General features: G+C 33.8%; 6 protein-coding genes across 8 annotated transcripts; 2 read left to right on the plus strand and 4 right to left on the minus strand.

Annotated features, from left to right (window-relative positions):
• Window positions 1-5,580: 5,580 nt before the first annotated feature.
• Window positions 5,581-11,945, minus strand: LOC125877448 (protein EMSY-LIKE 3-like). The gene is made up of 10 exons (XM_049558740.1): window positions 11,578-11,945; window positions 10,597-10,811; window positions 10,402-10,511; window positions 10,045-10,297; window positions 9,741-9,944; window positions 9,587-9,655; window positions 8,175-8,414; window positions 8,024-8,092; window positions 7,880-7,943; window positions 5,581-5,949 (listed from the first exon to the last, which is right to left on the minus strand). Exons 1-10 carry the CDS (start codon window positions 11,603-11,605, stop codon window positions 5,915-5,917), a joined length of 1,287 nt encoding a protein of 428 aa, XP_049414697.1. The 5' UTR covers window positions 11,606-11,945; the 3' UTR covers window positions 5,581-5,914.
• Window positions 11,946-21,409: 9,464 nt separating this feature from the next.
• LOC125856178 (histone H3.2) lies at window positions 21,410-22,011 on the minus strand. Its single transcript, XM_049536021.1, has one exon. The coding sequence runs from the start codon at window positions 21,956-21,958 to the stop codon at window positions 21,548-21,550; it is 411 nt and encodes a 136-aa protein (XP_049391978.1). The 5' UTR covers window positions 21,959-22,011; the 3' UTR covers window positions 21,410-21,547.
• A 2,829-nt stretch (window positions 22,012-24,840) lies between these two features.
• Window positions 24,841-27,690, plus strand: LOC125864004 (disease resistance protein RPM1-like). Its single transcript, XM_049543978.1, has one exon. It carries the CDS (start codon window positions 24,841-24,843, stop codon window positions 27,688-27,690), a length of 2,850 nt encoding a protein of 949 aa, XP_049399935.1.
• A 15,778-nt stretch (window positions 27,691-43,468) lies between these two features.
• On the minus strand, window positions 43,469-44,061 carry LOC125855338 (histone H3.2). The gene has a single exon (XM_049535392.1). The coding sequence runs from the start codon at window positions 44,025-44,027 to the stop codon at window positions 43,617-43,619; it is 411 nt and encodes a 136-aa protein (XP_049391349.1). The 5' UTR covers window positions 44,028-44,061; the 3' UTR covers window positions 43,469-43,616.
• Window positions 44,062-45,039: 978 nt separating this feature from the next.
• LOC125867256 (uncharacterized) lies at window positions 45,040-51,723 on the minus strand. Of its 3 annotated transcripts, none has more exons than XM_049547690.1 (8): window positions 51,481-51,723; window positions 48,606-49,080; window positions 47,702-47,867; window positions 47,566-47,616; window positions 47,235-47,417; window positions 47,002-47,101; window positions 45,681-46,456; window positions 45,040-45,591 (listed from the first exon to the last, which is right to left on the minus strand). In XM_049547690.1, the coding sequence occupies exons 2-8, from the start codon at window positions 49,067-49,069 to the stop codon at window positions 45,238-45,240; spliced, it is 2,094 nt and encodes a 697-aa protein (XP_049403647.1). In that variant the 5' UTR covers window positions 49,070-49,080; window positions 51,481-51,723; the 3' UTR covers window positions 45,040-45,237. The 3 variants fall into 3 exon arrangements, with proteins under 3 accessions (XP_049403647.1, XP_049403654.1, XP_049403660.1); XM_049547697.1 differs by having other exon boundaries at window positions 48,606-49,101; window positions 51,481-51,709; XM_049547703.1 differs by lacking the exon at window positions 51,481-51,723 and adding an exon at window positions 51,081-51,335.
• A 2,421-nt stretch (window positions 51,724-54,144) lies between these two features.
• LOC125853621 (uncharacterized) lies at window positions 54,145-60,508 on the plus strand. The gene is made up of 5 exons (XM_049533348.1): window positions 54,145-54,469; window positions 56,489-56,690; window positions 58,621-58,689; window positions 58,817-58,949; window positions 59,568-60,508. Exons 1-5 carry the CDS (start codon window positions 54,250-54,252, stop codon window positions 60,060-60,062), a joined length of 1,119 nt encoding a protein of 372 aa, XP_049389305.1. The 5' UTR covers window positions 54,145-54,249; the 3' UTR covers window positions 60,063-60,508.
• Window positions 60,509-66,607: the final 6,099 nt, after the last annotated feature.

Raw genomic sequence — 66,607 nt, forward strand, 5'->3', positions numbered from 1 at the left:
AAAAGAATAAATTCAGTTTAAATGCTATAATGTTTTCCATCTTTTAGGAATCGTCTCTTAACCAAATAAGATATAACCAAACAAGATATTATGGCATATCACAATTTTTCATTTTTTTGTTAAAAATATATCAAGTATACTAGGTTTTATGGCACATCACAATTTTTTTATTTTTTTTGTTAAAAATATATCAAGTATAATAGGTTTTATGGCACATCACAAATTTTAATTTTTGTTTAAAAATATATCAAGTATACTGGGTTTCTGGAATACTCCAAAAACCTCTAGATGAGTATAAAGTAGGGATAAGGGTCTGAAAAATATCTCAACTTTGGTCGGATTTGTTGTTGCGATACTAAACTTTCATAAGGACCTATTACCTCCCTAGACTATTTAATACCGTATTTTTTACCCCCTGAACTATTTAATAGTGTATTTTAAAGGTATATATGTACCCACGTGGATACATTACTAATTATAATTTTACATAATTTTTTATGTCCATGTGGGCAAATATATATGTTTAAAATACGGTATTAAATAGTCTAGGGAGGTAATAGGTCTTTATGAAAATTTAGTATCGCAACAACAAATCCGACCAAAGTTGAAATATTTTTCAGACCTTTATCCCTATAAAGTATAAACTAATGTAGTTAGCAAAATGATTTTTTTTGGGTTAACGTCTAGGACCCAAATCCTTAACAAAAACTTAAATCATTACAAATTAAATACTTATCTACTAAACTATTGCTAGAGCAATGAAAATTACTTTATGAAATCGTTTACAAATTGATAGATCTTTTTTTTTTAATTTAACAAACCATTTATATTATCCCTTTCCAAAATTAAGATTTATAGTCTAGCCAACCGACAGAATTAGTTGAGTGAATAATTAATATTTGTTTTATAGCACTATATATCCTTTGCAAACAAGCGTCTGAAGAATTAATAATTAGCCAGCTATTAATAATTGCTATCTCATCTGTTTTAATTTATTACTCTTATTATTTCATTTAGTCCATTTGAAAATAATATACTTTTTATTAGCTCTTTAATTTCAATTGTTCACATACATGCTATTTTGTATATTTGATTATCTTTAGTAGGCGTTTGGCCATGTGATACCATATCACGATATGGTGTCGTGAGATGGAATCAGCGTTTGGACATGCGATTTATGCTGATTCCATCTCATGATTCCATATCATGAGAGGTGATATCATATTCTTCAAAAACCATGATATGGAATTATATGGTGATTCCATATCATGATTTGAGATATTTTAATACAATAATGATCCATGAGTTTATATTTTGTTAAAACAACCCACATTTATATCTACTAACCATTTGTTTCATATGTAAATAAAATTTATAATCACATCATTACTTTTTAAAATTTATTATTCTCACCAATATAAAATTTATTATTACTTTAAATTTGGTGAATATAAATGATAAAGTAGAAATTCATATGATGAATATAAATAAGAACGAAGGGAGTAATACTTTTTTGATTTTTCATAATAAAAAAAAAACATCTTAATCTTATGACTAAGCATAATATTGATAAAAGACAATTTTCATTAGCGGTGCCGCACTTTCTTAATCTTAGTATTCGCAAAATGTTCGTTCACATGACTAAAAAATATCAAGTCCAATGGATTGAGGACTTGGGAAAAATTTGATCAATTAGTTATTAATATTTAGTCAAGTGGACTAGTTATAATTTTTTTGATTAAATTTTATTAGAAGTGTTTTTGACTCAAACTTGTGTTAACTTTTTAAAATTTCGTTATTCTATAATATTTAACTATTGATTTTTCTTGTAAATAGTTAGAAGTCAGTGATGTTTGTTAATTTTTATCTTAGTGTATTTAACTTCTAAGTTAATATTTACTCACTAATGTATGTATTTTTCTACTTTATAGGTTATTTGTAAGAGTAGTTGAGAGATATGAGCATATCAAGTACAATTTATGTTCAATTTTGTTTATTAAATTAAAGTTAGATGAAACAATTACTTAAATGGAGAACAAATAATTTTGTAATAATTTATTATGCGATTTTATAATTTTTTGTTTATTTGATAAGATTGAATAAACAATTGGGGCTATTTTAATAGTTTTACAACTTATGGGATTTTTATGTTTATGAGAAAATATATAACACAAAAATTCAATATCGCATGTCCAAACAAACCTTCAATTTCATCTCATGATTCCATATCATGATACCATATCGCATGGCCAAACGGGCCCTTAATTTACGATCACAAATTTTAAAGTCATTTTACTTTTCTAAATGTCATGTTAAATCAAAATAAGATAAATAAATTGAAACGGAAAATTATTTTCTATTTTGAAATTTTTATGGCACTTTTGCATGCATCATGATTTTTTTATTGGTGTAATTAAAGATATCAAGTGATTTGTCTAGTCATGTTATGACAACAAACTTTATTTGCAGGTCTTGTTTAATTACTCGGGTTACTCGTGTCTATTTTATTGAATTGTTAGTGAATAAAATAAAATTGTTTTAGGAATTTTCTATAATGTCTATACAAACCACCTCAACGTGATACTCAGTGCAATCTTATAAATGAAATCTAAAGAATGTAAAATGTATTTAGATCTTATCTTTATTTTTGCAAGAAAGAGATCATGTTGTTTTTAATAGTTCTTCAGCTCAAAAGAAATATACCAGACACGTGAAAATAAAAAAGAAAAAAAAACAATAAAACAGCAATATACAAAATTGATGTAGATTGTAGGCTTGAAGAACAATTATTAATACACACTAAAGAAAAAAAACTACATGATACCTAAATCATATTACTAACAGTGCGATAATACCGATTACCTACTGATCTTTTATCCTAATCCTCAATATTCATACCTTCTTATCTAAATACATGTCCTCAATTAGTTAAAATTATATCATATTTTATCTAATTTCTATATAAGGTGAAAATAGTATGACATTTAATATTCCTAGTTATTCATTTTACTTGTTTTTGTTTTGTACTTTATTTAATCCTAACACACAAAAACAGACAGACACACTTTAGATGTTTCAAAAATAGTGTCCCAATATACTTTTAGACCCCATGTTTGACAAGTGGCATTTATAGGAAGCAAATCACTCTCAGTTGATGTGTCATGTGAGGAACCTCAAAAAATATTTAAGCTATGCATATTGCTGTGTTAATTTTTATTTTTTACACTATCGATACGATTTAACATGTTTTTGCACATTGTTTATTAAATTACTTACAAATAACTTTATTTAATGGTGTAAAAAATTGATAATTTATTAATGTAGGAACTTAAATTCTCAAGTTATACACGTTGATAGTGTAAAACTATTTTTTCATACAATTATATATTTTTACTTATAATAACATGTTAATTTTTATTTTTTAGGTCACTAATAAGGAAAAATTACATAAATATACATTTTATTTTATCATAATCTTTAAAAAAAATTATCATTTTAAAAAATTACAAAAATCACCTCTCGGATACATCTCTATCCCTTTCCACTCTCGAATACATCCCTCCCATTAAGTAATGTATCATTCACAATCCATGAGCTATGTATTGACAGGTTTTCTCCGAGATCCTATAAATTTAAGGGGTTTTTGTAATTTGGGAAAGTATAGAAATATAATATAATTAACTTATGAGATTTATTTAAGTTTTACAATTAATAATGTTCATCATAAAAATTTCTTTATAATTATTATATTATAAGTAACCAATTGTGTAAATATTGGTGAATAGGACTTAACACCCCACCCCACCCCCAACAAACAAAGAATACGTACGTAAACATATGGATATGTGTCCTTATAGTACATTTCTTTGGTATGTATGTCACTGTGTATTGCATTAGGCTTATGTGAATGACTTTTCAGAAGGGCAGAGTCATTGCCCTATTTTTTACATTTTCAACTGCCCTATTATTCCCATTACTTTGAATATTTACCATCAACAGAAAAATTCTTCTATCAAGTATATTGGGACTTAATATTCTAACTTCCTTCCACTCTTCATCTCTCCATCTATTTATGGATTTTATCAAAGTTGAAGGGTCAAGATTTACTGTGAATTAAGGCTTAGATTATAGTGTAACTCAAAAAATTCATAACAATAATGTCTAATTGTCAATTGGAAGAGTGACATCAAGTTAATATTTAAATTATAATGGATCCTATCTCCTATGTCGAACACTCTATCTATTGATAGAAATGTTTTTGTCAAATATCGGGCTTTGCTTCTTTTTTTTTTTTTTGAAACTACTCATATTCAAAGTAGCTTTTCATAATCACCTCACCTCATACAATTAGTTGGGGGGGGGGGGGGTATTCACCTTTTGAATCAGACAAAATAAGGGGTTAGAAGCAACCTTTAGTCAATAGGAGCCCTATTTCCCTCTTATCGGCCCTATCATTTCCATTCTAGGGCACCCATTTCCTAGTCATTGGGCTGAGCTTAACCTCCTGAATTTGTCGAATAGTTTTTTTCTAGCAAAGCTTATCAATACATTCTTCTATGACTGGTGGAGCTATTCCCAGACAACCTAAGAGCTAAGTGAGTCAAACTTGAAAAGGATTACCCAAGCATAGTTGAGATCAATGTGAAAATAAGAATGCCAGATCCACATTTTTTGAAAACGAAAGACAGCAGGTCTGAGTATTATAATTGGACTTTTTTTCATCTATCGATAGCAGTCAACATATTAGCCATTTTCCCCATTAGACTTATCAATGCTTTGTTCTTTGTATAAATTATAGGAACCACATATTATAAGTACTAAATAACATCCTATCCCTTCTAGTTTTCTATTTACCAAAAATCCCTTAAAAATGATGTTTGCGGGATACATAGCGTTGTGCATGGAATACATTAGGTTTGATACATTCCACATAGCGGGATACATAGCATTATGCACAGAATACATGTGGGATACATAGCGTTGTGCATGAGATACATAGCATTTGATACATTCCACATAGCGAGATACATAACATTGTGCACGGGATATATGTGGGATACATAGGTAAATAAGGGATTTTTGAAATTTTTGAAATAAGTAGGGATAAATGAATATTAAGGTAAGTAAAGGAGTGTAGTTAAGTAATTTGTCCTTGTTCTTTTTCCTTCTCTCTTCCAATTCTACTTTGTTATAACCAAAAAAAAATTACTTTACTGTTTTGTAACAGATAATCTTTTTCGTAAAAATATTTTCTATCATACCAAACACGTTACTTTTTGCAAAAAAGACGACTTGGTCTTTTCCTGGACACCCCACTACACAAGTGTTTGAAAAACGTTTTCCACAAAAATCCAAGCCTCTCTGAAAACCAACGAGTGAACCACAAATAAAGTTCAGCTGTTTAAAGCTGTCCTTTCAAGCTTAAAAAGTTCTTCTATAGTTAACTAGTTTAAGACTATTCAAAATTTCAAATACAAGGCAAATATACTATTACAACGTTGACAACTTAAACCAATCAATAATGAAATGAACGACTAAAGAATAATTAAGCTATTCAATTTCCCAGTTCTAGTACCAGTGCCAACAATAAAACCTTCTTTTTTACATGATCACACGTCATATTGCTAACGTTTAATTTTACAAGAGTACTAAACTGCCACTAGATGAAACAATAATCCATCCAACTACAAATAGGGACTATGCAGACCAAAACTAGAATACAATAATATAACGTTAGCAAAAGTTTTCCTTCAACATGGCATTATACAACTGACCTAAAATCATTCTGTGTTTCATAACATATGGCGAACCCATCTAGAATACATGTATTCCCCCTTTGCTCCATTTAGCTGTTATTTCAGTGGTTCATGCCACAGCTTCTATATACCACTCAGTTACAATCATGGTATCCCTGTCATTCCCGGTTTATTGCTTGCATGAAATGTTCATCTGCAGCAGAAACACAGATCAATATGGAACGGAAGTATGGGGATCAGTAGGAGGTGACTTGTAGGTCATTGAAGTTGATAAAAAGCAGATGCTGAGAGATAAAAGCACATTAGTCTTCATTCTTTTTTCCCAATACACAATGATTGTTGTTATAATATTTAATTACAAGTGTACTTTTATAAGTATACTTATTACAACCTGATCAGTTGCAATCAGAATAGCATGGCTATTATGTAAGAGGTGTTCCAACACCTGATGGACGCAAGGATCCATTTTGCTAGTGATTACAGACTATTTTCCATGTAACCTTGGTGGAAACACACAACAGTCGCATGCTTTCATGCTTCACTAAGAAAAGCCAACAGATAAATTAAAGTTGACGAATTAAATCCTCATCCATGCATTCCACATGATACAGAGATAACCTTTTACTCCCTACTCTTCCATCTTACTCCAAAAAACTACTTATGTAATAAATACTGTCAACTGGAACCTAATTCCTGTTATGGTATTCAACACAACTAAATACCATCTAACACATTGGGATTCAACTTTAACTGTTTCACATTTATATAATTCATGTACATTAGTATCTTGCCTTTATGTGCTTTTGTGTAGATGTTCAATTCCATGTCATTTTTATTTCATCGGGACAATGAAGTGGGTTGAAAACCATGAGGTCTTAGATTTAAATTCCAGCGGGAGTCAAACAAAACTAGGTGATCTTTTCCTATCTGTCCAAGTCTTAGTGGACAGAGTTACCCAATTTCTGTGCTAGGAGGTAGCATGTACCCTATGAAATTAGCCGAGGTGCAAACAAGATGGCCTGGACACCACGGTTATCCCAAAAAATTAATATGTTTCTATGTCAATTTGTAATATTAAAGCGGCGGTAACTTGAACTTGAAAAAAATTAATATGTTTCTATGTCAGTACGTATTTGTTCTTAAAATATGTAGCCCTTTATCTTCTCTAATTAGAGGAGTGAAGTGAAATGATATGACATTAGATATCATACTAAGCTTCCTATGATGATTAAAAACAACTTGACGTGAAACTTATTTTTCTAAAGAAACAATTTGACAGGAAACAACAAGAAAATATCAAGTACCATAGAGAGAAAATGCACAACTATGTCCGGCAGGATATTTCAACTTTCATTCACTCCAAGGACACAATTTAGAAGCATAGGAGTACTTGATATAAGTTATGTCATTACTGTCAGCAAGGGAACTTGTCCCACATCATTCAAATGGGAAACTGTACAGCAAGTCAGAAGTATTGAGGGCTAAGGATACAAGAACATAGACAAAAGACAATCCATTTTAGTCACAAGAAAATGACAACTGTGTGAGGCTGTAAGCCTCTACTTGATAATATAGACTCCTTGTACGATAGAACGAGTAGACACATTTGTTTTGACTTGTAAATATGGCTTTAACACAACCTTTGTGCTAGTATTAATCTATGCTACCTTTTCTCAGAAAAGAAAGGAAATGGCACAATGCCCCCAAGTCCAGCTCAAATTATGGTATTAAAGGTATCAAGAAAAAGATCATTCCAAAATCTACATAAAGTAAAAGGGAAGTAGAAAGAAGAAGCATTGGAGAAGGTCTACCAAGCTATTATATATTTTTTTTATTTTCTGTCTTGGAAAGATAATTTTTTCAAAAACGCCTTGGATTTAAATCATGGGAGTTAACATTGTGCTTCTAGACATAAATTGAGTTTGACCTCAAATTGAAATAAGCCTAAGCCAAACAAGTAAACTTTTATGACTTAATAGGAACTCAGACGTTGAGAAGGATCATAGAGTGTTTTTTTTTTGAGAAGTTGAGAAGGAACATCGAGTTAAATTCTCCAATCGAAATGCACTAATCATGATGATAAAATAAAAAGAAAATGCACGAATGTTTTGGGATATTCATACCACTCTCTCCATCAGAGATCTCTCCGAGCCTTGAGATGGCCTCCAGAAGTGCTTGCTCATGCTCCTGCATAGTAATATACTTAATTTCCTTTGGCACAAATGAGCTAGAAGTAAGCATAACTGACAGGTGAGTATGCCTCTAACCTTTAGCACTTTTTTTGCCTTCTCAACTTCCAAAGGATCAGGATGACTGGCGCCAAAGACCCTCTCCACCTGATGACATTTGCCAGTTTATGAACAAATATAGAAAGTGTAACATCTAAATGCGCAATAGATATTAAACTACTGCACTAACCTCTTTAATCAGTGTGTCTGTGTGAAGTAACTGGATATCATCAGATCCTTTCTTTCCTCCATTCTGTGACGGTGGAAAGCCTTTTCTGGACTGAGGTTTAGCCAACCCCCTTCCCCTCCCTGCACCTGGACCACTATCGCGCCCTACAGGCCTATTCACACCACGGCCTGATCCACCATAATTTCCATGACGAGAAATTCCTGGATCTTCACCGTCCCACTGAATATCTTCTGGAGAAATCTGTCAGAGAAGAGATATATAAGTTTGACGCTTTCAAGAAAACTAAAAGAAGACAACTGATAACCAAATGATGCAACTAAGGATAACAGGAAAAAAATGAATAATGAGCTATATATAGAGTAGGTTATCCAGCGTTTCACATTGGACCATGCATGTGCCAAAGAAGTATTTTATGGCTTATCTAAACATGAGATGGATATCATGCTAATAACAGACTGCATAATGAGTTTGAAAAGGTTCTTGCAATATACAGAGAAAGTCATTCAGCCAACATCTACACCTTATTAAAGTTTTCCTACTCCATTAGAGTAACTCCGAAAAGTATTTATTGAAGAAGCAGCAAATATAACGACTTGAACTGATAAATATGCATGACGAAAAGGAAATTTCCTAAGGACACACCTTAGAGAGAAATTTAATTTAAAGACTTGAACTACCAGATAGTCTTGATAGACATCCATCTTGAGATCAAATACACCACATATTATATGTCAGAACACTCAGTCTCATACACAAGTCAACTATTAGACATAAGCAAAATGTTCTTGGTTTCTCCACTTCTTCCTAGATATATTAGATCCTCTAGTTCCCATTCTGTTATATGGAGGAATTTTTCTGCAAGTACATACTCCAGAAGACTTGATAATGGACCAGCAATCTCCCAAAATACACGGTGTGAACTTCATTTATAAAGTATCTTTAAAGGCACATGCAGTAAAATATTGGACTTGGTATGCATCAAAAAGTTATAGCTATAAAAGCATTTATGGAAAAGAGGTTCCACGTAAAACACATATAGTTGCCCATCAAAAAACAGGAAGTTATACCTTAAAGAAAAAATAAGGTGAAGTCATCCTTACACAGGTTTTTGCCCTCTTTCCAAGGGAAAAGGTTCAGATTGGAAATTTAGAATTATCCTGAACTTTATACAGAAATACCTTGAATTTATTTGCAACTGTTCCATAATAAATGCAGACTTCTAATGAATACTTTATAGAATGCTTGGCCACATCACAAGCCAAGGAATACAAAGCATGCAGTGTTCATAACAGTATAAAAGCTATTTTTCTTGGTACACCCACCCTCATAAACCAATAAGAAACATAATTTTCCAGCAGGACAGCAAAAAAGGTAATCAAAGCTCCATGGCATCAGAACATAGCATCCATTACCTCTGAAAGATTGACCCATTCCCACGTCTCATTTGCAGTACTCATGTCATAAACAAGAGCATGTCTACCCTGAAAATGTGCATCACAAGATTTATGCATTCAACCACGAAAAGAAAAAGAAAAGTAAAGCTTCAAGCAATAAAATCAGGTGTACCTCAGCTTTGTTATAGTCAGTAATGACTGCCTCATAAAAATTATTGTCATCAGGCCATCTAGTCCTTACTTTCCTTCCAATCAATGAATCAACTGATGCTGCTTTAGCAGATTCAGAAACCCGATTATCGAGTTGGCCTCTTCCAAATGGACCGGAAGGCGGGTACTGCATTTTCATTGAAGATGCACCAGGCATCATCTGGCCCTATGAATAGATGTGCAACAGGAAAATATTCAGAATAAGAGAAGAGTTAAACCATGCACTGGTGGACTGCACAGAACAAAGCATAAAACATCAGACATACAGATTTACTTTTTTTGCCCTTAGGCCCCATCATGGGCCCTCTCTTGGCAGCAGATGAAGATGGCTGGTTTGCAGCAGCCAGAGCAGGTGGGTGGAAAGTAGGAGATGGTCCAGCAAAGGACTGTGACGGTAAAGGTGGAGCTATCTTCTGTTTCTTCCGTGAAGCTGAGACAGAAGGACTTGGTAATGGGTCATGAATAGCTTGACCAGTGCCAAGCATACCAGGTTGATGAGCCCCTGATTGCCTCCACTCCCTAAAACCAATAATCAAAAGCTAGCCTTTAGAACTTTGACGAACTCTAAAATACTGGAGATTCGCTAAACAAATTCAAGATGGACAAAGTGACCGAGAGCTAACCTTATTCTTCTGATGACATCATCAGCATTAACTCTACCAAGAAGTTCTCTATGTTCTTCATTGGACAATCTTAACTCTTTTCTTAACTCCGTTATCAAACTTTCTTTCTCCTGAATAAAATATATTCATTGAGCAGTCATTTAAACCTGATCAAGCAAATGCACATATTAGATTTCATGGTATGACAAAAGGTACCCAAGAAATGGCATCAGCTTGAGCCTTAAAGGCTCTTAGAACCGAACTGTATGCTTCTTGCTCAAGCTGGTGAATTTGGGCTTCCATGTCAGTTTCACCATACATCCTTTGGTAGGGTACAGAAGCCATTACAGCAGATCTCCCATTTCCATTCATGCGGCCACCACCTCTTGGAATCCTATTTTGATGTGATGGGGGAAGATCATCATCTGTTCCTGCAATCACCCAACAGGTTCTCAGAAAATCAAAGTACAACGAACACCTAGAGTATGTATAATACAACGCAGTATGACAATTACCCATATCAGCACTGTGTGATTAACAAAGGCATAAAAACAGATGAGAAAAAAGTACATTACTTGAACTGTTACCAAGGAGTAAGGACCAAGGAGCACTGTGGATTTTAATCCAACAAAAGAGTTCTCCATTTTCAGTAGAAAACTAGAAGCAAAATTGCAGCTGAAGTGACAACTTTTATAGGTCTAAAATGAGATTTAAACTTTTATTCAGTATCAAGATCTTGTGGCAGACCTACAAGCATTTGAAGACTGTACCAAAGCTGCATACAGGATGATTAACTGCCAACTCTACTTTACACTTTGCTCTGCTACAAAAAATTAACAGTCTTTGCAAGCAGATTTTCATTATTTCATAATAAAACCCAATAATTCTCAGTTTAAACTTCACTGCAAAATAGCTCAGGGAGGCCCAAAAAGACCAAGAAATTGAACCCAACCCCCATAATCATGAAAAATTTAACCCCATAATTCTAAAGAAAAAGGCAAAAGAGAAAACCCTCAATCAAAACATACCCAGTACCTCAAATTGCCAACAGCTCAAAATTCCAAGTTAACAAAAGCGGGATCCAAAAAGATCCAAACTTTCACAATGTAGACGCTAATATCACTAACCCTGAACCCTAATTAAGCTACAAATTTCACAAAACTAAAGAAAAATAGATGCAATCTTGAAAACACTAACCACTGCTGTCATACGGTTCGTAGTCCATAGCCAGCTTGCAAAGTGAAACAACCCCCAGATGAAGAAAAACCAAATCAAGGCTTCAAAGGGTGCTTAGAAACCCCGATACAAACAATAATACTAAAGCCCCCAAAAACAACGAATTATGTTAATATATAGAAAATTAAGCAAAACCCAAAATCCGAGTGGGTTTTCTGGAGAATTTTTACGGTTAGGATTTACGATACAAAGGAAATTGAATGGGGATTGTGTGATTATGATAGAATTGAAGGCGAAGATGAGAAGGAGAATCACCAAAGGCGTATCAGCATAGGGGAAAACGGACGTGAAATAGGTCTATGGAATTTGGTTTATTGGAATGTTTGGAATCCGCGGGATTTGGAAATTTTTATGATGTCTTTTATTTTGACCAAAATTGACTTTATAAATAACTTGAGTTCTTCCTCATCAACTCACTGCAATGATTCGAACCGTCGTTATTTAAAAAAGGTAAAATGTCGGGAGAACTGGACCTCATCATCCCACCAGAGCGGGACAGATGTCGCTAGAGCGGCAGCGCTCCAGCGGGACAAGGAGCATCAGAGCAGAATGATCGGGACAGAACTTAAATGACGCGAGGTCTTATTTTCTCCTTTTTCCCTAAGTGCCAAAAAAAGGCGAGGATCATCCCCAGAAACCCTCAAAAGGCTGCTCTAGGCTTGGGGAGGAAGGAGAAAGAGATTTCTAGCGCAAGGTTGGCGATAACTTGAGGATTCCCGGCCAAAATCCACCGTCTCGTCGTTCGGAAGCCAGGATTGAAGCCACAGTTCCTCTGCAGTTGCTTGGCGCCCAAGTAGGTTGGGTTTATTAATTGAGTAGTCTTAAATTTGTGTTCATTGCATAGTATATTGTTATTTGACGATATGACTCATGCGTAGGCCTTCGTGCACCGAAAAAATGATGGTTGTACCTGTATTCCTAGTGGTTACGTAAGATATGTACCATAGGGGGAAGCCCCGTCCTGTGAACTAGGGGTAGGTGATGGTTCTATTTCCTGTTTATGTGATATATGCCGAATAATGGCTTTATTGTATGCATGCGTATATGTGAATAAAAGATTATGAATCGAACTCGGTGAAACGACTAAGTATGAATAATTACATGTCATGAACCTGTTGCGAACTGAATCTAATGAATGATTATGTACGAATAACTACATGTCATGAACCTAATACTTGATTGTATGACTATGAGTAATGTCATTATGGGTGTGATTGCAATTGTGGTTGTGTTAATTGAATTAGGTGTCACGTTCCGACACATACATTGGATCGGGTGCCACGTTTCGTCACATACATTGGATTGAGTGTCACGTTCCGACACATATATTGAATCGAGTGTCACGTTCCAACACATACATATTGGATCGGGTGTCACGTTCCGACACACTTGAGTGTGGGTTCCATGAGAGAACCATTGGTGATTATTACATTCAGATCTACTTGTCCTGGATGTTGGGAATTAGTATGGTGCTCCTGAATGATAATTGAATTATGCATTTTGCATATATGTAGTTACTATATTGTGTTTACTGGTTATATATCTCGTCGTTACTGAATGAACTGTGAATGGTCAGGCCCAATCGGGATGTGGTATGGTAAGTGGAGACTGAGGTTCCAAGTGTTACTATGTATTACTTTAAAGAGGTTGTTTATGTTCATAAGAGTTGAGAAGTAAGGAAGTGTTCGTGTCATAAATGTTAAGTAGCTAGGTCTTACCTTGGAAGGGGATTTGTATTGAAACGGTTAGCGAGCCTTTGATAGGATGTACTATAGGGTCAAGGGTTGAGTGGTGATATGGAAGAAATAAGGGTATGTCGTGAGTGGTTGGTCGAGTTGGTAGTGGTTACATCCGAAAACTCCTATAAGTGATAGAATGGTTAAGCTATGATCAAGAACTGAGCGAGTAAGGGGTTAGAGTCAAGTGTACTAGTATATTTTAAAGTATTCAGTAATGGTAAGGGTAGGAGGATATAAAGGTGGAGGAATGAGCAGTCTTATTGCATGTTTCCTGCTAGTCGATTTCTTATATTATGCGGTGGGTATTGGGTTGACCGATGATGTCTACCAGTACGTGTGGTTTGTACTGATACTACTCTTGCTATGCCTTTTTGGCATAGTCTGGTTGTAGGGTTAGTGATGTTTCATAGGTGAAGACAATCTCCAACATCTCTTATTTTTCCTTCCATGTTGTGGGAGCTGCGTTATTTGTTATTTTGGTTATTACGATGTAATCTTAGAAGCTCTTGTACCTGTTTAGACTAGATCTCTAGGGTGTTGTTTATTTATATTTTTGTGTTGGATGTTTTAACAACTCTTTATTTTATAAAAATTCCATGAATTTCCTTTTACCTACAGTTTTCTTAATTTTCCGCATTTTTTAAAATACGTTTGGAAATCGAGGGTTCTCCTACTTAGGTGTTAGAGTAGGTGCCTGCATGGCTCGATGGGTTGGGTCGTGACTGTAAATATTAACAATTTTTTTATGGTTTAATTTCAGAAACTTCTCTTCGTGTTTTTCATAATACTTAAATTTTTATGTAATAATTTTTTAACCTATTTATTATTAATATACCTAATTTAATTTATTCTTACTAATATATTGTAAATATGTTCTTTAGAAAATTTCCTTAAAAGTAAAGATATTATAAATATGCTAGATTTTTAATTTTAATTTTGAAAGGAAATACTTTACATCTCCAACTTTCTATCTGTGTACACCAACTAATTTTATAGGGCCTGTTTGGAAAGTTCACCCTGATAATTGGTTTTGGTGTAATTGATATAATTATATTGTCTGTCTTGTTTGGTTGGACATGTAATTACCTGGTCAACATGTAATTGAGTGTAATTGGCAGGGTGTAATTACATCCTCCAATTCGGAGGGGGGGGGGGGGGTGTGCTGGTAATTACATGGTGTAATTACTGATTACTTTTTAATTTCTTCCTTTTATTTTGTTTTAATGTATTTTCAATTTTATTATATTAAACTGTTTTTGATTTTTTTTTATTCTAATATTTCCTAAAACTATTGTTTATATATTTTTTATATTTCATTTCCTTCTTATTCTCAACTTTTACTTCATGTGATTCCATGCTATTGGCTCGATATTTTACATTACAAGCTATGCTTTATAAGTTAGACTTGATAGATTATCTTTTTATCAAATGTTTTTATAATTTTATGATATTATATTTATAATATTAATCTTTTTTGTCAAACCTGCCTTTCATGATGTTCATAAAAATTATGTACTTTTAATTTTTATGATTAATTTAATTAAAATATACTAAATTGAAAAATATAAATCAATTATTTTTTATGATATTAGTTAGAAACATATGTTTATTAATTAATATATTTTCAAGAGACAATATATATCTTAAATATTTAATTTAATATTATTTATAAAGGTCCTTATTTGTCTAATATAATTTTTTTTGTTAAATTCAATATAACCATATGATTACACTTGTGTAACCAAACAATTACAAGAAGTAAAGGTTGAGAATGAAAGGAAATGAATATATAAATAATATATATAAAATAATAAATATATTTTTAGAATAACAAAAATAAAAAAAATAAAAATAATATAACTATAATAAATTAAAACAAAAAAATAAGTAATTACCAACAATCACAACCCTCCCTAATAATTAAAAAATCTAATTACCTCCTGTCAATTACACTCAATTACCTGCTGAATCTGGTCAAGTAATTATCTGGTCAACTAAACATGTCAGACAGTGTAATTACACCAAATCATTATTAAGTGACTTTCCAAACATGCCCTTAGTATTTTGTGCACAAATATATGGTATCAAAAACATATGTATTTAGTATTAAAATATGTTCTAATACATTCATTAGTGTATCTAAGCATAGATACACTGGTAGGGATTTAGTAGATATGATTGGACTCTGCGGAAAAAAGTTTTCTATATAAGAGAGCAAAGGCCCTCACTAAACATTCATCACACACACTGTTGTTCTTGATTCTAAAATTTCATAATTATTCATCTGTTTTATTCTCGTTCGAGTAGTGTAAGAAGAATGGAAATCGAAAGAGTGTTTATGAGTTGTTTCTTCATAGAGAAGAAGCCAACTGATATTTTTGACTTGATCGAAGCTGCTCTCCAAGTTGGTGCAAAGAAATATCCCGTGCAGTTTGAGAAGCGCAAAAATAAGATTGTCAACATGATAATGCACTTCGGAGACTATGATGACTTGATCCTTGATGAAGATGACAATGTTGGTGATGAAGATAAAATGATCAAAAAAGAAGAGCCTGAGAAACAAAAAAAGAGTAGTGTAGGAACACATAAAATTACTTCACCTACAAATCAGAAACCAACAATGAAGATTAAGTTGTCCATCAAGAAAACTGTAGAAGTTTCTCCTCATAAAAAACTTCTTTATGATTGTTCACCACAGAAACAGAGCAGTTACAGATCAATTACAAGAACAATGCACAAAACAACACAAAGCTCTGCAATTGTGAGACCAATGCAAAAAGAAACACAAAACATCGAAAATATGGAGATGAAGTTTCAATCAAGCAAGCGGAAATTAAAAGAAAGATTAGCAGAGCAAAGGAAAATCAAGAGAAGGACTGTAATGGTGGACTTCCAAGATATGCCTAAACCCGTTAATGATTCTCATGCTCCCAGAAGACACTGTTGGGATAGAAATAAATTTTGATATTCTCCTGATTTAGCTATAAATTTTATACTAAAATCTTTCTTCTTATATAATAAACCGTGGAAAGAAATATCATTCAAATTGATTGAATTTTTAGTTTGATCTTGAGTTTCCTATACGTAAATTATCTCAATTATTTAAATAATATAGTTTCAATTTCACAAATGATGTTGTACTCATGCTTTGATGTTCTTTATATACAAGTTAGGATTTCATTATTGTCTTTTATCATCTTAATCAAACTCTTGGTTTACTAATGTTTTTCTTACGCTAATGTATGTAATAAATATGGTATTTAGATCTGAATCTCACCATCTGCTAATCTTGGATAGGCACAAAATTACTCTATTTACTTATGTTTTAGGCATTTCAATTATTCAGAAGATACCAATAACAATTTTAGGTCTATTGAAAGCATTTGAGTTTTTTTAGGGTGTGTTTGGTATGGAGGAAAATATTTTTCAATTTTTTCATGTTTGGTTGGTTTAAATGTTCGGAAAATGTTTTCTAAATCAACTCATTTTCCTCAAATTTAAGGCAAACGACTCCCCTTCCAAAATTAAGAAATACATTTTCCAAAACTCTACTTCATCCTTTAATTTTTTTTCTTACCCTACCCATACCCGTATTAAAAATTATTTTTAAAAAATGTTTCAAATTTTAAGATTCTTTTTACCTCACCCTACCTTTACCACCCCTACTCCTTACCCCCAAAAAAAAATGATTTTGAAAAATATTTCAATTTTTTTTTAATCTTTACGCCACCCCCCTCCCCTCGCCACCCCGTAATTTTTTTTAAGAAAATTATTTTTGAAAAATATTTCAAATTTAAAAAAAAATAAAAAAAATTACGCCACCCCCTACCCCACCCAGGCCATTTCCGTCAAAAACAATTTTTAGAAATTTAAAAAAAAAACATTTTTTACGCCAACCCCCCTACCTACCCAAACCATACCCATAAAAATAAAATAAAGAAAAGGTTTAAATTTTTACAAATTTTCATTTTTTATGCCCCCCACCCAACTCCCCGTGCGGCCCTTTCAAAAAATTTTATGTGAAAAACTAGTTTTCCCGGGTCAGATTTTGGAACGGTCTTCGGGGTCTTGTCCTAGTTTGGGCATCGGGGTCGGGTCCTAGATCAATTATTGTGGTTGATTTTTGGTCATAAACTATTATCATAAAGAGTATTTTTTAGTCTCAAGCAAAAAATAAAAGATATCTTCTGAAAATATTTTTCATTCACCAACCAAACATAATTTTTTTTTTTTTTACACTAACCAACCAAACATGAGAGAATAAGTTAGAAATCCACTTGTTTTCCAAGAAAATATTTTCTAGGAAATCATTTTCCTTCATACCAAACACACCCTTAATCTTGATAGATAACTAGCAAATTATTGGGAAGAAAATAGATATTTGGGTCGATTATTATCCCAAAACTAAAATCAAATCAATTTATCGATTTTTAAATTATTACAACCAAATTAAATATATTATACATTTATCTATTTGGTTAATTGATTTTGATTTGGCTTGATTCAATTATTAATTATACACAAAAATAAAATCAAAAGACAAAGTCATGACGGGGAATAGAAAAACATACATGTTCATAATTCTTTTTGTTTGTTTTTTTTCTTTCATAAATAAAAAGGGCCTGATATACCCCTCAACTTTATCAATTAGAGCTGATATACCCCTCATTATGAAAGTGGCTCATATATGCCCCTATTGCTATACAAATGACTCACATATACCCTTTTCCTTTAATGGAAGTGAAAAAATTAATTTTAATTTAATATTTTAATTATTATTATTTTTTAAAAATATAATCCCATATGGGTATATTTAATCCATCTCACACATAATTTTTTTTTGACTTTTTTTGTTTCAACGACTAATTTAAAGTTATTATTTTAATGGTCAAATTTATTTATATTTCACTAATTTTCTTGTAAACTTTATTATAGATGACCCAAATTTTTTTCAATACAAAAACTAAATAACAATATAGTAAAAAAAAAATAGTTTTAAATTATAATATAGCCACAAAAAAAATTAGTTTTAAATTTTTCTCTTTACACTAACGAATGAAAGGAAAAAATAAAATAAGAATAAGAAACTCAAAAAATGATAATCAAAGACGTCAAAAAATAATTTATGTATAAAAAAGATAATTTATGTATAAAAAAGATTAAAATATACCTTGAAATTCGCTAGAAGGATCATATATACCATTATATGATTTTTTAAAAATTTAAAAGTCAAAAACATAAATTTATAACTATTTTTTTCACTTCCGTTAAATTAAGGGTATATGTGAGCTCATTTTGTAACGGTAGGGGTATATGTGAGCCGTTTGTATAACGGTAAGGATATATATGAACCACTATCATAACGAGTGGCATATCAGCTCTAAATGGCAAAGTTGAGGGATATATTAGACCTTTTCCCTTCTAAAAATAATAGTATTCATAAATGAGATTTTATCTATGACCCTTTATTTTTCATAATTGTTGGAAGAATGGATATCGAAAAAGTCTTCATGAGTTGTTACAAGATCAAGGAGCAGCTCGATGATATATTCAACTTGATCGAATTAGCTCTCCGCGTTGGCGCATTCAAGTATCAGCCACAGTTCGAAAAGCGCAAAGCCAGGATAATCAAGTTCCTAATGAATTCAATTGATGATGATGATGAAGAAGAAGAGGCTATCGAGGACAATGTTGGTGATGAGGATAACGTGACTAACATTGAAGAATCTGACAAAGAAGAAGTAATCAATACACAGCAGCAGATTACTGTCCAAAGCAAGAAGCCCTTGATCAAGAAGACGGTACAAGTTACTCCTATGAAGAAACAGAACAATTGCAATGCAATTACTACATTGATGGAAAGCGGCACGGAGTTGAAGAACCAACTGCAGAAACAGAACCACAAAGAATTCAAGAAGATGGAGAGTGACACGGAAAAGAAGAGAGAACGAGGAGCACAACAGACCCCTACCCAATGCAGGAGAAAAGAGTGCACCACTAGTTCAACAAAGAGCATGAATGTACAAGTTGCTCCTCCTCCTCATCCAAAACAAAGCAACCGCAGTTCAAGTACAAGACCAATGCAGAAAACGTCACAAAGCTCTGCAGTTGCAGGACCAATACAAAGAGAAACACAAAGTGACAGTGATATGAAGAAGAAATTTGAATCAAGCAAGAGGAAATTTGAGGAAAGGTTAGCAGAACAAAGGGAAGCCAAGAGACGGATACTTTCATCAAATGCCTAAATCTGCTAATGACCCTCCTGCTCCCAAGTGCTGTTGGAATAGGAAAAGGTTTTGAGATTATGATGGTTCAAGTTGTTGTAAATTTCTCACCAGAATTTTTGTTCTTACTTTTTGTCTTGTAATTTTGGAGAGTATCATCATTCACTTCATTTCTTAATTTAGTGTGGGGTATGCCCTTTCTATAGATGAATGATCTTTTACTCTGCAATAGAAAAATTACATTCATAAAATTAGCTCGAAGAATCAATCAAGTATTCATTCCCACATTCCCTTCTCATATTTGGCTTTGATGTGATTCCTCATTAGTATTTGGGCTCCAAAGGGGTCGTTTGCCCTCTTTCATTTGAATAAGTGCATTACTTTGCATTTTAAAGTATCATCCTTTTTCTCAGGGAACTCAGAGTTGCTTTATTATTGTCTTTATCCTATTAAAAAATATCACAGCTTTTTATTCATGCTATTAGTAAGTTCATGTAGTTGCAATTACAGGTGAGGCTGAGAGTTGAAACCTCTCATGATTTAGCATGTCTCCCTTTGTTTATTTTTATTAGTATTTAGTACTTAAATAACTAGAAGTAGATTTCATACCTCTGCGAGCAAATTGGTTTCAAATTTGGGAAATATTATAAGCTCAAGGAGATGCATAACCATTTACAAAGTTTAGATCAAATTTTCTATCCCTAACTGTGGTTAGTGGAGTTTGTGCATTCCCTAACCTGGATTACCAGAACTAAAAGCTCACAAAAGTTGGCTCCTATGAGCTGACACAGTGTCCAAATAGTTCAGCACCATTAAGATTCCTGATCATAAGAAAAAGCCAGCCATACTTCCATAGCACAATATGGTTGAACTTTCCTGTGGATGAAGATCTTACTTTGAGGGCATGTCCCAAGGTACATTATCTTTTAATCCTAGTCTTAAATCTTTTTGATGATTCAGAACTTAGTTATTGTAAATTATCATCTTAGCTGAACTCATGGTTTAGTCACACTCTCCCTTACACTGGTACTTCTGCGATCAGGATGGTATTGGAGTCTCTGGTCTCACCATTTGCTAACCTGCCTAAGTTTAAAAGTTCCAATCTTGAACATACAGAAAGCTACACAATTTACAAATCTTGTAAATGCATACATATAGATGTTTAGATCAGGTGAATTTTGAAGATTTGTAGCAAGTATATATATGACTGTAACACTACTTATCCTAATAGGTTAAGTTGACTGGTTCCATCACTTCTTTTCTTTTGGCATAATATCAATATCATTCAGCAAAGTCAAACAACTCTTTCTATCTCTGAAGAAAATTGATGACCTATTTAAGCAACAAACAATCAGAAAGGGCTTTCTGATCGTAAAGACTGTAAACTTGGCATCCTTGTGTTCGCTGGAGATGAAATCTGAAAAAGAATAGCTTAGTCTCAGTTTAAATGCAACATCTGCAGCACCATGTTTGAAGTCATATCAAACTAGAACAAAATCAAGTTCAATTTCAAAAAGGTAAAGGATCTGCAGAGTTTCAACCATGATAATGCTAATAAACAGGTACTAATATTAAGTCATTGAATTGGGGTTCCATACATGATATACTTTTCCATATATTGTATTAACAAATGTGTCCACACCAGTTGAATCTTTCTTGTAGTAATTGAGATTTAAATGCTTATATATATTACCTCAATAGCAGGCATACAAGGCAACAAATAATTTAACAAATGCAACTTTGTGCAGAAGAGAAATTCTCTGTATACTCTACACAACCAAAAGGCAAAAGCAATAAAGAAGGGAATGTAAATTACAATAATCCAGACCATAGTATGAGCAGCAGCTTTAATTGAAACAAAATGAACTACATATTTCATTAATCAGATTCCAGAATAGTACTAAACCAAAGGTTTACATATCAAGTCATTTGATTTACATAACCAATCCTAACATTCAACAAAGATTCCTACGCCCTTTCTCCACGAATCCTTCTAGCAAGCTGAATATCCTTGGGCATGATAGTTACCCTCTTGGCATGGATTGCACAGAGATTGGTATCTTCAAAGAGCCCAACAAGGTAGGCCTCAGCAGCCTCTTGTAGAGCAGCCACTGCACTGCTCTGAAACCTCAGATCTGTTTTAAAATCCTGAGCAATTTCCCTCACAAGCCTCTGAAATGGAAGCTTCCTGATCAACAACTCGGTAGACTTCTGGTATTTCCTGATTTCTCTTAGAGCCACAGTTCCTGGCCTGAAACGATGAGGTTTCTTCACTCCTCCGGTGGCCGGAGCTGACTTTCTGGCAGCCTTTGTGGCTAGCTGCTTCCTTGGAGCCTTTCCACCAGTTGATTTACGGGCAGTTTGCTTGGTACGAGCCATATTAATTGTATGCTAAAATGAAGTAAAAAATGGTATATTGAAAAATGCTTTGATTGTGTAGCAATGGTGAATTTGAGAGATATTATATAAGAGTGAAGTAGGAGGGAATTTGAAATTTTGGGCTGTGAAATTGGAAGTGAATAATGGCCGTTGGATTATAAAGATTTGGTGTAAACGGTTGATATCTCACAAGCAAATGTTTGCTAGGATACCAATCCGCGTGCTACTCTATTAACAAATAGATATTTGCCACGTGGATTTTCATTTTTACCTTTATTTTGGGACAACTGATTAGTGATAAACGATACTTTCAACTATATAGAATATATAGTATATACATTCAAATAATTAACTTAATACAACAAATATAACTATATTTTTATTTATGTAAAAAGAGTCAAAAAGTAATATACTGACGATAAACGGTGCAAATTTTATTTTTATTTTTAATTTTTAACCTTGTGATATTTTGGTATGAAGAAGTTCCTGTACGACACTAGTTCATTAATTCCTCGTTGTTGCCATGTAACTTTGGGGAGGAATAAATGCATCCAAAGGAGGGGGATTTTGGGTAACGATAAAGTTAGTGTTATGTAATTAGGAGGGTTTGAGTTCAAGTTGTGAAGATAATTTTTCATAAAATAAGATTAAATACAATAGATTTTTATGATTCGGGTTGAATCCCGTGGACAATGGCAGTGCCGTTTCAATAAGCTTGGAGGCCTAAAGCCAAACTTCATAGAGATGTCTTTTTTTTTTTAGTTGTCGTAAATAAATTTACTCAATATACTCCTACAAGTGAAGTCATGAGAAGATAGATATACACAAACCTTATGAAGTAAGTATGTTAAACAATGAAAATTTTCAATGAAAAAATATAATATAAAGTAAGAATAATAAAATATGTCTCAAAAAATTTAAAGGGTCATATAATGATATTGAAATAATTGCGTCGATTTTGATAACTTGATATAACAATATTAAAATAATATTGATTCATTGCGGTGCTTGAAATTTAAAGAATACACCAAAAGATAAAATTGATCTTTTTTATAAACACACAACAATAGTTTCTGCATAGTGCAAAAAGTTTGACTTTTTGATAGACTTTAGAGTATTCAATAATCTGCAGAAAATAAAAAAGATAAATGTAAGAATAGTGATGTGAGTTCATGACAATTACTAAGATATAAATAAGTCAACAAATTAGATAGTTGAAAAGATGCTACAATTAACTAAACATTATTCTATTTCTCAACTATTACAATGACATCCACATTAAATAAACTAAACATTTATCATTATATTTTCTACACAAATTTTTTCTCAAATTTTATAAGAGATAGGTGTCAAAAACATACCTAAACTACCACATTTTATTGAGTTTTATATTTAAACTATTGAAAGTGTGAGTTTGATACATCCACTATCACTTATTAGTTTGAAAACACATATATTTGAAAAATCAGTTGTTGGCCAGGAAAATTACAAATTCATTTTTTCACTTTCACTATATTTTTCTTTTTCAAATTTATTATTTTTACAAAAAATTATCACATTTGAATTATATTTCATGTTTTTTTTGGGAAATGTACACTCAAACAATCAAATATTATTTGTAAAAATTATAACCAAACGCATCTTTGAAAATTCCCCGTAAGTGAAAAAATATTCATATGATATGTAGTAGCTCGTATATTAGATTTTATTTATGGCATTATGTATAAACCATATTTTCTTTTTAAAAAATACATTTAAATTTTAAATATTCTTTTTAAAAGTATGGTCAACTACAAGTCCAATTCCAACTTAAAATTCTATATAAAGTAATTTTACGCTCGATTAGCTTCTTCATTTACTTTTTTTTTGTGTGTTTTCCAGCTCTGGAAAGTCTCCTAACTCATTAGGAGTACAACTCTTTCTAACAAAGTCAGTTCATTTGCTTCTACTTAAACTCATTTAGTCATTTTGATATTGTTACTACTTTCTAAACTAGTTTTTTTGGCAACTTGATTGGCTAAATAATGAGATAATCAAATTATTTACATGTACCTAAACAATATTTGCAAATACCACTTAAAAGTGTCTATACTTAATACATTTGTTAAAAAAAACAAACATAAAATTGGTGATGAGTCAATTTCCCACTCAACAAACAAACATAGAATTGGTGATGAGTCAATTTCCCACTCAACAATTGAGAAGATTCAATGTTCTTCCTCACTTGAAACTTTATTGGCTTTGTGACACATGCCAACCACCAACTAAGGTAACATTTGGAGCCACATACTTATCATCATGTCTGCTATCTCTTCTCCCTCTGCTAGTTTTTGGTAACCTAGAAGAAGAGCTGTTCCATCAGATTAAGTTTTCATCTTAAGCTTCTAGTATATCCTTTTGTTACCAATTAGAGTTGTGGTGGAGTGGTAAGTACTCTTTCATCCTTAATCAAAGGTCTCGAGCTTGAGTCCCTGGTATGAAGTTGCCTTTGTTAGATAGCGCTTTACCCCAATGGGACTTTACTGAACAAATATAATATATCATTTTGTGGAGTCAAACTGATCTGGTAGAAGACAGCCAGAGTAAATTAAGAAATTAGTTTAGTAAGAATTCCCAAAATTTCTAGAGAAGTTCCTTTTAATTTGACTTAATTACTTGTGTTTGCTAAAACTTTCCGAGTAATTGTTCTGAAATTTCTAGTGTAATCTGTCCAAGGTCCTCTTAATGCATAAAGGAGTCTAGTTTCAGTGACTAACATGATGCCTAATCAGGGGACCACAATTTGAGTTTTGCCTCTTCATAAGAATTTACCAGGAAGATGGGGCAGTTCTTATTTTCATTACAAAAAGAAATGAGCATACACTTGTGAAGATCAGGTGGAGATGGCAGACTGTGCTGTCGTTTTCTTACTTGACAAACTCACAAACTTATTAGCGGAAGAAGCAATATTGCTTCAGGGAGTCAAGCATGATATCCAGTATATCAAAGATGAGTTGGAGAGAATGATAACCTTTCTTGGTGTGGCTGATGCTTTCGAAGAGGGAGATGCTGAGGTCAAAGTCTGGGTTAGGCAAGTGAGAGATGTCGCTAATGACATTGAGGATGTTCTTGATGAGTCCATGCTCTTGTCATATGATCATCACTACCGTGGATCTTGTTGTTTCATTGCAAAATTGGTTTTCTCAATCAGAAACATCAAATTCCACCATAAACTTGTCATTGAAATCCAAGCCATCAAATCAAGAGTTGACAATATTGCAATGGGACATCATAGGTACCGTTTCAAATATTATGTCCCGGAGCAAGGTTCAAATTCTAACCATGCATACGATACTGCAAATGATCGCAGAGGTGATGCATTATTGTTAGAAGAAGCTGAGCTTGTGGGCATTGAAAATCCCACACAGCAGCTAACCGGTTGGCTCGTGGAGGATGATCTTAGACTTAAAGTGATTTCGGTGGTGGGAATGGGAGGTTCAGGAAAGACCACCCTGGTTAAGAAAGTGTATGAGGATGCATCCGTCAAGAAAAACTTCAATAGCCTTGCTTGGATAACAGTTTCCAAATCCTTCAAGGTTGAAGAAGTTTTGAAAGACATGATTCAACAGCTCTACGATGAAGTGAAGCAGCCAGCACCTGAAGGTCTAAACACCATGAGCAGTAACAGGCTTAAAACAATAGCAAAAGTATTCCTGCAATCGAGAACGTATGTGCTAGTTTTTGATGATGTCTGGACAATTCAAGCTTGGGAAGCTATCAGATATGCATTGCCTGATGTAAATAATGGAAGTCGTGTTATCCTCACAACACGTCTTTTGGATGTGGCTTCCTTTTGTAGCATAGAGACCAATGGCTATGTTTATGAGGTGAAACCCTTGTCTACTGAAGAGTCGTGGATTCTTTTCTGCAAAAAGGCATTTCATGGTTATTCATGTCCTTCACACTTGGAGAGCATTTCAAAGAACATCTTGAAAAAATGTGGTGGACTGCCGCTGGCTGTTGTGGCCGTTGGTGGGGTTTTGGCTACAAAGAACAGGAACAACATTAGGGAATGGGGAATGCTTAATCACAGCCTTGGTCCTGAACTGGATAGCAATGACAAATTTGAGAGTATGAGAATAGTTTTGTTACTCAGTTTCAATGATCTCCCCTACTATCTTAAGCCATGTTTCCTGTATTTGAGCATTTATCCCGAGGATCATCTAATTGAGCGCAATACACTGATTTACCGGTGGATAATGGAAGGATTTGTAAAACAAAAAGAGCAGGGGACAGTTGAACGCGTTGCAGACGGCTATCTCAATGAGCTCATCAACAGAAGCTTGATCCATCCAGTGCAGTACAATGATGACGGTAGCATGAAATTGGGTAGGATTCATGATTTATACCGCGAGCTTATACTTTCAAAATCAAGAGATGGTAACTTTACTGCAACAGTTGATGAGCATAATAAATTGTGGCCTGAAAAAACTCGACGGCTGTCAATGCATGGCATGTTGGGCAACCTACAAGTGAAAAGGTCAGTCACTAAACTTCGCTCTTTGCTTACATTTGGTGTAGCAGATCCACAGGCCTTGTCTTGCATAAGTCAAGTGCTCGGTAGCTCCCGGATGCTAAGAGTTTTAGATTTGAGAGGAGCTCCTCTAAATATGATCCCAGAGACGATTTTCCAAATGTTTCACTTAAGGTATCTAAGCTTGAGGAATACCAATGTGAAAGTGCTTCCAAGATCCATTGGAAGACTCAAACAGCTAGAAATATTGGATCTGAAGCAGACATATGTCACTGAGTTGCCTGTGGAGATTTTAAAACTTGAAAATCTCAGTCACCTTTTAGTCTATAGCCTCGTATCCTATTCGTATCTTCCTTACAATTCTTCACCAGGCTTCAAGGCTTTCCGAGGAATTGGAGCTTTGAGAGCCTTGCAGAAACTTGCGTGTATTGAGGCAACCCCTGGCAGTGGCATACTTAGAGAAGTAGGGATGTTGAGTGAACTGAGACGACTTTGTATTCTGAAGTTGAGAAAAGAAGATGGGAGGACTGTGTGCTCATCAATTCAAAAGCTTCGCAAGCTTGAGTCTTTAAATCTTAAATCAGTGGAAGAGCATGAGATCCTTGATCTTTCTTACATGTCATCTCCTCCGCCTCTTCTTCAGCGCCTGTATTTGACAGGACACATTGTTAAGTTGCCTGCGTGGATTCAAGATCTTCATTCCTTGGTCAAAATTTACTTCAGGTGGACTCATTTAACAAAAGATCCACTGAAATATCTACAAGATTTGCCCAATCTTGTCCATCTTGAATTTCTTGTAGGATACACAGGAAAGGAACTCTACTTTGAGCAAGGGAAATTTCAAAGGCTTAAGCTTTTAAATTTGGACAAGTTAGAAGGACTAAAGCAGGTGACAATCGGGGAAGGTGCAGTACCTCATCTTGAGAAACTGGTTATCCAGAGGTGTGCTTTGCTTGAAACTGTGCCAACTGGAATCGAGTGCCTCCTAAATCTGAAGGTTCTTGAATTCTTTGACATGCCTGATGAATTTATCATGACATTGCGTCCAGACAAACTAGGTGCTGATGCTTGGAAAGTTTCACATATCCGTGAAGTATTCTATACATATTGGAGGGACGGTTGTTGGATGGTACATTCACTAAAGGAAAAGGAGAACAATCAGATTTCTGATCTGTCTGGAGCTGTCACTAGGACCTATGGAAGGCGAAATTCCCTCTAGTCGCTTGAAGGACGTAGAGCTCCACTCTCCTTCCAATTTCTGTGTAAATAATCTTTCTCTGATCCTTCATCAGACTTGAAAGCAATTTACTTTTCCTGTTGTAATAAGCAGTGTATATAAAAATTTTATGCTTTTTTAACATTGCAAAAGTGAACTTACTGTAATATAGTGCAACTTTCAGTAATTTGTTTGGAAGAGTTTTGTGGATTCTCAGAGTTGCATTTTGCAACCTCTCTGTTTGTATTTGTGCACTTTTTCATCTATGCATAGTTAGACTGTATGACTGAAGTCCAATTACATTTGCGGCAGTCTCTTACGTTGACAAGACGAGCTCAACTCATCCTCTTCAAGCCCAAAAGATCCGCTAGAATTAATTGAAGATCAAAGTACGCTCAAGCCCTACCTCGTGCCAATATAAAAGTCTTTATACGACTGAAGGAAGAAAAAAAAAGAAATACACAGAGAAGCTCAACTCTTTCAGTGATGATCTGCCATTTATCCGCAAACCAATAAGTCTTCGTCTCCAAGTGGTGAATCGCAGTGGCGTAGCCACATGGTGGTCAAGGACACCCTTCATCGGAAAAAAAATACCGTGTATACAAGTAAATAACATATTTTGCACATCGTTAACACAACAAGCTATTGTGGCCCAATGGTTTTACCTTCTTGGAATGAGATAGTGTTTGTATGTTCAAATTTCACTAGTTCTACTTGAAAATAGATTATATTGTGCTATTTCTGGACACTCTTTGTGAAATTTATGGCTTCACCACTGGTGAGTTGCATACCTCGACTGTAATCAAAGTTTGGCTCAATATTCGTAGTAAAATTCCAATAAGTATTCCGTCCATTCAAGCTCGAAAAAAATTTAGAAAGAGAAATAGTTTTAATCATTCCTTAGGGTTAATTTTTCTCTCCTATTATGTCAGTGAAGATGCAGATTCAAAAAGAATTCATTTATTCGTCTTTTGTATTATTATTTATATTAAACATTATTTATTAAATAATATTATAATGTCAGACAAATTAATATTAGTGATAGGATTTTACTAAAACTTTTTCATAAAAGAACAAAGCAAAGCTCTTCAGTTAATTTTTTTTTTTTTTTGTGTCTCATTTGATCATTGATGTGCAAAAAGTTACAATTTTAAGTTTGGCATTCCAAACTTTGTACATGATCATTGAGAAGAGACTAGAGCTCTAGAGACTAACAAAATAAGGAAATTATACACAATTCAAGATGGATCATACAGAAATGAGAAGGTTTAATTTTAATCTGTCTAAAGGATGGGAGATTCCATTTGTCCGTATTGATTAGCCCTCGAATGTTGCTGGGGAGATTAGAGAAGAGGGTGAAGACCTTGATTTCCTCAATTTGTGACTTAGCGAGGCTAATGCATCAGCTGGCTTGTTAGCCTCTCTAAAACAGTGTACGATACTAAATTTATGGTCCTCAATCATCTTTTGAAACTCCTGTACCTGGTTGCTGATTTTCCAAGGGGATTTCCACTCTTTTTTTATAGTTTTGGATAAGAGTAAGGAGTTTGTTTCTCCAATAACCATTTCTATGCCTTTGCTAGCGCACCATTGAAGACCATAAAGTAATGCTTCTGCTTCCGCCGTGTTGCTCGTGCCATTGCCCAGGGGGATGGAGTAGGCAAAGATGAAGTCTCCCTTTTGGTCTCTTATTATTCCCCCACCTCCACTTTGACCGTTAGAGCAACTACCATCACTGTTTAATTTTACTCGTAGCGGAGGGGGTTTGATCCATGTTATCGGTATGCTAATCATTTGTTGGATATTTGCTTCGCTAGCTTTGCATATGCTCCTCCAGGTTCCCCCAATATTTATTTTATTGAATTGTTTCTGGGTCACCTGCAAAATGAAGTTAACAATATTAGAGTTGGTTCTGTATCTAGAGGGTTTAGTTCCTTCAAACTTATTACAACATCTTGATTTCCAAAGTTCCCAACAAATAACTTGAGGAAGAATTTTAACGATGTAGTCGGAGATAGGATTGATGGATTTGTAATTCCACCAGCTAAGGAGAATCATTTTGAAATTATTTTCATTGATTCCTATGCCCAGCGGACCAGCAAAGTATCTCCATATACTCTTTGCGAAGTCACCTTCACAAAAGAGGTGTTGCACATCTTCTAAATCAATTCTAGCATGAGAAATAGTGCAGCAGTAACATTTGGGTTCGAGGGTAATGCCCATCCGTGCCACTCGATCATCAGTTGAGAGCTTATTATTAACGACTCTCCACACTAGAAAAACAATTTTAAAAGGAATTTCTTTTCTCCAAAGTTTGCCATAGAAGTTGTTGACTTCTTTTTTTTTTGCCTTAAGTTATCCCAAGTAGACGCAGAGGAGAATTGCCCTGAGTTGGATAGTTTACAGATGGCCCTGTCCTTCTTGTTTTCATCTAACGTAATACCTATGGAGTAGAGTTTGTCCTTGATCTCATTAGTAGGCTTGGAGGTGAAGATATCCCAATTCCAAGTTCTTCTATTGAGGACTTCTCTAAGGTTTATGTTTGGAGAGGTAAAATCCACTGGCATGTGCTTGTAGATAGGCCCCCATGAGCACCGCTTATCATACCAAAAGGAGACCTCTCCTTTGCCAATTTTTCACTCTATATGAGACTTCATCTCATCTTTGATGTCGAAGATCGCTTTCCAATTCTGGGAATCTCTTTTTTTCCAAGAAGCATTTGAAGGGTGAGAATTATGACAATATTTGACTAACATAAAAGAGCTCCAAAGGGATTTGGAAGTTCTGATATTCCACCACTATTTAGCTCTAAAATCTTTGCTAGAATCGGTGATGCTTCTAAAGTTAGCTCCTCCTTAAATATAAGGATAGCATAGGCTTTTCCATGATGCCCAATGGTATCTTCCAGCATTTTCCTGCCCAAACCAGAAGAATCTAGCCACAATTTTTTCTATAAGATCCAACGTACCTTTCGGTGGGTTAATAACAATCAAAAGATGGACAGGTAGTGCCAGGAGCACGTGTTTAATGAGGATAGCTCTACCTCCCATTGAAATTAGTTTAGTATGCCAACCCCTGATTTTACCAATGATGTTGTTCATAATGTCAGAATAATACTCAATTTTTTTCTTCCATGTGGTTAGAGGGCACCTTAAGTATTTAATGGGGAATTTTCGGTATCGCATCCTTGTGATTCTGCTCATTTTGTTGATAACGACTTGCTTGGTGTTGGGGCTCATTGAGATGCAACTCTTATTTTTGTTAATGAGCTGCCCAGACACCTTTTCATAGGTGGCTAAGGTGTTGAGGACCCTTCTCATGCTTCTTATGCTTCCGTTGCAGAAAAGAATGGTATCATCTGCAAAAGAGAGATGATTGACACTAGGACAACGGTTATTCATATAAAAAGAGGTGTACCCAATAGAATTGTACAGATTATTCATCAATTTGTAAAGAAATTTTGCAGTAAGAATAAAAAGAGATGGAGAGAGTGGATCCCCTTGTCTTAGACCCCTCTCTGACTGAAAGAATCCATGTCTTTTCCCGTTAACTAGAATAGAGTACCAATTGTGAGATATGTAATTATAAATCAGGTTGGTCCACTGTTCTCCAAAGCCTAGTTTCCGGAGGATCCTCTTCAAGTAATCCCAAGACACTCTATCGTAAGCTTTTGTCATGTCGAGTTTCATCACCACATTGCCACCCTTGTTAGGTTTGTTGATATCACTGATGATTTCTTGAGCCAGCAAAATGTTTTTCAAGATAGATCTTCCTTTTATGAAACCACTTTGGTTCTTGGAGATGATCTTAGGAAGGATACTAGAAAGTCTGTTGTTAAGGATTTTGGAAATAATTTTAGAAAACACATTACAAAGGCTAATGGGTCTAAGATCTGAAAAGCTTTGAGGGTGATCAATCTTGGGAATCATAACAATACAGGTGTGGGTATAGAACTTTGTTGAGGGTGGCTCCTTTGAAAAAAGAAATTATAGCATTATGGACATCGAGAGAAATAATACTCCAACACTTATGGTAGAACATTCCACTCAATCCATCAGGCCCAGGTGATCTATTAGAATCAATAGAGAAAACAGTATATGTCACTTCCTTGAGCTCAGGGAAGGCATTAATCATAAGGTTATCTTGCTCTGTGATGCAACTATCAACACAATCCAGGGAACTAAAATCCGTATTGGTAGAATCTTGAGCAAATAGGTTCCGATAGTAATTCACCGATCCATTCGCTATAGCATCAGTGTCTTCCAGCCAGTTATCATTATCATCTTGGATTCTTCTGATATTCAACCTCCTTCTTTTATCTTTAATGGTAGCATGGAAATAGGTTGTGTTAGCATCTCCTTCATTGAACTATTTAACTCTAGCTTTTTGGCTTAGAATGGAATCTTGAATCTTAAGATATCTGGTAAAAATAGCTTTATGCTTGGAGAGTTCACATCTGTTCTCAGGAGAATTATCGATAATACATTTCTCCTCTAAGTCTCTGATAAGTTTTTCCAACCTCTTAGGTTCTTCATAAATGTCCCCAAACGTCTCTCTCGACCATCCACTAAGAGTTTTAATGGTGTTCTTGATTTTCTGTTGAAGAATGTAAAGAGGGTTGCCTTGGATGGTGATATACCAGCTGTTCCGAACTGTCTGTAGAAAATTAGTTTGGTCGACCCAAAAGTTTAAAAACTTGAAATACTTAATACCATGAGATTCGTCCTGCAAAAGATCTACAAGCAGAGGAGCATGATCCGAGCAGGTTCTAGAGATGTGGATAACAGAGGTGTTATTAAGGTTGTCAAACCAGCTATCGTTATAGACAAGCCTATCAAGTCTCTTTCAGATGGTATGAGAAGGATTTCTATGATCGCACCACGTAACTTTCGGACCTGTGAAACCAGCATCCTGAAGCCCACACTCATTTAAACAATCAATAAAATTCGTGCTATCCTCCAACCTGTGAGGTCTACCTCAAATTTTTTCCTCTCTGGTAGAAATAACATTAAAATCGCCAATGACTCCCCAAGGATCATAGATATTGGCTGCCATAGTTCTAATATCAGCCCACAATTCTCTCCTCAGCACTTTCGAGCATTTTGCATAAACAATCAAGAGATAGAAAGAAGTGCAGTTGTTATGATCCACTTTAATATGGACATGTTGTTCCTTATCTTGGAGGATGGTAATGTTAATGTCGTTGGTCCACATATGCCAAATTTTGTTAGAACAATTGTAGAACGCTCGGTTCAAACCCATTTTCCTATTGAATTTGTCAATCTTACTATTGTCTACCTTCGGTTCTTGGAGGCAGATAAGAGGAAGTTGATATTGGTTTTTGAGAGTTTGGAGTCTTTCAATAGAACCTTTGGACCCTATACCTCTGATATTCCAGGAGATGATCTTAACCATCGGAAACAGTAGGATTGGGGTTGTTTTGCTCCTCCATAGAGGATAACTGAGTGGAGTTACTGAAGAATTGACTTCCTCCAATTTGGTCTTGATTTCTTGGGGATAGATTGTTATACTGGGCTATTTTATGTTGCACTTGGTTTATCTTACTATGATTAATGTCTGTCTGCTTCCCACTGGTGCTTCCTCTTGTGAGTTCATCATCAGAAATAGAGGTTTCCATATAATTTTCATGGTATTTTTTAGTCATCCCTTGTGGTTGTTTTGGCTTGTCCCCTAGGGTCATGATTTGATCCTGCGGTTGTTCCTTTATTGCATCCGGTGGATCTGGTTCCGACACTTGTTCTCTTATATTATCATCTTCCGTGTGGTTGGCCCCACTAGGTAGAATGATAGGGATTCAAGCTACGGTCTTATCAAATTTATTATGCTGACATTTTCCTTCCAAAAACACTCCAGTAGGTTTGGTGATTTTGCTTTCAAACCTTTGCATTTTGCCTAGGAGATTTTTTATGGGATTGCCTACATTGGGTTTTGAGCATTCATCATTTTCTTGAACATGTTTCACCACATTCTCTTGAGAGGTTTGGTTATCCTTTATGTTGTGTCTGATTCTGAGGTTATGACGATGTCTTACAGTTTTCTCGATCTGTCTTTCCTTTGTCTTAGTTGCTTGAGCTTTGTCCCATTTGGTATTCTCAGCTTCAAGAATAGTGATCTGCAACTTGTTTTGGTTTTGTCCTTCTCCAGATCCCCCTTCTTTTATGTCCATATTCACCTTCATGTCTAAGTTAGTTAGTTTGTTGAAGGCATTGCTATTCTGTTTATCGCATATGTTGACCCCTGTAGTATCTTTCTTTTCCACATTGTCTCCTGAGGACGTTGATGATATGAGTCTCTTGTCATTGATTTTCCCTCTATTCTTCTTATTTTCCACATTTTGTCATGCTTCAGTTCGTGTATTTTCTATATCTTCCATATTTACAACAGTGTTCATCAACCTCTGTTCTTTCCCTTGTTGTACAGGCCCCTGCTTGTTGCTCCCCGAGGTTGTGGCTTCCACATGGATAGCTTGCATTTCCCTTTTGTTGGGTTGATACTCCTTTCTGATTTCCATTTCGCTTTGAAATTTCTCGTAGTCTGCTTGTCTGTTAATTTGGTTTTCTCCTTGAGGGTCAAGAATAGTTCTCTTGCATTTCTTTATGCTTGTCTGTTAATTTGGTTTTCTCCTTGAGGGTCAAGAATAGTTCTCTTGCATTTCTTTTGGGAGTGATCTTGGGTTCTGCAAAATTGACAAAATGTAGGCAGTGTTTCGCATTCAATCTTTTGGTTAAAGGTATCAACTTGTCCTTCGGAATTCTTTATGACCACTTGAATATTGGTGAGCAGAGGTTTCAGAAGATCAATTTCCACACGGAGTTTGGCCGTGGTTGGTTGGGTCTTGGACTGGGTGGCTTTGTCCATTACAATGGGGTTACCAATTGGTTCAACTATAAGACACAAAGCAGTCTATTCGTAATAATGCCACGGGAAGTCCGAAAGATTAATCCACATTGGAACAAGAGTAGATAAAACATTAGGCTTAAAATTAGTGGTCCATCTTTAAATTGCCATATTGTTATCTTCTCCCAACTGGATGAAATTGTAAGAAATTATGGTGTTGTAGCCTTCTTTATTTTCCATATCGATGAAGACATGTTTTCTATCTTTTGCTCCAATTTTAACATGTCCTTTTGTCTGGACAATTTTGGCAAAGTCAACCCGGATTTGGTCGATTTGGGGTCTGCTTCGTTCAAACTTCCTTATCAGCGTCCACCTGCATGTCTCCGCAAGCATATCATGTTCTTCTTTAGTGAAGGTGACCATTGGTTTCCCTTTGAGGATCTCATGCTTCCTTGGTAGGAGTTTAATTTTGTTCTTCTCATAACCCTGAACTCTTCCTCCCAAAGCACCTTTATAATGCATATTACCAGAAGTGGGACTTTGGATCTTGTTAAAATGGGTCTTATTGATGTTGTTAAAGATTTGGGAGTTTGTAGCTAGAGTGGGGAAGTTGTTAAAGTCAGGTGGGTCTGGCGGTCTGATTGCCGACGGAGCCGATCGATTAATGTTAAAGCTCATCCTGAGCTCCATCAAAATTAGCCGTTATTGGTGAAATTGCCGTTGAAGAAATAGAGAGTAAAGTTAGAGAGAGAGACGAAGAGAGAGAAAAAGTTTTTGTTTGTTTTCCTCTTCAGTTAATGATCATGGAGAGAAGAATCGAAAGTTTACATGTTTTTATTCGTAAATTCTAACAAGGAAAATTTAATAATTGACGGGGTAAGTAAAAGTATATAACGGTACTGTGAATAGCATTTTATTATTTCATTATTTAGTATGGCAGAGATGTTGGTCAAAGTTGACTCTCAAAAAGCGAAACATGACAAGTAAAAATAAACGAAAAGATTAATTGAATATTAGCTTATACGTTTAGGTGAGTATTGTAGAAAACTAAATAGAAAAAAATTGTTAAAATCCTAAATATTAATTTATTTATAAAAAAATAAAATTAAGTTTTATCTTTATATAAAAAAAATCACATTTGAACTAAATATTGTAACATGTGAAATGGTAATTTTTTGTAAGTGACAAAAGAAAAAGATCATTATCCGTATTCCGTTGTAAATTTTATGATTATTTGAGCTTGAAGAAAGTAAAAAGTTACTCCCTCCGTTTCACAAAGAGTGATCTGGTTTGACTTGGCATGAAGTTTTAGAAAATAAAAAAGATTTTTGAATCTTGTGATCCTAAATTAAAGTTATGTCAAATGTACTAAATTGCCCTTCAATTTTGTGGCTTTAAACATGCCACGTGAAAAATTGAAATTAAAATGTTATCAAAAAAGAAAAGAGATTATTCTTTTTAAACAGACTAAAAAGGAAAGGAGGTCATTCTTTTTTAAACGGAGGGAGTACTAACTTTGTGAGTTACCAAAAGTATCTCCAACCTTGTACGGGAAAAGGAAACTTTCCGTTTCCGAAAATATACGGGTAAAACAAAGTTTCTAAATTTTTCTTTTAAGAGCGCATACGCTTTGCTAAACATTATCACATATATTTTTCTTGTTTCTAAACTTTTATAAATTGTTCATCTTTTGTTTTTGTTCTTGTTCTTTATTAGAGTAGTGTAAGAAGAATGGAAATTGAAACAGTGTTCCTTAGTTGTTTCTCTATTGAGAAGAAGCCTCATAATATATTCACTTTGATAGAAGCTGCTCTCGAAGTTGGGGCATCAAAGGATCCCGCACAGTTCAAAAAGAGCAAAAATAGAATAATCAAGTTCCGATTCCACATTAGCATTAGACGACTGCATTCTTGATGATGAAGTAGAAGAAGTGAGTGTTGGTGATGAAGAAAAAGAAGAAGAGATTCATGCCCAAAGCTTGATGAAGAAGATTGAAGTGGCAATCAATAAGACCGTAAAAGTTGCCCCGCCGAAAACAAAGGACAATTGCAATGCAATTAAGGAAAGCATGACGGTGTTGAAGAAAAGATTGGAGAGTGAACAACAATTGGATGTTGCTGATAAATAAGGAACAGCCCATTCCCATAATACTACTACTATGCCATCAAAAAAGAGGATGTCGAACATGTCCACCAAACGTGTGGGAGTTGCTCCTCGTCAAAAACAACTTTCTTCTTTCAAGAAAATCCAGAAACAAAGTGTTAATACATAAAAGAAAAGAGGAGGAGGATCACAACAGACCCCTTCCCAACAGAGTAGTGTTAATGCAAAGAGCATGTCGCCGCCTCTGCCATTGATGAAGATGACTGTGGCCACTAAGCCTATAGAAGTTGCTCATCAAAACAACTTTCTGATTGTTCACCTCAGAAACAGAGCAACTGTAGTTCAATTACAAGACCAATGCAAAAAGATACACAAAGCATCAGTAATACAAAGAAAATTGAATCAAGCAAAAGGAAATTTGAGGAAAGATTAGCAGAGCAAAGGGAATAGTAATGGTGAACTTTCATAATATGCTTAAATCTGCTAATGACTCTCATGCTCCCAAGCGTTGTTGGGATAGGAGGTCTTGATATTATGAAGCTTCGCGTTGTTGGAAATTTCTCGGCAAAATCTTTGTTCTTACTATTTGTCTTGTAATTTTGGAGAGTGTCAGAATTCACTTCATTTTTTTAATCTACTGTGGCGTATTACCTTTGCTATGTATGAATGATCTTTCATTCCGTAGAAAAGTTTGTTGTATTAAAAGATACAGATAGAAAATGAAGAGTTGTGACTTTTATGAAGAGTTGCGACTTTTATGAAGAGTTGTGACCTTTATGAAAAGTTGCGATTTTTATGAAAAGTTGTGACTTTTATGAAAGATTGTGATTTTCCGGTAAGGCACAATAAGAACATTTTCACACTACCCTTTATTTTCTATAAATTGAGGGATTTCCTCTCATTTTAGTTGAACTAATTTTTCTGGACTTCTTCTACTACTACTAAATCTAGTATTCTAAGTGTACGTTACTGTCGTTGAGTGGTTCGCTAACACCGTGGTTTTAGGTACCGATATACGGTGAGCACGATCGTTCTATCCTGGGAGGATATATTTCATTAACCTCGGGTACTTGAGGGGAATAATTTCCTTAAGGAGACATATTGCATTCAGTGGGATCGGTTTTTTTTCTTTGGGAAAAATATTTTTATATTGTTTCTAATCTGTTTCTGATTCTATTTTCTCTACTAGTTTTAGTTTTTAGTTTGAAAATACTCTTTAAATTTTGTTGTTTCTTACCGAGTTCTTCAAAGTTTTGTTTTAAATATCTTAGGAATACAAGATGAACAACAATCTTAAGGAAATTACTATACTGTTGGTATTTCTTGTATTCTACTGATTGAGAGAAATAGATCATGGAAGTAGAAGATTAATGCATTACTTCTCCAGAATTCGATGCTTTGTTTAGCAAGGTCGAAGTGAGAATGTACTAGAAAAATTGGTGGTATTTCGATTAAAGATTACACCAGGTAGCCTTCTTATTATTTATCTAAAGAGGAAAATAGTTTCTAAAAGTTAACAGTTTTGATATTTATCATGTATGTCTTTGGAAAAAGATATGCAAACCATATGATTTTTTGAATGAATTTTCCTTGGCAAAAAATGTTGCTTTTAAAATTCTGTAGTTTGCAGAATGAGAGATGCACATTTTTGTTTGATTAAATAGTATGTCAAAATGTTATAGTTGGAAGACTATTTGAAAAGAAAAGCATATTTATGTGATAATCTATGAATATGTTCAATTTTGTTTGGAGATGGAAAAAAACTTTTGTAGTTTTGTACTCCATGTGAAATTTGATTGTGTATGATTTTTGTAGACTAAAAACTTTTGTAGTTTTCTGCTCTGAATAAATTAGACTATGCAATTGGTTTGAAGAATATGAAAACTTCAAATAATACGTCAATGTTGTACTTTTGATTTTCTATAAACTTCATTGTTATACAGAAACAAATTGTACAAAAAAAATTTATCTTTATTGTTAGTATTTTAAATACTAAATGGTATGTCAATTTGTGATAGAGGAAAAATACCAGTGACTTAGAGTTTGTGATTTTGTGCCTCTATGGAATGAACTTTGATATTGTGTAAAAATTGTCAAATGGAATTGAAGCACTATAATTCTTTTGTAGAATAATATTTTTAAAAGTGGTTTCATGTTGCCAATGACACTTTGATAGCATGAGGAAAAAAAATAGATGGAAAAACTATTTTCAAATACTTGAAAAATATTTTTGAGATCAGATTTAAAAGTGGGGGGTTATTTGCTTATGACAAAGATCAAATTAGACTTAGTGTCTAATTTAAATTTGGAGCACAAGATATGAAATTCGATGATACTTTTGTATTATGTTAGACCCACAAAATTCTTGGAGTATATTTGATATTGTGGTATTTCAGTTTCTCGTTTACTAGTGTATGGTATTATTAGTATGAAACTACCAAATTATATGTATACTTGTTCAAAATGATTGAGTTCTTTTATGAAAAAGTGTCATTTAAAATGTTGTGATTTTCCATGAAAATATATGTCTATTAAATATAACTATTTGTATAGACATGAATATTGGTTAGTCATTTGTCATGTTTTGTAAATGAAGCATTTGGACTATATTGCCTTTATTGGACCCGATGAAACTTTGTTCATGGGTAGTTCTATAACACTCACATTGAAAGTTATGGAAAGGTCCTTCCAAAAAGGACATTTGACAAGGTGATGACTTTAAACAGTGTTTTATAACACAAAATTGTAAGAAAGCAGAACAAAATATTTGTGAGAAAAAGCTACCTCGTGGAGAGCTTTCAAAATCAATATTTTATTTGTACTTACTTGCTTGAGTCAAACTGTTTGTGACATGAACATTTGGGGCATGTCAATTACAAAACCTTTTAAGGAAAACTGATCAACTTAGAAGTTTTGTCTAACTTTGAGTGCAATAAATAAATATGTCAACTTTGTGTGGGATCTAAGTATGCTGAGAATTCTTATAAATCTATTGAAAGGAATTCTAATCTCTTAGAGTTGATTTACACTGACATTTGTGATATGAAGTCAACACCATCTCATGGTGGGAAAATGTATCTCATAACTTTCATTGACAATTGCATTAGAAACGACTATGTCTATTTGATGAATAGTAAGGATGAAACAATAGAAATGTCTAGACAATATAATATTGAAGTTGAAAATCAGTTGGGAAAAAGATAAGAAGTGATAGGGATGGAGAATATAAATCTCCTTTTGCGGAAATATGTTTGGAAAGTGGATTTATCCATCAATCTACTGCCATATTCACCTCAATCTAATGGAATTGTAGAATGGAAAAAAAATCGAACTTTGGAGGAAGTGATGGCTATATTACTTATAAGTTCAAGTTTACCACAAAACTTGTGTGAAGAAGCTATCCTTACAGTAAAAGGGAACAACAAAAAGCTGTCTTTTCAGAAAGAAAGCAATAAAAAGTTTTGTTTGTTCAGGACACAATCTATTCCATATGAGAAATGGAAAGGAAGGAAATTCAACTTGAAATATTTCAAAGTGGGGAGATGTCTAGCCAAAGTCCAAGTTCCTATTCCTAAAAGGATTAAAATAGGACCTATGACTGTGGACTGTAAAATTAGACTTAAGTAGTCTAGTGAAGGGTCTAAAAGACCTTGGAAAGAAAAAAGGAGAATGTACTTAATAAAGAGATTCAGATGCGTAGTAAATGTCAAAGGACATCTACTTCCTTCGAATATGATTTTGTAACATTTCTTGTGTCTTTTGTAGACTCATCCTTTTGGAAAGATGGTGTCAATAGTGAGATTGATTCAATATTGAGCAACCATATTGGAAGTTGATTGATTTTCTTCCAGAAAATAAACCTTTGGGTTCAAAGTGAATCTTCAGAAGGAAAATGAAAGTCGATGGAACTATTGACAAATACAAAGCAAGACTTTTTGTCAAAGGTTGTAGACAAAAATAAGGTTTTGATTTTGTCGACACATACTCTCTAGTAACTAGAATTACATTCATTCGGNTCGAGGAGCAGCCTGACGATATTTTCAACTTGATCGAATTAGCTCTGCGTGTTGGTGCATTCAAGTATCAGCCACAGTTCGAAAAGCGCAAAGCCAGAATAATCAAGTTCCTGATGAATCCCTCGATAACATCAACTGATGATGATGAAGAAGAAGAAGAGGTTATCGAGGACAATGTTGGTGATCAAGATGACGTGACCAGCATTGAAGAGCCTGAGAAAGAAGAAGAAGATGGGTTAGGAACACAACAAATAACTGCAGAAAGCAACAAACCCTTGGTGACGAAGATTAGAATAGTCATCCGCAAGTCTGTACAAGTTGCTCCTGCGGAGAAACAGAACAATTGCAGTGAAATAACAGAAAGCAGCACAGAGTTGAAGAAAACTGACTTGGTTCAACAATTGGATAAACAAGGAACACCACAGTCCCATAATACTACTACTATGCAATCAAGAAAGAGGAACGAGTCCACCAAACCTCCCCGTGTAAAACAACTTCTATCTGATTTTTCTTTCGAGAAGCACCTTGGCGGAGACAAGCAACTCCAGAAACAGAGTCACAAAGGTTTCAAGAAGATGGAGAGTGATCATCACACAGAAAAGAAGAGAGAAGAAGGAGCACAACAGACCCTTACCCAATGCAGGAGAAAAGAGTGCACCACTGGTTCAACAAAGAACATACTGCCGCTGTTGATGAAGATGAATGTAGAAGTTGCTCCTCCTAATCCAAAACAAAGCAACTGCAGTTCAAGTACAAGACCAATGCAGAAAACATCACAAAGCTATGCAGTTGCAAGACCAATGCAAAAAGAAACACAAAGCGACAGTGATATGAAGAAGAAATTTGAATCAAGCAAGAGGAAGTTCGAGCAAAGGTTAGCGGATCAAAGGGAAGCCAAGAGACGGATTGTATTGGTAGACTTTCATCAAATGCCTAAAGCTGCTAATGACCCTCCTGCTCCCAAGCGCTGTTGGAATAGGAAAAGGTTTTGAGATTATGATGATTCGAGTTGTCTTACTTTTTTGTCTTGTAATTTTGGAGAGCATCAGCATTCACTTCATTTTTTGTATGTATGAATGATCTTTTACTTTGAAATAGAGAAGTTACATTCATAAAAACAGCTCGAAGGACATGCTAACTTGGCTCTATGTTTTCTCTTGGCTACTCGAGCCAGATGATTACTTAAAACATCAGGAGCCAACAAACTGATTACACTTTTCTCTACCGAAAATCGATCACCTATTTAAGCAAGAAATAATTATTAAGTAAAGGGGCTCTCTAATCTGTAAGACTGTAACTAGTAACTAACACATCCCCTTTTCATAGTCATACATTCACAAACTCAATCAGCTCGAAGTTCAAATTTAATATAGAAAGACTTGCAGAGACAAGACATCTGAAAGTACTTGTTCATTTCAAGTTAGAAATGAGAGAAAAAATAAACAAGACTTACTTTGCAAGACAACAAAACTAAAATTACCTTATGAGGAGTAAGTAAATGCAAAGGTTGTACACTTTTCATTCAACATAGCAAGGATTTTTTAGTCAATGTTGAATTAATAAGAGTAGAGATTGTTAGGAGCAGCAGAGCACATGAGCCTTATTTTCCTATAGTCTGGTTTGTTTCCAGATCTGCAATGAATTAGAATGCTTCCGCTGTTCTCCTAATACTTGTATTCATGGCTGAACACCTTTAAAAAATTTAATGTGATGTCATTAAAAACCTCTGCGTGGAAGTGCTGCACTCCTCAATGTCAACATCCTAAAGCTGTTTATTTAAATACAGAAAATAAAATTTCAAATGTCAATGTCTAATCAGGTTATGTACATCTTGTTTTAGCTTCAAACAGTTGACACTTTAAAGTTGCAAGGGGGGGATTGGTGGGGGTAAAAGGCAAAGTAATGTTTAAGAAAACAGAAGTATTAGAATAGGCGAAGCAGCCTTCCCATTATAGATGTAAGAAAGGCACAATCTTCTTAATTTAGACTGTTACAGAATTCTTTACATACACAGAAGCATTCTCATATATATAGCAGCAGGTTCATGGAAACTTTAAACTAAAGCAAAATATTACAGACTTAACAATTTAAGTGAACAAACAGCTCTACACTTTATCTTTATATATGTTCATTTTGTTCAAGATGATAATATTTACACCAACACTTAACATAACAGTACATTTGCCCAAACAAAATTCAAGCTCTTCAATTTGATAATCATAATGAATATATAGCTAGTCCATAACTCAAAAGTTTAAATGGGTTGAGCAACTTACAACTTTGTGGTCTACATTTGGGGCAGCCCTGTGTTAGCTGGAGATGAAATCTGAAAAAGAATACCTCAGTCTCAGTTTAAATGCAACAGCTGCAGCACCATGTTTCAAGAAGTTAAAATCAAACGTAAATTACTTCAAAACAGCTACCACTTCAACCTCTGAATGATACTGCTAATGAATGAGGACTGTCAAGTAGTTGTTGAATTAAAAATAGCTCTAACTGTCTAACATTAGGCACTACAGAGTATTAGGGTTCCATACATGAACCACCCTTTCTAATATACTTTTCTGTATAATGTAGGATTATCAAAAGTGTCCAGCACCAGCTGGCCTTTTCTTATAGTAATTGAAATCTAAATGCTTATATTGCTTCCCTCAATTAATCAAAATGTTAACAAATGAAACTTTGTACAAAATAGAACAATTAATGAAAGCCCTACAATCTACACTACAAAAAGACGAAAGCAATAAAGAAGATAACGCAATATTTACTCCAAATCATAGTATGAGCAGCACCTTTAATTGTAATAAAATGAACTACAGATTTCATTAATCAGATCTCAAAATAGTACTAAACCAGAGGTTTACATAATTTGATTTACACTAACATTCAACAGAAGAAGCAACAAAGCCCTAATACAGAACACAAATTAATCATAAACATAAAAGAAGATTCCTAAGCCCTTTCTCCTCGAATCCTCCTAGCAAGCTGAATATCCTTGGGCATGATGGTAACCCTCTTTGCGTGGATTGCACAGAGATTGGTATCTTCAAAGAGACCAACGAGGTAAGCCTCAGCAGCCTCTTGTAGAGCAGCCACAGCACTGCTCTGAAACCTCAGATCTGTCTTGAAATCCTGAGCAATTTCCCTCACTAGCCTCTGAAATGGCAGCTTCCTGATCAACAACTCGGTAGACTTCTGGTACTTCCTGATTTCTCTCAGGGCCACAGTTCCTGGCCTGAAGCGGTGAGGCTTCTTCACTCCTCCGGTGGCCGGAGCTGACTTTCTGGCAGCCTTGGTGGCCAGTTGCTTCCTTGGAGCCTTTCCACCGGTGGATTTGCGGGCAGTTTGCTTGGTACGAGCCATTTTGATTGTATGCTAAAATGAAGAAACAAATTGAGAGATTATTTGACTGTGCAAAAAAGGTGAATTTGAGAGATGTTATATAGGAGTGAAGTAAGCGGGAATCATAGGAAATTTGGAAGGAGTTCGAAATTGATAACATCCGTTGGATCATAAAATTTGGACGGTAGAGATTTGATAAGTAAATGTTTGCTAGGATACCAATCCGCGTGCTACTTTATTAACAAATGGATATCTGCCATGTGGATTTTCATTTTTCATTTTTGCCTTTGCATATCTTGTTTTGGGCCTAAGGCTAAAAAAGATGGTAAGCCCATATGAGATTGGACCTGTTTGTGTTTCTTGCTTTTCCAAATAACAATGTTGCTCCGACTGTTGAAAAATGCGGACTGGTGCGTGTCAGGTTCTCCGTGTTTTTGAAGAATCCAACACGGTTGTGACGTGTGAGGAACATTGGGCAAGCATATACTAGTAGATGCTCATGTCAAACTCCTAAGAGGAAAGGTACATAGATATCACCAAAGCTACAACAAGTGACAACTGCTGAATATAAATGAAGTTATTGAGCATTTATTGGTTAATGCAAAATCACAAGAAGGTGAACGCCATTCTCGCTGGAGATGCAACATGATATTCCTTCATCGACTGGGCACTAACTAGTTTGAATAAACGTCTTCCTGTTTTTGAGAGTTCATCATCAGGAAGATAAATCCCAACTGATCCCATGTTGAAAAGAAAGGCATTGAGTTTTTCAACTGACACTTCTCACACTAGTTTTCCACTTAGGGTTACTATTTCACTATATACAAAGCAAATGAGAAGAGAACACCTAGTAGTTATTGTCATTTGAACTTCGGTGTCTCATGCTTATCAGCTACTTCATTGGCCACCAAGTCACACCCTTGGGTGCCACTCATTCTATATGTTTGATCCAAATTTATCTGCAAGAGCGCATATGCTTGATCAACACAACAAAATAAATTACAATAATCAATTGGGGATAACAAATCAAAACTACACCAGAAGCTAATGGATATGATAATAGGTTCAAAATCTACACAAACAACCGAGAGCGCAAAACAACTGGACCAGTGTTTCTTTTACATCCCCCTCAATTCATTCTTCTATAATAGGAAGAGTATCTTGTAAAGGAAATCTCAAATTGTTAAATTGACTAACTGCCTTGCCGGACTAAGTTTAGCTATAACATCTTTTAGAAACCTGCCCATCCAGCAGGTTGGGAAGCTGATTTGCTATCTCTATTCTTTGGTTCACCAAAACGCTGAGAATTTTTCGACTCGTTGAAATTGGCCTTTATCTGAGAGCTGGAAGCTGGCACAGCTCTAAAGCTATCTGTTCCAAATGCTGATGTATTAGTTTCAGATGTCTCTCTGTTCTGGTGGCCATTTTTTGTCCTGACAGATCTAGGAGTAGAGTTGACTGTAGTAGTCTGTTGCTTTGGATCATCAGCAAATGCTTGCCAGGACTTTGAATCAGAGCTCAACTGACTCTGGCCAAATAATCCTTGCTGAAGTTCCCAAACTGTTCCTTCAATGTTATCTTTTTTCTGTATCAAAATCAATTTTGAATTAATAATTATTGAATAGTCAATTATAAATTTCACTAACAATGAAAGTTTAATAGCAAAGAATGTACCGGTGGAGTACTGGATGGTTGACTTCCAGGAGACGCATGGTCTCTCGTGGTGTCTAGATTTGGTGATGGAGTTCTAGCAGCAAGAGCTTGCTTAAGCTCTTGTAACTCCTGTCGCTGTGATCGGCATATTGCAGATAGCTTTTCATATTTAGATGTTATTTCAGCCTTCTCCATGTTGGCTCGTGACAGCTGTTGCTTCAGCTTCTCAACCTCAGCTTCCATGAGCTCTTTCTTCTCCGGTTGTTTTGTGTTATTTCCAGGGCTAGGTTTATTGGTACAGAATTCTGCAACAAAAGAATTGAATCCTTCACCTTGGGGGGCAGTTGGCCCCTCTAACTTTGATGATTTATTATTCCCAACACTCTGACCTGAACCATCCTGGAAAAAGTTTATCTCGAAATCCCTTGATGGGGCTTCCCCTGCTCTATTGGCTAGTTTTGGTCGCACATTATTTTGCACTGGGTGGAAGCTGAGACTTTCCTCTTTCAACGGGCTATTTCGATTAGAAACAGGAACCTTATTGGGATGACTCTTGTCATGGACTGAGGAACTGTGCCTTATCTCTTCGTCAAATTTGGGTCTGGTTGTCTCCTCTGAAACAGAGGCATTTGTTGCATGCTGAGTATTCCAGAATGCACCAATTGGACCAGTAGCTCCACCGGCTTTTGAATTATGTGATGCAGGCGATGCATTATGATTAGGTTCAGCAGCCGAAGGAGGTGGCGGAGGATTTCTGCTAGGCATTGGACTAGTCTTACCTGCAGCTCTTGAAAATCCTGAAAATCCAGCAGATATTAGATTCATTGAAGTGGAGCCAGGATTTTGTACCTTAGTAGTGTCTCCAGTCGCAACATAGTAGAGGTGTCACGTCCCATATGAAAACTCCCATTCCTCTCTCCCCACAATAGAAGAAAGATGTGTAATTCATATGTAACATTACAAGCATCACAAAAATATTTCAACTGTACAGGAAACATGGAAACATATAAACAGCTAATCTGTCAATTTCAACTTCAAATACTCTTTTTTTTTCAACTTCAACCAAATATTGTCCAAATGACTACTAAGGAACTTCAGGTGACTTCTAGACCAGAACCAGAAAAGGAGACTTGAGATTTTATATAATTGATGAAAAGAATTTTAAATGACAGAAATTGGTTCTTTATTATAGCGGGCTAAATAAGTAGATATACTGAATGCAGTAATCTATCAATGTTATCATCCAACAAACTTCACGGATAAAATGTTAATCAATCACAAACCTGAGAAATTCCTACAAGTAATTCACAATAAAACAAAGATCTGGAAAAAACGTTCTCACCTTCATGCCCATCAATACCCTGTTGCTGCATTTCAGGGGGTCTTTCAGGTAACGACTTTTGAAGTTCATCGGGTAACAGGCCATTAACACGGAACCACACCTGCCATAAAATAAAACAAATTGAGTTAGAAAGCTTTAGAGTAGGGTCAGCCCTTATGATTGCTATGGGCAGCACCACTCTACAACTAACCTAAGTTTATGCAGATGAATGGCCAATCAAGCAAAGCGCTTGCCTGCGTGATATCTGGTCTGGCATCTGGTGATGACTGAAGCATATCTCTTATTAGGTCTATGATGGAAGTGCTGTATTTTGGTAATTCTGGAATCCGGTAATTGCCATTTAAAACTTGAAGTTTTGATTCACCATCAAATGCAGACTTGAAGTAGCATATCCGAAAGAGTAAACAGCCAAGGGCCTGCAAGACAAAAGTGCCGCTGTGTTCTAAGATAACCCCGTAAATCTAGGTAGAAGAATTATTTTTCTGATTGTTAAAGATAAAATCTAGGTAAAGGATTTGCGGTTTCTGAAATCATCTTAAAGTTCCTTCAGCCTGCTAAACTTACCCATATGTCTACCTTCTCATTTATAAGTTCTCTTCGGTACAAATCCCACATCTAAGGAAAGAAAAGAAGGGATATAGAAGTCAGCAATCAATACCATCAAAGATAACAATAATCAATAACAAGGTCCTCAATCAACCTCAGGAGCTCTGTATGCAGGTGTCGTGTGTTTCCTTATATTGTCCTCCTCAATTCCCATTTCCTCAGGTTTCTCAAAACGTTTGTGGTTGGTTGAAGTGCTACCAAAATCACACAACTTCCACAATCCATCAGCACCCAACAAAAGGTTCTCAGCCTTTAAATCTCTGTAGAACAGGAAACACAGTACAAAATGAAAGAATAATAAAATCAGAAGAGAAACTTATGTGAATAAATTCAGTGTAGTCAGTCACGGTTTTGCAATGAATTGGATCTCTTAACTGTTCACTTTTGTTCCTAGCTGCTTATGTCAATAACATGAAACAACTCAAACTCATAAGATTGTATATGGAATCAACAGAACCATTAAGCAGAAGGTTAAATGGAATTGTATTGTATCTTTTTATTTTTGGTGTAAAGAGAAAGGTCTAAAGGAAACAGAACAGATTTTAGAATTATTAGGATCGTTGTAAGTATTTTTTTTTCTCTTCTTTTGTCCCCCTTCGTTTTTTGAAGGTCACCAAGCATATTCTTAATGCTGAAGAATACAACATAACCATTTCCAAAAAAAAAAAAAAGTGATCACTCAGTAGCTCTAACCACAAACAAGGGAAAGCGCAACGGATGAAAATCAAGGCAATGAACAAAATTAAGCTGAAAGAAAATATAAAGAGAGTTAAAGACAGATGCGGATTACATGACAACATATTTAACATAAGATGCAAAATACTGAAATTGTGCAAGCAAAGAAGAGGAATTATGATTTATGAAGCCCCAAATCACTGAACAGATGAAACATAGTGAAGACTATTATAAACAAAGCCTAACCTCAACTGAAATTAGTGCTAAAGAAAGTTCGTCATCATTTTAGAAAACTAATCGGGCTTAAGAGTTTTTGTCTTTACCTGTGAGCTATGGGTGGGGATTGGCAGTGCATAGCAAAGACCGCATTGCACACATCCCTGAATATTAAGAGGGCCTGTTTCTCCTCAAAGAAGCCAGCTCCTCGGTTCTCAAGGACACTAACCAAGGATTGTTCACAAAATTCCATGACAAGGAGAGCTTCCTTTGTACGACCCATATCCAAGATGGTATGCGCGTGAAGTGTAACAACATTAGGATGACCCTTGAGCGATTTCATCACCGAAATCTCTTTCAATACTAGATCAAGTGATTCTTCATCATTAACAATCATATGCTTTAATGCATACTGCTTTGAACCATGTAGCATATCTCGGGCTAAATAAACACAAGAGAATCCGCCCTCTGCAATTGCATTGCGCACTTGAACTTTGAGATTGCCAATATCAATGCTGCGACCTTCAAGCCCAGTCTGTTCCTTGGGCATAAAAGGTTTGAATCTCCACATCTTAAATAATTCTATCAGAAGAGAGAAAACCACTATGAATCATGGCAAAGATAAAAGATTTAGCAACATAAACAGTGAAATTAGAATCTGCATGCAGTAAAGTGAACTAGCTGTACAACCACTATGAAAAAAAGTAAAGTACATGTGCGTTAGGTGGTATATGTTTGGAGTTTTACAAATACTGAGTTAGAAACTAACATTAGTTAGTGTTTGTTTGACTTGTTTCTGGAACAAATTTGACTTTTTATGAAAATTTCCAAATTGAGTTTCCAAATCTCAGTTTTTGAGTTTTAGGAATATTTGAAAAGTTGGGTTTGGAAATCTCAAAAATCTTTTGCTAAGTCAAGTTTTCAAAAACCTCAAAGGAACGTCAGCTTGCTAATTCATGATCAGCCTGAAATGGTTACTTATATGTAGAAGACTGCAGATATTTACATTAGAGAGGCACAAACAATAATATTACCGCCAAAACTTCACTCCTACAAATGCAAAACAAAATGTGTTGAACATTTCCAGAAATGGATCTTTTCTTCTTTCTGAGTTGGAGGGGGAGGAAGGTGATCAAAATTTTAAACTTCCACCAGATCAGGAATAATTACAAACTTAGACCATGTTTAAAAGTGAGTTAGCTAAACAAATGAAGTAGGGACTGGAGCTGCAGGCCTTTGAATCAGATCAATATTGGGGACTGATGACACATGGGAAAACTCAAGAGCCTTGACCAATCAGAAAAAAATCCCGCTTCACTAATATATATTTACTGTCCATAAGACCTGCTACACCATATTATTGCTGACAGATGTTTCAAAATATATTCAATACCATGAATAACCTTTAATGTAAAGAGATATTTATGGTAAAAGAGCCTGTATCATAGAAAGATAATCATCAAATCTATCCACTACTAAAATAATAGATTCTCCATTTAATGCTCGAGAATGTTCTTCTACTATGACATGCAGAGAGAAAACAAGCTGTGTTTTTAATGATACAATTATTGCATTGGACTGACACAAGGAATAATGGAACTCCAAAATTAAAGACAAGCAAGATTCTAGATTCATGAACACAACGACAACCGCTCTATCCATACAATCTGTATAGTACTGTTATTATAAGCCTGATTAGTTGCCCTTTTGCCTAGTTTAGAGGAGTTATGGTGTAGTCTATCGAATGTATCAAGTGTGATCAAATTTGTTGGTTTCTTCTCTTCTTTTCTGAATAAGCAGATAATATTGGTTATTATATGGTTAAGGCAATCAGCAGAGATGTCTACACCAGATTATATTGGAAGTATGAAAAGAAAAATTAATTCAAAGTTTCAAACTAATGAGTACTGTACTCCAATTTACAAGTATGCAACATTGAGCTTCATTTAAATTTTATAAACTTGTACAATTATAAACTTGCATCCAGCAAATGTTTGCCTCTATGGCACCCACTTAGCGTCGAAACACACACAAACATGCCATCTCCACGCAGATTCGAGTCCATCACATAAAAGTTAAAACATAGACATATTTCAAGTTTACAGCATTACAACTGCATTCAGGTTTACCAATATAGTGAACTTCTTTTTTTGACAAGTAATGATATATTAAAAATGGTATAACAACACTTAAGACAGTGCATTAATAATTACAAAGTTGCAAAGCCCAGATCATATCTAACATGGAATCTACATCATTTACAAAGGCCATGTTGCACCAAACGGCAAGCAAGGAAATACAATTTCATTCAAGTATGTATGTTGCTCTAAGTTTGCCTACAAAAAGATTCATAAGGATACATCTTTGCTTTGCCTAACTTTTTATTCTTTTCATAGGTCCAACAAATTAAATTCAAGCTGCTGCAACTATTAAATTCTGAAAGTTTTTGCTTTAAAAAAAAAGACCTGAGGCGAGATAATCCTACTTCAGTCCATTATCTGATGCAGTTGGTTTTCTTTCCTGACCATCTACTAAAACTTAAGCGCTATACTACTTTCTAAGAGAACATGCATAGCACTAACCTCTGCATTTTTCCCAAAACTCTGGGATGATTTCTTATTGACAACATGAAATGCCCAAAAATGAAGATATAACTTGTTCAGATGTGGAAATCAAAGATAATAATGTCTCATCAGGCAATGGATCCAAATTCCCACAAAAGATTCTTAATCTTTAACCAAAATAGTAAGCTAGAAGATTCATTTGCACCCAATAACAGCTCCACATGATCAAATTTTGGTCAAGCAAAACAAAATCAGGCCATTCATACACAAATCAAAAAATCAGACTTGGTAGCATCCTACGACAACCAATTGATACCATAGGATAAAGCAAGATTAAAGAATCAAAATTCACAGTAAATCAACACTACCCAATTGCAATAAATCCAAGAAACGACCAAAAACATTGTAAAAATTCTACCTTGATGTTGTAAGTTACCGATCGAGCACAAGAAAACAAGACACCCCAAATCAAGAAATCAAGAAAATTTCCTAAAGTAACTGCATTTAAACAGCTTTGATGTAAAATTGATGAGATCTGAGACTGCAGATTTGGGAGGTTCTTGGGATTCAGGGGATTGCTGGTGAGATCTAAGAAAAGTGTATAGTAATCTTTGAGGGGTTCTATGGATCGCGTTTTCGCCAATTGGCTTATATGCCTTTTTATTCCAAAGGAATAACTTTATTCCGACTATACTATATAGTATTTGATTTTCTACCTTGTGATTATTTTTTTTTTAAAACAAAAATTACTTATAATTTGGTGTTCGATACTTATATTGAAATTTAATTAATTTTAATTTATATTAAGTAGGGGCGCATTCGGGGAGAATGCTTTTTATAAGGATTTATTCATATCCAAGTTTAAACCGAGATCTTTGATTAAGAAAAAAATAGTTATATTTTGATGGTGAGGTCTTTCTTTCAAATATTTTTTTTATCTTTTTCCAGTGGTGATGTTTCATCTGCTTTCTTTATCCATTTTTTACTCTATCAAGACATTTGTTTTGCTTTTTTCCTCTTTTCTTATATTCAATAAAAAAGTTTAGTAGTCTGATGGAAAATATCATTACGTAATCTTTTTTTCTTTCTAGATTATCTGAATGATCTTTTTGACAATTAAATTAATATTTCTCTAATTGCTAAGAGCCTTAGAACATTTTTGTGCAGTTACTAATAATGTGCTTAAAAAAGTTAAGAAATATAATTGAGTTTTGTGTGAGTTTAATAGGTACTTGTATGTTTTGTTAAATAAATATTTTGTTAGGGGTACTTATGCTTATTGCTTGGTGTATGACATGGAGAGCTTTTTAATTTCACTTTTTTTTTTGGTCAATAGTATAGCTTTCATTTCATAAAACCAAACTTTGTACAAGTATAGAGCATTAGTAGCCTAGACAAGCTACTCTTACAATCAATCCTGCTAGTTTCACTAAACTAATATAAAAAAAATAACAAGAATCTTTATAATCTTCAAAAGGGATATCTTGGCAGCATCTGTAAGCATTCCCTCCATGTTGAATTGTTCCTTCCTCTAATATGTATATGCAGCACTATATCTTTTATGATCTGTTCAGAAGAGAATGGTCGTTTTTTAAAACGAATGTAATTTCTAGCTGTCCACAGCTTATTCACAACCATCGCAAACGCATAACTTGTGATTTCAGCAACACCACCTCTTCTTCTTGCAATCTGGCTCATCCAATTCACTTCGGTCTCCAGTCTTGTATTTGTATGATGTGTCCCAACCATTATAACACTATATTTATTTAAATTTAATATTTTTTATGTGAAATATAAATTTGTGTGTGAAAATTAATTAAATTTTTAATAAATAATATGTCAAAATTATAATTTTAAAATATAATAAAATTTAAATCTTGAATCTATATTTGGTGGTGGTATATGAAAGTATATCTCACTTGACAACATTATTTTCCAACTATATTGAGAAAATAGTTATTGACAAACCAAAAGGTGAAAAATCTGGCATCTTTTTATTTTCCTTCTCATCAACCTATTATTTTCGTCACCATTGCTGACATCAAGTAGATTTAGGACATGTTTGGAAAGTCATTCTGATAATTAGATTTGATATGATTTGGTGTAATTATATTATCTGACATGTTTAGTTGATCATGTAATCAACAAGTAATTGAGTGTAATTAGCATAACTCTTTAACAGGGAGGGGATGTGAATTGTTGGTAATTACATGATATAATTACAAGATTTTAATTTCTTCTTTTTATTTTTATTATCATTTTTTTTATTATTATTTGAAATTCTTTTTTTATTTTTATTATTCTAAATGTTTATTTTTTATCGTATATATTATTTATATTTCATTTTTTCTCATTCTCAATCTTTACTTTATGTGATTCTATGTAAGTTTCGTATTATCTATATTTTTATGCTATGTTTATTTATTTATTTCATTAGCACAATTTTGCTAGTATTTTAATTTTTAAATTAAAGTAGAATTCATTGTTGAGTAAGATAATAAATTTACATTAACATGTTATTTTAAATCATATTTATGTATGTTATGTAGAAATTTGACATAAGAGTACATGTTAAATTTTTTGTTTTGAATTTAGAGCGTATGGTGTATTTTTAGTTTCATTTGTTTTAATAGCATTAACTTGAGACTTCACATTGCAAGTCATTTATCTTTTAATTAGAATTGATAGATTATCTATTTGTCAAATATTTTAATAGTTTATGACATTTTATGTATATATTAGTCTTTTTGTCAAACATGCATTTTATGACGTTCGTAGAAATCTTGTGCTTTTAATTTTTATGATTAAATCAATTGAAATATAATAATTAGAAAAATATAAATCAATTATTTTTTTCATAATATTAGTTAAAAACACATGTTTATTAATTAATATTTTTTTCATATTTCAAATAATTAATTAAATAACGTTTATAAAAGAATTTATTTGTCTAATATAAATTTTAAATAATTAATTTTTATTTTTAAAATTTATGATATAATTTTATAATTACAACTGTGTATTAAAATACCATCTAATTGGAAAGTGTTTAGAATCGGAAGTGTCTAGAACTCCAATTATAAAACCCTTGCGCCAATACAAAACCCTGAAAGCAGAAAACTGAAGAATCAGCAGACAAACAACAAAAAAGTTGAAAAAAAATTCAAGACCCAACGTAAGCTGTGTAATGGAGAAGGAACAAGAATCAAACCCTAACCCAATTTCATCAGTTGAATGTGAAGAGTGCAAGTTGAATCCATGGAAGTATAAATGCCCAGGTTGCTCTGTACGCACTTGTAGTCTCACTTGCGTCAATTCCCACAAGCAAAGGACTACTTGCAATGGCAAAAAATCACTCACTAACGTTCTCCCTCTTTCTCAATTCGACGATAACATCCTTTTATCAGGTATGTCATTATTTCGCGCAAAAGTTTGAATTTTTATTGTTTTTTAAATCAATTCTTGTTTTGCTTATCTGTGGATTTTATTTGAAACTGCCAACATCCTTCCCCTTTAATTGCTGGTTTGTGTGGAACTCGTTGGTTTGCTTTGGAGCATTTTGGTGAAATTTGAGCATAAAGATTCTTGTTTTTATTATCTTGGTATGGTGGTACTAGTTAATTGGAGTTCATCTCTGCCCTTTCAAAGCTCTCCTATTTCTTTTTTTCCAAATGACCCACAAAAAAAAATGACCCACAAAAGGGCAAGAGGAGTAATATTCCAGGCCTTGTGCCTTCGTCTCCTAGCTCCACTTTTCTAGCTAAACATCAACTCCTTTTTGAATTTGGCATAGCCCAAGAAACACCAAACCATATGAAGATATCCCGCCATAACCTCAGGAATAGTTTGCAATGTAACAAGATATGATCCACGTACCTCACCCGACTCCGTACCTAGGAAACACTAATTTATGCATACTTTTCTTTTTCTAAGATTCTCTGTCAAAATCATCCCTCTAGTTGCCAATCATGTGGAAGCACACTATCTTCAACACTGACCTAATCATACGGGAAACTATCCTCCACCATAACAAGAAACTTCTCATAGAAGGACTTGACACAAAATATTTTGTTACTTCCCAACTCCCAACTCAAAGGAATCGGGTTTGTCAATTGGCTCACATTGCTTGTAAAGTAAAATAGCAATCTTTGAAGCTCGACCACCTCCCAATCGTGGAAATTCCTAGTGAACCTGAAACCCAAAAAGTCCCATCCCCCTTTTGTTCCCCTAACGGACAATTCTCTATAGCAAGAGGTCCTATACAATACCGATAATTTATCCTTTAGCACCACACCAACACACCTTTTTCCCTCCCAAATCTAACTCCATTCCTTACCTTAACCTTAAAAGCAATGCTATCATTAAAGGCTACCCACCCCCTCATTATATTTCTCCACACACCACACCCTAAAGACATAATAATCACATTTGTTCTACATCCCCTTTCCGCTACTCCATATTGATTCACTGTCACACCGCTCTCCATAAAGCTTCTCCCTCCACCCTGAATCTCCACCACCATTTACACAAAAGTGCTTTGTTCAAAGCCTTCAAGTCTTTAACCCCAAGCCTCCCCCCACCATTTAGGAGCTGTCATGGTCTCCCATGGTACTAAGTAAAAATTCTTTGCCCCATTTGCTGCATCCCAAAAAAAGTTTCCTTGCAACCTTTCCAACTTTCCTATAACAACAGAGAGTGCATCGAAAAGGACATGCAATATGTATGAATACTCATGTTACCAATTTCAAAAATATGTAGGAATACTCGATAAATTGCTCTTAATAAGCACTTCCTTCCCTCCTTGGTGACAAATATCTCTTCTGCCACCCTGCTGGCCTCTTCACTGCCCTCTGAATGACCGGATTCAAGTCTTTACTCTTCAAGATAGCTGCACTTCTTGATTGAGGAATAGGACCTTCATTTACTCTCAATTTGTCTCCCTCTCTTTCTGTGACCTGCTGCACTTGTCAAAATCATGAAACACAAACTTGACTCAAATTGCGTGGAATCTTCTTCAAAATGATTTTTCCGGTCTTTTTTCCCCATGTAATGCTTTCTGTTGAACTCTTTACTTTTGACCATTTTGGCGAAACTAGTGTCTAAAGATTGATTACCTTTGTTGTTGACATTTTTATGCAAGTCTCTGTCTTTGATCGATGAAAAAGACCTTTGCTTTACTTTGATATTTTTTTCTTGAAACATGACTTGCATCAGATGTAATGGAATGTTGTTGAGAATGTCATTGCAGCATTTATCAAGGTGTTTTATTATTATTATTATTATTATTGTTGTTGTTGTTATTATTATCTATTCGGTGCTCCTACTTTAGATTCATTTGTACTCAATGGAACAATAGTATTACTTTGCATTTCTCTTTTTATTTTTCTGATTATGATGTGCTATCTGAGAGCCTCTTCCTACTGCAGATTATAATATGCTTGAGGATGTTAAAAGATTTGCTGAATCCGCAAGAAGAATGAGACAGAAGCTATGTGGCTACTCTCGTTTTAAGCTTCCTTTCCCTCTTAAAAACCTTCGTAGAGCTGCAGACAGTCGCAGAACCAAAATACACTTTCTGTCCAGTGGAATGTCAAAGAGGGAGAAAAATCAAACTTATTACAACAACAGGTAAATTGTTGATCTCAAATGCATAAGGTTGCAGTGATATTCTGCTCTTTGGTCAACCCATCATGCTTATGGTATTTGTTTCTCTGATTTGATTATAATATTACCAGTTTTGCGGAACAAATCCCTTCAAATGACTTGATTTTGGATCTAGAAACTGTAGAAATGGAGAACCCCTTCCTGTGTCAACTTGTATGTATTTTTATAGTAAAAAACTGAAACTCTAGAGGTTCTCATCTTGTCATAAAAGTGCAAAGTTTGCAAACGGCCTTTTGGTTTAACTATTACCTTAGCATTTGACATCGTTTTCTCCCTTCCACTCTTCCATTTCCATCTTTTGTCATATCACTTCGCCTTGTTTAGAGTCACTCTAGTAGCATCTGTGGAAATAATTTTATATCACTTGTTCAGAATTACGTAATGACTTGATCCTCTCACTAAGGAATGGATACAACTTAGAGTTCTATTTTGAGTTGTCACCTTAAAAAAACTAACATCCTTTTCCAACATAGTTGAAAATGTTGTTAAACTACCAACTCTTGATTGTTGAAGTGCAGAAAAATAAATAAATTAATGAGAATGCACGGTATAAGGCGAAATAGAAGGAATTTTATCTCTGATGGGAATTTCTACAATGAAAGAAGGAAAAAATAAATAAAATAATGTTTCTAGTCTAATCTAAACACAATTTGTAATTGATTAGGTTTTCGCACATAAGAATGTCATCTTTCTATAATTAGAAACAACTTAGCTTTAAAATTCTCCAATACCCTAAATGAAATGATTTAAAACCACACAAATGTCTAAGATTTGTTTTAGACCACAAATTTAAAAAATCTGCCTTTCTTTCTTAAACTTTGTGTCTAGTCAAACGGTGTCACATAAATTTAAATGGAGGGAGTACTCCCAAAGAGGAAAACCAAACAAAATTGCGGTGAAAGCAAAGAACAGAAAAGATTCACTTTATCTTCTGCTCGCTTAGCTTAATGGAAGATGCTTGCAAGACTTTGGATATGCTTTTGCTAAATGACCTCCGCATGATAATACATTTGGTGCCATTGCCACAGAGGTGAGGTGCATCGGTAGGTTTCTCTCTGGCATAGGCAGCGTAACACTTGTATTTAGAACACGTACATGATTGATAGAGCATGCATAACAGAATTAGTATTAGGTGCAAATATGTGATTGAAGCTTATAGTTGTTGGGCGACATAGCATTTATCGATGAAAAAGGCCTTTCCTAGAGGGGCTTTGATAAATATATTCTTGTGCATCCAGTCATGACCAGCTGCCCCTTCTAGTGTGTGTCAATAGTATCATAGACTCGGTAGTGGATGAGATTCTTGTCTCAAAGGAAAGTTAAGAGTCATGTTGTCGGTCATTGGTGGAAGCCTGTCCTTGGAACATTGCATAGCCTGAAGAGGGTGCTGTTCTACCTGGACTTTTAGTGAACGCGGCAATGTCTGAATGAAAGACTATGCTTGTGACAGCTTGAGAAGTTGTCAGATGCATACTACTTTTTGATAAGGGAGTAAGATGCATATTATAGCTTGTCTAATGTCCTCTGAAAGATTTCCTTGGTTACTTTCCTGAGTTACATGGATGATTCTCTTGATCAGCTTCTTACTACCAAGTTCTTGTTGCTGAGGCAATGTCTGATTCCCATGTAACTTTTCTCTCAATTTAACAATCTAGGGAGGACTGTCTTGTAGGTGATGGAGAACTCTGCTACAGTTTAGCTTTAGTCAAGACTTGGTTGCTGACTTATCATCATTCTTATCTTCAAGTATTAGTATATTTGTTTTGTCTTTCATTGGCGTCTCTTCCCCTGCTCTTTGTGAACCAAGGATATGAGCATCTATTAACTTATGTTGGTATGAATCAGTATATTTTCTGAAATATTAATGCACAGGACTTTTATGTATTTTCCCCAGGAATAAGTTCATATCTTGGACAATTGAATGGCGGTTTAATTCAACAGACGTTGTCTTGACTGACCATGGGTAAATGTCCTAGACCAACTTTATCCCTTTTGAGTATTCTCTATTTTGATCTAAATAGTATTGATCTGTATACTATTAGCATCACCTTGAGAAGCTTTGAGTAGTTATACAATTGCTTTCGTTGCAGAGTACATGAAAACACAAGCCTCATCGATGTGCTTGAGACTCATTTGAAACCTGGCCCCTGGAATCATCCACTGAAGCAATTTTGTGAAGAGTCTTTGGACTGTCTTAAACTTTTCATTCGCAAACATTCAAAGGTCACTCTCTTTGTTTTGTTTTAAATCTTGTTTGATATGATCATGTTCTTGAGTATGCACGGTCAAAGTTGCTTTATAAAATCTGTTCTCTACATATATTTGAGTACAAAGTTCCAACTTCTGGATAAAATACGCACATTCAGAGACAATCCTCTCACCTTCTGTGATTTCTGTTCTGAATTCAAGACGTGATAACTTCTGTAAGTAGTTCATTTATTTAAGTATTACAATAGGAAGCGTATCGTCTTCTATTTAAGTTGATGCCTGTGTTGTGTGTAAAACCATTATGTTGTTCTTCTTTGCATGCTGTTTTGATGCGAAAAGCTGCTCATGTACTTTCTCTTAAAGAGCCTTTACTTTTTGAATAGATTGACTCTTAGTCCTGTTTTTTGGATAACAATGACATCTGTCAGTGCACGTGCTGCATGATCCTGGATGTTTGTTAAACAATGTTTGGGTGATTTGATTCTGCTTACTCTTCATTTATTTCTTGTGGGTACAATTTTTTTTTCCTGGATGTGTATTGTGTTTTTTGGTATATGTATGATCCTTGAATGAGCTATTTATAGTAAATAACGCTGAAGGAAATATCTGAGTTTAATATTTGTTTGATTGCAGGGGTCGAAATCACCTTTTTATGAGTTGAATTCAAAAGCTCCATTGCGTGAGCAACTAGCCAATAAAGCTATTTTGGAGTACCCTGTCATTTATGTTTTTCTGCCATCGCACAACTATGATTTTGAAGTAATCAAATCTCCCATTCCTCGAAAAGTTGAGCCAAAAGTGCTAAATTGCAGTGATAGTCCAAGTCCCAAGGGAGTGATGTTTAGGGAGGAGGATATAGGGGATGGTGGATCATTAGACCCACACATTTCAGATCTCTTGAGTTGTGACAGGTTAAATACAGCATTCCAGACCTCTAACAAGTCATTAGACATGTTATCAGTTGTCGAGGAAACTGCATCTGTAGTTGGTGATACATGCATAACTTTTGATTCAGAAGTTTTGTCAACGAAAGAGATGGATCCAATTGGAGAAAAGTATTGGTCATTGCTGGGTGACATTTTACCAATGGAAGATGAATTAGAGGAAGGGGAGATAGCTCCACTTTAAATTCGTCGTTGCTTTAAGCTGATTATGTTGTCTACCTTAGTGTTAGAGTAAAATGGTTTGCTTTGTACACCACTGATCCGAGTAAGCTGCAGTATCTGATTTGTGCCTCTTCTACATTGATGATAATCATAGTAGCTATCTTATGAGGATCTTGGGTTTGATTTCTCCCGTCCTCCATTTTCTGAGATGTGAAAGATCCACCAGAGAGTGGCTTGACCATCGATTCAACGTGGAGAAAAAGGTTTGGAATCTGTCAAGCTAGATACAGAATGCAGTTTCATAGAAGCAGTGTACCCTTTGTAGTGGTGCTAGATGATAACTTGAGCATTGTATTTAAAACTATAGTTAAAAGTTTCTCTTTCACAATATTTGATAATTTCAAGATTTGCAGAAGGGTTACCAAATTAAACCAATTGTGTTGGATTTTTAAATCTATAATTCAAATCAAAACAAAACAATAAAAGGAGGGTTTCAAGTTTTTCCCTGATAAAGTCTATATGAATCATATAATTTGTACTCCAAATATTTTTTAAATTTTTAGTTGTATCTTCAAATAAAATATTATAATGTCAATATTTTTATTACTATAGTTTTCCTGTATATTTTGGTAAATATTACCAACTCTGTAAACTATAGTATATGATTGAAAAGTATCTTCATGTGATAAATTGTTTGATTATTCATATTACTTGTTCATATTATCAATTTTATAAAATTAATTTAAACTTTTTATTTTTCTTTTAAAATTATTATTTTTTTGAATGATGTTTTTGTTAATTTAGGTTTTGATGGATGAGAACATAAATTGTAGGCGGAACTTATAAACAAGCCCCTAAACTTGTTGGGTTTTTCTCCTCAGGTACCTCAACTATGTCATTTTTCTATTGAATCCTTGGACCACCCATAATTTGTTCAAAGATTCAATAAGAAAATGGCGTAGTTGAGGTACCTGAGGGGAAAAACCCAACAAGTTTAGAGATCTATTTATGTATTTTGCCTAAATTGTATAAAGAGTATTAATTAAAAAGAGATAAATGTTAAATTAATAGAAATATTTGTGATTTTTAAGGACGCGTAAAGGAGAAAATGAGCAAATATATGAAACGGAGGGAACATTTCATTTACCTGGCTCTATAGTTAAAATTAAAGTTCATTTTATTTGTTATTTTAGTAAAATGATTTTTTTTGCATATTAATATAATATTAAATAACTGTATAAAATAATGCATAATTAAATTTATAATTTAAAAATATTATTAATAAAGTTACTTTAGTAAAATAACTCCTAACAAAAATTATTTTATGTCAAATGAACATGCATTAAATAATATAAAATAGTTAATTGTGTCGTACTTTATTTGATACTTGAAAATAGGTTAAACTTATTGATGACTATCTAAAGTTGCCATTACCTTTCAGTTAGACACCCCAACTAAGGACCCGTTTGGCCAAGTAAAATTTGGAAAATAGTGTTTGTCCATATAATTTATTATTATTTGATAAATATTTTTGGCAAATAACCCAAATTTTCAAATATTAGAAAAAACAGTATTTTGGTCAAATTTCATTATTTGGAATCTTTTAAAAATTTAAATTCTACACCAAATTTTTATTTTTTACATAAACACCCTCTATAGTAGTTGTTTGCATTGTATTACATATTTTTTTATGTAAACGCCAAAATAGTGATGGACTATTCAGTGAATATGAAAGTGATGATATGATTATTGATGAAAATGATGAACAATTGGCTCATGGTAACAAAGTCATGTGCTTTGTCTACTTCACGATGTATGAAATGATGTTTATTGCACTCACTCCGAACTATCATATTGCTCAAGTGTCATGGACACTACCTCTCCTATTATCTTTCAAAGCTTATGGCCTATTATTCACGCCGACATTATCACTTCTTAAATTTGACATTCATACTTTTAAACACCAAATCAAATAAAAAGGATATGACGATAAAGATCACGAATTAGACATAATATAATTGATGTATGGCTTTAAATGTATTGATATGATATAATTGATCATTTAATTAGATATATTTGGTTAAATATACATTTGAGGTCAACAACTGATTGTGAAAAAAACGTTAAAATAACATAGCAGAATTGAATATAACGTATTTAAAGTAATACAGTCTAATTAAAATATCTACGTAAAAGTTGATTGGTACTATCCATTGATTGCGTCTTGAAATTATTTATCAACATGAAATATGCATGAATCACTGTAGCCCATTCTTGAATAACTTTTCACTTTAGCCTTCAACTTTACAAAAGCATGATCTATCATCTTTTAACCCTTCGGGGTGGCCCAGTGGTTTGAGCTTGGGACTTCCATGTTGGAGGTCTCAAGTTCAAAACCCCTTGNTGAATAACTTTTCACTTTAGCCTTCAACTTTACAAAAACATCATCTTTTATTTTTTCTTTATCATAGGTGAAAAGAAATATTTTATTCTATGAGAGGTATGTATATATATTTTTTTAGTTTCTCTTTTGGTGTTTGCTGTTTGGAGTTGCATTGAAGCTTCGAATAAATCTGAATCACACACTATAAAGCTCATTCGGAGATAATACTCTCAACATGATTTTCTCCATATCTAGGGTTCAAATTCGAAATTTTTGATCACCGGCAAAACAGTCTCACCGTTGCTTCACAATCCATGTTAGTATGAGAGGCATATCAATTACATGGCAGACAATATTTTTCTAGGATTCCCTCATTTTTTGTGAAATGGATTTTGGGTTCCACTTGCACAAAATGGGCTAAGAAGGCCGTTCAACTATTCTATTTAAAATTGTAAAACTTACATAAATGACTATAGTTTTACTCTTTTGCTACTAAGAGGGTGTCTAGATTAACTTAAAAGTTGATCAAACCAATTTTTAAGTCAATTTTTTATTTCTGAGAGTGTTTGATAAATATAAAAATAATTTAAAATAAGTTAAAAATCAAAAGTAGACCTCCCGTACTTTTTATTTTTGATTTAAAAATCATTTAAATTTGACTTTTTATTTTGACTTAAAAACTAGGAGTACTATTTTTTTAAAGTCAATCCAACCAGACTCTAACTAAAATTTCAAATCAAGTAATCGACACATGTAATTAAAAAATATAGCATAGGTGTAGCCTAACCCCACCTAATAAAAAGCTTAAACACGTGCAATGTCGATAAAAATAGAGTTGCATTCGGGTCCCTCTAAATCTTTCATCCAAGGTCCTCTTCCATACTAACTTTACCNACCCCCACCCAATAATAATAATAATAATAATAATATCTATCGTAATTTATTTTTTTTTCTTAAAAAGTTATATAAATTCTAAATATATATGTGTGTAATTATATATTTTTAAATATGTATCTATATATATTCCATTTTATTCATATATGTGTAAATTATACACATTAAATCGTGCTTAGTAGGGGCCTAAGAACACTAGTAATTAAATAAGTTTAAAAGAGTGCCAGAATGGAAAAAAATCACTGTATCTCACATTAATAATCAAAAGTAGTGTTAAAAAACATCACATCTCATATCTACCTACAAAAATAAGATTTTTAAATGATGTTTTCGCTTTTTATTAAACGTATTTAGTATTTGTTATTCAGATCATTAAATTAGAAAAGCTTTATTAACTGAAAAAAAAATAGAAATTAGAAACTGTTTAAGAAAAAGAAAATTCAAACCACAAAAATTAACTATGTATCCTTATAAATTTACTTCTTTCGTTGTATCAGAAGTTATGAATTACTTCTTCCCAAAATAAAATAAATATATGTTATTGGTACCTCACACTTTAATAATTCCGTCAAACTCAAAAGTCAATAACAAATTACACAAAAACTCAATATTTGTTTTGTAAAAAATTATGTAGAAGTAGTAAATTTATTGATAAAAACTGAGAGTGAAGCAAAACAATGATAATAATACAAGTGAAAACTCTCTTATCAAATCTTTTAATAATTAGAAAAAACATTTCTATAAGCACACAAATTTCTATCTAAAAATTAACTTTAACTTCAATTTTTCTCTATTGTCTATTCACATCACACTTTATTTTTAAAAGTTCATATTTTTCTCGATTTTTTTATTCACATCACACTTTACTTGTAAAGATTCAAAACCCAACATTATTTAAATATATTAAAGAGTTCCGGCACAAACAAAAAAAAAAAGATTTGATAAGATATTCATATAAAAAAACATACCATCCAATAATTTAAAACCAGAAAGGGCCAGTTTTGGAACAAAAGAAAATATTATCATTTGAATTTTGTTTTGTTCTACAAAACTAAAATCTCGAGTAACTTCTCTGNGTATAGATTCAAAACCCAACATTATTTAAATATTTTAAAGAGTTCCGGCACAAAAAAAAAAAAAAAGATTTGATAAGATATTCATATAAAAAGACATACCATCCAATAATTTAAAACCAGAAAGGGCCAGTTTTGGAACAAAAGAAAATATTATCATTTGAATTTTGTTTTGTTCTACAAAAATAAAATCTCGAGTAACTTCTCTGAATTTTAAAAAAATAAAGTTCGACTTTTATATTAGTGATTAAACAATAATTGCAAATAATTCCATCTGTATGATTAATAGAATCGCATTATTTGACTAATATTATTATAACAACGTGAGCACGAATCATGACACATAATTTAATATGATAAAACTTGATTATTTCAGATTAATATATACATCGTGCAGACCCTGTGTGTTAAAAGAAAAGACAAACTGTGATTGAAAATGATGCTAAGTATTGTGATTATGGCATAATGTAGAATCCAAATAAATCAATTAAAATACAAGAGCCTAATCAGCATTAGCAAAACATTATTAATTTAAAGAAAAGCTGGATTTATTTCAATATCTCATTGTGATTTGCTAATCTCCTACGTCCTTCTTGTCCTTTAAAGTAGTATAGTTTACGTAAAAAAAAAAAAAANATTTGATCATTAAAATAATAAATTTAAATTAGTCACTAAAACAAAAAGGTCAAAAAATACTTGTGAGGAGGATCAAATATACCTATATGGATTATATATATACTTTTTTAAATAATTAAAATATTTATTTTTCTACTTCTGTTACTAAAAAAAGGTATATATATGCTATTTGTATAACAATAGATGTATATATAAATCACTTTCCTAATGAAGAATATATCAACTCTAAACAAAAAAAAATAAAGGATAAATCAGACCTTTTTCCTCGATAATAATGACATTGGTGAAACTTCAAGATGAAATCTTGATTGAGTTTGGACTTTATGATATTGTACTTATATATATTATTAATTAATGATGATTGTGACAATTGAATTGTAAAATTGAAGTGGGTGTATTTATTTTTATGTGTTGGTGAAAAACTCACAAGCTGTCGTACTCGTACAAATATATTTACTAATATAATAAAGTGGACCATTCCAATTACTGGTTAGATTTCTATATATTTAGATAGGAAAAAAGAAAAATATAATTTTGAACTATCGTAAATGGTATATGGTATGTAGATATTTTCCGTTTATATTTTTGGAATATTAGTGTCTTTGTCGTTCAAAAACTGGAGCATATATATTATTTATACTAATGGACATACACATGTCATAATCTTAATTATCCATCGACCCGATATTTACTAAATATCAGATCGACGGATAATATTGTGCCACGTGTCCCTATTTAGTTTTCTGTTAAAGTAAAGGACATATATGCTCTAATTTTTGGACGACAGGGACACTAATGCCCAAAAAATATAACTGAAGGTATTTGCATACCATTTACGATAGTTCATAGGTATATTTATCATTTTTTCCCTGTTTAGATTTATGAGTATACTCCTTCAATTCACTTTTACTACTCTAGCATTTTGAAAAAAATGATTAAATAATCATATTAATTATTAATTCATTAATAAGTGTATCAAATTCAAATATAACAGATAAAAGCGAATAGAAAAAATAGCTAATTAGTTTATTTATGTATCAGTCGCGTAAGTTTAAATTTCGCTAGACGAATAGTTAGAGTCTAATATCTTTACATGTAAGTTTTAAACTTTATTATATAGTAGTATATTTGCTAAATAGTTGAGGTGATTTCATCCACTGCCAGTTGAATATTGTTGGCAAAATTTGTTTATTTAGTAAAATTAAATGTTATACTTGTAAGTTTAAATATAGTGGCAACTACGCAATAAATAAGTAGTGTGATACTGTAATGTGAAAAGTCAAATGAACCATCATTTTTTTCTGGTTGACTTAGCCAAAGCTTGATGACTTTTATTTGAGATGGAAAAACGTTTTATGTGATAAAAAAAATAAAAGAATAATTTCACGTTTCAAATTTTAAAGTTGAATAAATTTAATTTTATACTATAACGAAGGAGAAAAAGATAAAAAGATAAATTTATGAAATAATTTTAAAATAAAAGGGCCATGAAATTTACTCATTTGGAGCCCGCAAGTTAATGCTTGAATGATGAACAAATACAGCTAAAAACCAGCCATAAAATATTTCTCAATAAATACA

The sequence above is a fragment of the Solanum stenotomum genome, chromosome 1 (genome assembly GCF_019186545.1).
Source record: "Solanum stenotomum isolate F172 chromosome 1, ASM1918654v1, whole genome shotgun sequence".
Lineage (NCBI taxonomy): Eukaryota > Viridiplantae > Streptophyta > Magnoliopsida > Solanales > Solanaceae > Solanum > Solanum stenotomum.

Bases quoted from the DNA above. Each gene is read 5' to 3' on its own strand.
- LOC125877448 (XM_049558740.1), bottom strand. From the start codon at position 11,605: ATGGACTACGAACCGTATGACAGCAGTG. The intron at 9,945-10,044 runs GTATGTCTGATG...ATCTATTCATAG, and splicing joins AGGGCAAAAAAAGTAAATCT to GGCCAGATGATGCCTGGTGC. The intron at 8,415-9,586 runs GTAATGGATGCT...CTTCTCTGACAG, and splicing joins AATGGGTCAATCTTTCAGAG to ATTTCTCCAGAAGATATTCA.
- LOC125856178 (XM_049536021.1), bottom strand. From the start codon at position 21,958: ATGGCTCGTACCAAGCAAACTGCCCGTAAATCAACTGGTGGAAAGGCT.
- LOC125864004 (XM_049543978.1), top strand. From the start codon at position 24,841: ATGGCAGACTGTGCTGTCGTTTTCTTACTTGACAAACTCACAAACTTA.
- LOC125855338 (XM_049535392.1), bottom strand. From the start codon at position 44,027: ATGGCTCGTACCAAGCAAACTGCCCGCAAATCCACCGGTGGAAAGGCT.
- LOC125867256 (XM_049547690.1), bottom strand. From the start codon at position 49,069: ATGTGGAGATTCAAACCTTTTATGCCCAAGGAACAGACTGGGCTTGAA. The intron at 47,868-48,605 runs GTAAAGACAAAA...CCTGTTCTACAG, and splicing joins TCCCCACCCATAGCTCACAG to AGATTTAAAGGCTGAGAACC. The intron at 46,457-47,001 runs GTGAGAACGTTT...CTGGATTTTCAG, and splicing joins GGGTATTGATGGGCATGAAG to GATTTTCAAGAGCTGCAGGT.
- LOC125853621 (XM_049533348.1), top strand. From the start codon at position 54,250: ATGGAGAAGGAACAAGAATCAAACCCTAACCCAATTTCATCAGTTGAA. The intron at 54,470-56,488 runs GTATGTCATTAT...TTCCTACTGCAG, and splicing joins CGATAACATCCTTTTATCAG to ATTATAATATGCTTGAGGAT. The intron at 58,690-58,816 runs GTAAATGTCCTA...CTTTCGTTGCAG, and splicing joins GTTGTCTTGACTGACCATGG to AGTACATGAAAACACAAGCC.